This window comes from Saccostrea echinata, unplaced genomic scaffold, assembly GCF_033153115.1.
Source record: "Saccostrea echinata isolate AGI-Se365-2 ecotype Australia unplaced genomic scaffold, CSIRO_AGI_Sech_v1 ptg000045l, whole genome shotgun sequence".
In the NCBI taxonomy this organism is placed as follows: Eukaryota; Metazoa; Mollusca; class Bivalvia; order Ostreida; family Ostreidae; genus Saccostrea; species Saccostrea echinata.
Window position 1 is genome coordinate 1,647,557 of NW_026889794.1, and position 50,565 is coordinate 1,698,121.

The 50,565-nt window shown below is 31.6% G+C and overlaps 1 protein-coding gene, 1 long non-coding RNA gene and 1 pseudogene across 2 annotated transcripts; all 3 read right to left on the bottom strand.

Annotated features, from left to right (window-relative positions):
- Positions 1-5,948: 5,948 nt before the first annotated feature.
- Positions 5,949-6,471, bottom strand: LOC133201743 (uncharacterized). The gene is made up of 2 exons (XR_009723140.1): positions 6,283-6,471; positions 5,949-6,028 (listed from the first exon to the last, which is right to left on the bottom strand). It is a non-coding gene; the product is annotated as an uncharacterized LOC133201743 (long non-coding RNA).
- Positions 6,472-25,084: 18,613 nt separating this feature from the next.
- On the bottom strand, positions 25,085-36,600 carry LOC133201617 (toll-like receptor 13). The gene is made up of 3 exons (XM_061337410.1): positions 36,561-36,600; positions 26,230-27,528; positions 25,085-25,617 (listed from the first exon to the last, which is right to left on the bottom strand). Exons 1-3 carry the CDS (start codon positions 36,598-36,600, stop codon positions 25,085-25,087), a joined length of 1,872 nt encoding a protein of 623 aa, XP_061193394.1.
- Positions 36,601-39,884: 3,284 nt separating this feature from the next.
- Positions 39,885-43,411, bottom strand: LOC133201618 (toll-like receptor 4; annotated as a pseudogene).
- Between the last annotated feature and the right edge of the window lie 7,154 nt (positions 43,412-50,565).

Here is a 50,565-nt window from a genome sequence, read left to right on the forward strand (position 1 = left end):
CATTGAATTGAATTGAATGTTTTCTCAGACGTCCACATTTAATTTATCGCGGACGTTTGAGTAAACATTGGATTGAAATTCTTGTTTGCAGTTGAATATCAATCCACTTGGCTCATCTCTTACCCAAAGCGTTAATGATTCATAAAAAAGAAAACTAGTGTTATTTTAGTTTCTTTATAATTTAGAATTAGAATGCAAATAAGACTTTTCTTTTAATTTTTTTCACAAGTTATGAATGTCTTCCAGGGGAAGATGAATATTAAGGGCAAGAGAATCTTGCAGACTTTGGACATGGATTATCTGTCTTTAAAAATATATCTCCTTATCTTATTGAAGGAAGTTTTCGTTTTTTCATGGTTTTCTTTGAAAATTTAAACTACCTCTTCGGATTGCCGAAAACGCTGCTTTAACATTTACACTTTATTTGTTAAACAATCCAAACTAAGAAAAAATTTTATTTCTTATATATTTTATGTATGTCAGAAATGAGAAGTTAGAGTAATTGAATAAATGTGTTACTTATTGTATTATAAGTATTAGCATTTCAAGAAGCTTGGCAGAATAAAGCAATCAATATTTATAGTAAGTATTAAGTGGCAAATGTTTCTTTCGCATGCTGGGATTGTCTCCTATTAAATGAATAAAAGACAAAAATGTAGAAAACCATTCTTAAAGATTATCTAATGAAGTTGATAGAAATGTTTTTACAGATACAAGTTACTGAACATAAATGGTACCAGATTCATTACCTTCGTAGGGCAAGACATGTTTTGTTGCGAAACATTACAGTCTGTTCATGAATATGAAACTAATGGGAATAGTCCACTTTTTGGGTAAATGGGAAAATAAAATATATAGAAAAACTCGGCAAATTCACTGTTTTAGTGTTACTTGCCCCTATCTTTCATCCTATAATGATTATCCTATTACATGTATAATGAAAAAACTTTTAATCCGCCTGTCGCTCGTTACGTCAGGCAGTGAGTGCAAAGTAACCATCAATGATGGCTACGTTGTGTTGGTGTAATGGTTTCCATAGTATATTTTCACACATGCGATCTGGGTATAATTCCGAATGTGCCCGAATTACATTCTCATCTTTATAAATGATGTTTGGCGTTTTTTCCCTATGTGAAATCTCAGCTATTTTCATTTTTGTAAAAATAAAAAAAAAATCTTAAAATCATGACGTTTTTGAAAAACCCATTTTACATTTCGGTGTCTTTATTACAAGCACGTGTATATGTAATTTTACATGCAAATAATTACATCTTCCATGCAAAGAATATGAAATAATGGCATCCGACACACTGCATGCCATTGAAACTACCTGACCTTCTGTGACCTTGTATGGGTTTGTAAAATTTGTACTCACCTCAGGTTTATCTGCATAAAAGATATTTGCATTTCGATATATATTTTCTACAAAATTGGATTGAAAACAAAAGGAATAAAACGTTCATTTGCTAAATAAGCATTTTATTGTGACAGTTACAATATCCCCTTTATCATTTTGTTTGTGTGTCTTTGTTTGTGTGTTTTGAGTCAGGTATCAAAACCTCATTTATGCCTTCATATATTTCCACATCAGTTTAATGTTTTCTCCACTTAATATTGCAGACTATATCATAAATCAAAGTACGAAAGTACTGGGAAGCGCTAAGCATATTGCAATTTGAAATTCATCAGAATTATTTTGAATTTAAATTGCCTGTTGTCTTGACAGTGCGGCTGCGCTAGGGCGAGCACAGTTGTTTGATACATAATCAAACATGTCAGTCATGAAAATTTCCCCTTGGGATATGAAATTCAACATTGTCTTATGCCTTCTTATTTTATCTTAGATCAATCAATTTCACGTACATGAAATTTCAAGAAAATATTTCTACGTTTCTTTAAAAAAAAAATACATACAAATTAAATGGCAGATATTTACTCCAAACAGCAATGTATTTCTCAAACCTAATAAAAAAGAAAAAAAAACATGGAAACATATTTTCTTTCTCCATCTCTCTATAGGAGTCTATAAGAGGTAGTTCTGCGTATAAAACGCAATTTATTGGAGGGGGATGGTCGACAAGTTTTCCAAATTTAGACTATAAATGTACATACTGGAACATTACTGGTACTGTACATTTGCTGGAAAATGTGTATTTCTAAATAATTTTGAACAATTGAAAATGTCGCTGAAATTCCTCTCATTTATGTGCAACACCGACAGCTAAAATGTTCTGGTGAGAGTTTTAATAATGAATTCATTCCGTGTTTAAGGGTGTTTTAAATTGAAGATTGGCTGTTAGGGACAGTGCTTTAATTTTAGAAACTGCACTCGGAAAAATAAAGATGATATTTGTTTATTGCGTCGATAAATATTTCCTTATTGATAACATAATTATTTATTAATTAAATAATTTCTTGATAAAATAAGTTTTTAATTATATTTTCCTGTGAAATGCTATAGCAACATATAAGTCATGAAATTATACAGAAAATTTGAGAAAATATTAACTTCAAATCTGTGTCCAAGCACCTTTAAAGTTATGAATAAAACATCTCAAAAATATCGAATACTAGTATTCTCACTAAATTGTTTTTAGTATATCTCTTTTTTCATATTCATAAGCGATTTATAAATTTATAATTTTATAGAAAAGATTTTACAAGAAATACATTAATGGTATGTGTAAGATATTTACACAATCGCTACGAGCGTCCAGTATTTATTAATGATTAATAAAACTTAAACTATATATTACATTTTGTTTTGAATATGCTACGGCTGTGTATTATACATTTTAACACTTCACATTCATTGCGATGTGCAGCATATCGGCATCATGTTTGTAACAGCGTCATGTGATAAAACTCTATGTTAATGAAATGAGCACCCGTAGAGTTAACGTCCTTTTGTCAGAGATAATTGGTAAATATACATTTTGAGTATAAAGACATTAATTTGTCTTCTTCGTTTGACGATAAAACATTCGGTGCTATCATTTTATCTCTGATTTTCATATACATGATTTATTAGATATTTGCAACAAAAATTTGTCTTTTCTGTTGATCTCACAATATGTGTATCTGATTTGTAAACATTTACTTTTTTAAAATTAAATTTTATACTTTTCTTCTTCGGATTAAAAATACGTCATTAAACACCCAAATGTATTTTGGACTATTGTTGAAATACTTTAAAATGCTTTAGTATATTTTACGGACGTTTGATGCTTTACACCATTCTTTAGTTGTTTATTTATTATTTTAACTACCAAGCAAAACGTGTTTGGAGGAAAAATATCCACAGCACTGTTGTGTTAGTTGAAAAGGAAAACTGAAAATAATTGCCCGTAATTTTTCTGCTATTTCCATGATAAATAATTCAACAGCCCAAGAAAGAAAATACAGTATATTAATCTCAAGTATTAATAAATCTTCATGGAGGTATACAACATTGTTTTATTCTGTTTTTATGTAGTCCTCATTAAGTTGATTAGCAGTCAAATCGGCAACACGCGCACGTCTTTACATAAGCTATTTCTTCCTAGTTTCCTAATACAAGTATTACACTGTTTGCTGAACATTTCACCGGCGCTATTCCTGTCCATTGCTAAGAAGGTTAAATTGAGGTTTTTTGTATTTTTCGCCATATCTTGCGCACTGCACACACAATTTTAAAGCACAATATTCCGAGAAATTAGTTTTCCTATTTGAGTGCATTCGTTGAAAACACAGCCACCACGTGCCCTACATGTACGTACAGCCGCAAACTGCCTTTCCTTGCGAATTATTTGCATCATATTTTTTACCCATATTACAAATATAGAGTACAACACAAGTATAGACAGTCCATGAATGCATTCCAGTCTGTTACTAATTGATACTGAGATGCGAAATTCAACTTCATTGATAGTTCTTTGCATGGTGCAAGGGAGATAATAGGAAGACTTTTTTTAATGACATTGCCTGAAATAAGGGTCTAGAAGAAGAAATGATAGTTTATATGGATATAAGTTATATAGAACGCACATATGTAAGTACATTGTAAATCAATTTTATGCGATATTTTTTACTAAATAACTCAATTCCATTTTTAGTTTTAAATACATGTACTTATTAAAATCCAATCTGAGTTTTAAAAATATGTATTCATTCAATAACTACATTACATGTACATGACATATAATAATTAATTTTTAATTAGCCGACACGAACCGCCCTTATCTACTAACAATGGATTTTCATACAATGTTCATGCATATCTTTACCTTCCTAATTGGCTCCTATTATTAGAACTGCAAGTAACTCAGTATTACACTAAAATAGCCGAAAGAGAGTCGGGGGTTTCCAGTTGCATATTTTTAGAAAACCCAGTGAAGTTATCTAACTTGCTTAGTGGCACTGGATCGCGAACGGAAGTAGATTTACGATGACAGTAAGCTCTTTGCGCTTAAGTGTAGAGTAAAAAAAATTAACACAAAATTGAAAGCCCAAATGAAAGAAGAAAAAGAATTTTGTTAACATACGTGCATGTGTACTGTGAATACACAGGATAAAAGGTTGTGGATCAAATTTAAGCTATCATCTAACTGCATCAGCATCTCCTAGCATTTATAATTTCTTCACAAGTTGTATGTATAAGCATGGAAAAGGGATCTATGCCCTTATTTATGACTAATTTTAATGACTGCGAACTTATATTTTTCCTGCTGATCTTTAAAACAGGATTTCTGACTTCCTTAGTCTCCAAATATTTAGCTTCAATGGCAATTTGAGTTTTATCTGAAAAATATGAAAAAAATTTCAAAAATCATCGAGAATGAAAATTATCTTTAGGAAAATTTTGTAGCATATGTTAAAAAGCATTTTCTGTTTCACAAATGAATGCAATCATTGATCGCTTTGTCTAATATAATAAATTGATAAGTAAAAATTAAAATGTTGCAGTTTTGTTTAATATAATCATGTGAAGATAGCAAATATGAAATTTCTAATTATAAATTTCAACATTTCTATCTGGTGGGGATATCCTTGTAGACTTAATAATTATTTAATTAGACAAAAATAACATTCACTCTATGCATGCTGGTACTTAATAATTCTCTTCCATTTCCTAAGGAACCGTTAGTTAAAATACTTACAACGTACATCAACCTGTACTGTAGCTGGTAGAGATGTCCCTATAATGTTTGTGGCTGTACATTTATATGTGCCTGACTGTCCCCTCTGTAGTTTTGAAATTGTATAAGTAGATCTATTTTAAAGGATGTTATATGGGTTGTCGATTTTTACCCAGCTCCAAACGATATCTGGAGTAGCGGTAACAATGCTACATGACATTAGAGCTGTTTGACCCTCTTCAACCTGATACGGACTTGATCTCATCGTGTGCACTTCTGGCTTTTCTATGAAAAGGAATACTTTAGTAATTTATTGAGTATTTTTCATATATTGATATTTACAACAATTAGGAACATGTAGTTGTTTAAGTATTGTAAATTACATATGATAATTTAATTAGGCACCGTGTAGAAAAACATATAATCACTTCAAGTATACAAAAATCCAGCTTTAAATTAAATCTAAACTTCTTTAAGATGAAATAAATTTTCTTTCAATATTACAATCTAATAGACACAACATGTAATTTTTTATATCAAATTAGAGGGGGGAATTGTTGTTAAACTTACTTCCAATATTATTCGTTTTTGAATAGTGCTAAATGGCTGGCTTCCACTGAAGTAATGGAACATCTCCATAACCGTTAACGTGTTATTTTCATCTACTGTCATATTTTATGAAGGAATGATGAGATTATACTCTGTCTGTGATGTGCAGCTATAGTTGTATCTAGGATAAATACTGAATCCTCCACAATAGCTGACAATTCCAACAGAACCTACACTGGTTTAATTTCTGTAAAATCTAACAACTGCATGAGTCACTTGTGGAGGATTGTCCATTTGACACGTCCACGTAAATTGTTTTCAAAGTACTGCTAAATCTGATGTTCATGTGAGATTGTAGAGTGCTACATTGAAGAATATTTAAAATGTTAGACTTATAGATATGAAAATTGTTATTAATAAAAATAAGTTAGCTTTCACAAAACCTTAGTATCCGTTCACACTACAGCAGAGCATTTGATATTTTTCATAAACTATATAAAAAGTTTATTGAGATTATTGACATTTATTAAGCGAAAACACATGACAAAATGGTTTTATGGTGTATATGGGATGGCTATATTTAATTAATTGTCTACTTGGCACGCTTTGTTCATACGTATGAATGACAGTGTTCCTGTAGACGTGGTTGAGATACTAGGATTGTTATTGATGATTAAACGTAAATGTACAGTTTGGCCGTATACAGCAGGGACATTGTAATTCACAGATACACTTCCTGTGTAGAAACTACCACCACTGCTACAGGATCCACCAGTTGTGGCTGTAACTGGGTCCCCTGATAACTGGATAGATGAGATTCTTCCTTCTGTACTCTTAAAAAGATTCGTGTTAAGAGATAAAGCTAGTACGATTGATGCTTATCATTACAATTCATAGTGTAGATCAATGAATTATTTTTAACTAGTTATTCATTTAATTCGTTTGATGTTTACAAGTTGTATTTTGGAAGTTAAGCTTTATAAGTTCAAAATAATAAAGATCTTTATAGCTCACAATTATTAGAATTTACAATCAAAGTACTGACACAGTACTGAAAGACGGGGTCAAATAATAAACTTCATTATTTTACAAATTTCATTACTGCATGTTGAAATTTTTCTTAGGCCTTTGATACCAACTAATTTTTTTCTACATGATTTAATATTTGCATAAAATAATAAAATTAAATTTAAAAACACACTGTAAAAAATTTCGTTTCACTGTAATAGATTAATCAGTTATCGCTAGTCAAGAAACCTTTTTGAATTGTCCAAATTTCACCAGGTCCGAAATAATGACATTTCCGGAAGTAAATAATCGAAGACGCCTACGCAGTCTTGTAATACAGCCCAGTAGTCCGTATACTAGAGTCGTTCAGTATTATGATTTTCAATTTAAAATTTTTAAAACGTTTCTTTGAGTAAGAAAATCTTTATATCACTCTCTTTTGTTTGATCCAGGTGTTTGTATTTTAATCAAAAGGATTTCTGCACTCTCTCATTTTACGTAGATTTAATTTATGTGTTCTCCGCACGGCTTCCATGTTGAGGCCTCAGCTGACAGTAAACTAATAGACAGGGTCACGTGACCCCGTCTAAAAAGTATTGTTCGAATTCTGAATTAATAATAGTTACTTCTATTCATATGTCGACTCAGTATTTCCTAGTAAACTCGAAATAAAAGATATCACAAAGTCTGACACATCTGTTTCATATTTAGATATTTTACTGGAAAATGCCGTTAATGGTAACATAACAACAAAATTTGATATTAAACTTGATGACTTCGACTTTTTCACCTTCCCTAACTTATGTAACAATATACCCTTTTCTATCGTCAACTTCCCTTACTTACGTAGCAATATACCCTTATCACCTGCTTATTGGGTTATGTCTCCCAGTTGATTTGATACGCAAAAGCATGCTATACGTATAAACAATTTTTAAAACGAAGCAAGCTATTGATGAAGCTACAAGTTGATGAAACAAAGATATCAGCAGTCTCGTTTAAAGTCCTTATTTCGCAAGTTCTTTGGTCGATACAATGGCCTTGTTAGCAAATACAGTCTATCATTTAGTCAAATTCTGAATGAAGGTTTTCATATCAATTGTGAGGCCATTATTTATACATCTATATATATGTCAACGAATTTTTCCGTTTCCCCGATCATGACAAAAGTGTGACCAGTGTACAGGGATTGCATAATCCTCCATGGCACCTGATCCAGCCTGTGACGTATAGAAGTCCATCTTTGCACTGCTCCCGATTTGTACTTGTTTAATGGACTTTTGAGCTTGATTACTGTTCGTTATCTGCATATTTTATTCTCCTAATTGTTTAAAATTGGGAGTTCGATCCTCGTCTAGGTCGGATCCATGACTTTAAAATAGGACATACCTGTTCCATGACACAGTACCTGGTACATCTTACAACAAGGAATCATCCTTTTACTAGTGCAGGTCAGTTGCATTCTTTTAAAGTTTGCTGTTCACGCAAAGCAGTTGATTTTTTTATATGAAGAAATAAGGCATTGTATTCCAGCTACTTAAAATGTATTTTGCCTTTATTTTATTACGCACTTTTTATTAAAGAAACCCAGTGACGAAAAAGCGGGAAATTGACAAAGTAGAATTTTTTGTGTGCCCCATGCAAAGGATAACTGTATTTTATGGCATGCAGAATTTGAGACAATTCACCTTTCAAAAAGAGTATTTCTTCTATTTTCCAGAATGACGAATATCTAAACTGCTTCAATGCATCACTGTAATAAACAAGCAAATTCAAAGAATTGTGGTCCCTCTCTTTCGGTGTCTTTGTGGATGGGATACCATTATTTATGGTATATTGTGTCAAATATGAGCGCCCTATCATATGTCATTAAAAATTAATCACCAAAGTTAAAATTTTTGAAAATTAGGTCAAACATGAAGGACAATGGTCCAAAAATCATATCAGGCTCGAAAACATCTTGTCACAGGTAATGCACATGTCAAATATGAAAGCCCTACCTCATCTTAAACAAAAGTTATAAGGAAAGATACCATTTTTGAAAAGTAGGTCAAACTTCAAGGTCAAGATCACAGGGTCAAAAATCATAAAATCACAGGTAATAAACATGTATACTATGAAAGCCCTGTCTTTTCTCTTTCACAAATGTAATGTTAAAATTCTGAAAAGTAGCTCAAACTTTAAGGTCAAGGTCACGGGTAAAACTTATAGTATACTGTGGAATTTAAATTCGTGGGGGTCAATGTTTGTGGGCAAGCAAGATTTTATTGGTTCGTGGGGATGTAATTTCGTGGGCTGCTCGTTTATTTGGTAGATTCAATAAATCAATACGTTGACAAAATAATTGTTCGAGGGGATGTAAATTCGTGGGTAAGGGTGACCCACGAAATCCACGAACATTGATCTCCCACTAACAATGATGATTCCACAGTATTTGGAAAGGTCTTGTCACAGGTAATTTACATGTAAAATATGAAAGCCATATCTCTTCTCATTTCAAAGTTATTACTAAGGTTAAAGTTTTTTGTGACAGACGGACAGACTGACAGACGGATGAGATTTTTATTGTCCCCTCACTTTCGTGAAAGCGGGGGGCAATAAAAATTTGTATTTTCAAAGTGCAAATTTTCATGGGTAGATGTTTACACGATTTCTTGAATCTCTTTACGATGACAAAAACATACACTTTTTTACTGCCAAAATGCATGAACAGGGAAATGTTCTTTATTGGTAGTTGTCGACCGGTCACACCCGCCGTGTGTCATGATCGGGTAAATTGAAAAATCCGTAGAAATTTTTATGGCGGACCATAAAATGTTTGCGTATGAAATTCTTTCGGAAATAAATTTAAACTTTAAGGATGGCATGATGGGCTTCGTATGTCAGAACAATTTATGTCAGATATGTTTAAATCTTGAAAAGATGTCTTAATAACTTCAATATAAAATTCATGAACCACACTTATTTCCTTTTAATCATTACCATTAAGTCCCAGGGAAATGAGGGCAATGAATTGTAATACTGAGTTGTAGTTCCTCTTACAGACAGACCTCCTTCTTGCACTACAGTGTTTCCTGTTCCCGATGCTATTGTTGTTTTCCTGCAAAAAAAATAGGAATATTTACATCAAATTCTCTCAGATTTTTTAAATTTTGATGTTCGCATTACTTCGTGTAACTCTGTTACCTTGAACAAATGACATATTCCTTGTAAAGATGACAGTCACAAAACTCAACAATAATATAGCCGACACATTTTAATGACTTCCTTACTGTCTATATATTAATAGTATATAAGAAGCAGACGTTTGTAATATACGTAGGTTAAGTATAAATATAATTGTTAAAAGCTTATCGGGAAATAATTTGAATGATGTCTGAGAAAGTCTGTGTCGTCGTTCTCTATCTCACGAAAGGGTTTTACCAGCACTTCATTTCTATGTAGGAATAGCTTTGATCTGCATTTTCAGGGATATACCAACTGTTACTTTAGCGTTACTTATTCTAATTAAACGATCGTTGAAAAAATTGGTAACATTTTATTAATACCTTATTTACCAAATGATTGGTCTCTTATACAAAACAATTGCATGAAAAGAATACTTAAATTGATCAAAAACAGTATATACGAGTCAGTTTTAAGCTTATTTCAATCAAAGGGATACTTAGTCTTACTGTAATCCTTGCTATATAACCAGATAAAAATCATTGGTAAAAGACTTGTCTGACAATTTGTGCAGGGATTCCATGATTTATATTCTGTACTTTATATGATTGTAAAAACATCACATATGTTTAAAACTTCAGAAGACACAAAAGTGTCTTTTTATAAGATCAAAAAGCTTTATTTATGGTTTGCAGATCTACTAGAAGGGACTAACTCTCCCAAAACATACAAAATACTCTTAATCGGTTTTGCTGTCTATTCAAATTAGAAAAATTGGTTTATTCGAATGGCAGAGCAATCTTAAAAACGATCATGCTGTGTTAGGTGTTAAGCACTCTAAGTTTTAAATTGAAATATATAGGATAAATCTTCTTCGCAAGAACCACTGAGCCAAAAAAGCTTAAACTTGTGTGGAAGCATCCTGAGGTAGTGAAGATTCTTATGGTAACAGGTATTCTTTTAAGGCTGAAAAATAATAATATGCATTAGCTATATAAAGAAAATTAAACTGAAAATCTGTGAAGTGCAGTTAATGCTTATAATATTAAACATTGATCATATCATATCTTTATTGTATTTAAAGATTTTAAATAATGCAGACTTATATAAGTTGAAATTTTGCTAAAGCATATTAAACAATTCACTTTCTAAAGAATATTATTTTTCAAATGTGGAATTCTTTTCAATTTAAAATAGGAAATAGTGGCACACTTAAAGTTTCCAAATAATATGCATGCTAGAAACATTAGAAATATTTAGATAATTAGTGTTGTATAGCATTCTATCTCTATCTTGATCTTATTCATTGAGTACACATTAACATAATTTAATATGGAGCTATTATATTTTCATGATAAAGCCATCCAGAATGTAAAAGGTAAAGATAACGAACAGTGATCGATCTAAAAAATCTATAAACAATACAAATATATTGAGAGGGCATTAAACACGGACCACTAGAAATTCCAGAGGTGGGATCAGGTTCCTTAAACATTCAAATAATTTTAATATTTAATAGGTTGCTTAGGCTTATAAAAGCATTGTGTACAAATTGACTTCTTACATTTGTAACATGTTCACACAAACGTAAAACATTGTGTACGAGTTGACTTCAGTTTTATATACATGTTGACTCTTTGTGTACAACTCGGTTTGTGCACGACTCGGGTTGTGTACGAGTTGACTGTAAATTCTAAGATCATTTTTTGTGTGTTTAGGCGTAAACGCAGAGAATAAAGAGAACAAAAGTAGTATCAACTTTAATAATAATGTAGATTGGGGAAAGGTTTCTTAAGAAATTTTTGTAACTCCTTTATTTTCCGTTTTGTGATCTTTCATCTTTTAACTATTTCCATTGTTTTGAACTACGAAAGTACAATTACTAGAAAGCATTCATCTGGAGTTTTACATGCATGTAACTTTAATCTCTTTTTATGTTAACAGTGCTAAACGAATCACTTCATTACCTAATTCGTGTGTTACCACAAAATCAAATGTTTGTTTAACTTTTCCTTGTTAGAATATGGTTTCAGAAATAAATGTTAACTCATTATGGTTTTATTAAGTTTCCTTTAAATAGAAGAAGCAATATATGAGATCCTAAATATACAAAGATATAGGAAAAATATCCCCACATTTCATGTATGTGATACTTTAAAAAATTGACCATTCGCACGTCCTTTTTAAGAAATTAGACACATTTGAACCGGAAAACCCCAAGTAAACCTCAAGAATAGGTGTGTTACTTAAGGGAAATAATGTGAAGCATTACTTCATTCAGTTATCTAATTATAAATATTTGACCAAAAAATGAACCTTAAAGAGAAAAAAATGAAATAATTGGTTAATTTCTTTTTATCTTTTCATACATTATAGACATCAAATATAAATCAAATATATAAATATTTCGGAGTAAGGATCAACTCCTTACTCCGCGACTCTAGAGTGAACGCTCTAACCACTGCGCCACGCTGGCGACCACAGAAAATATGAGCAATTGCTTTGTTTGGTATTCTTTATCAAATTTTCTCCAGATTTGTTCATTTTAACATAAGTGGTTGATAGGCACTCGATTCCCTGCGCATAACGTTTTATTAATATCAGAAAATACATGTTTGTGACTTCTATCCATCGCAAAGACTGAATATCTGAACAGGTACAAGAGATCGGATTTCCTTCTAAGTAAATTGATATATTTCCAAGAGTTTCAATGATTCTTTGGTCATTTTTGAGAGCTTTGATATCAAATCGTATCGAAAATGCAGAGTTATTAAATTCTGCATATATTTGAAGGAATCAGGAATGTTAGAAAATTTGTTAATTTCTAGATTTATTTCTATCAAAGAATGATGTTGGTCTTTCAAAAGAGAGAAAGGTATATAATTCAATTTGTTTCTTGAAAAATCGATTGAAGAAAGATATTTTAGATTTCTAAAAAATATCTTTCGAATCTGATGTTTCTGTGAAATCTAGATTCATTCCAATCGCATATACGTCCTGAATACCTCGAGAATGCTGAAATAAATCTGAGTGTACTTTTTCAAAGTTATTACCAGATATGTTAAGAATTTTTAATAATGGTAAATCAAATTCGTCGACGTAAGCCAGTGGAAATTTTGTTTCTTGGATGTACAATTCTTGCAATCTTTCCCCAATAAGTTTGAAACCAGGTTTTTACATTATGTATGTAATTTTTCGAAACAACAAGTTCTTCCAGATTTTTTGACAGTGTTATATTTATAGAGAATATTGATCTATTATATTTATAGATATTCATCTGGTTTTCCGTTGCTTTTGGATTATTGCAGCACAAATTCATATTTTTCATGTTTGGCGCTGATAACAAAGTAAGAATGATTTATATGTCCACGACATGCAAATGATTTCCGCTAAAATCTATATTTTGTACACAATTTCATAAAGTTGTGTTGTCAATATAAATATTGATATAGTTAATTCCGTTTTGTCCCAGAGATAAGGCACGGACACATACATTGATAAGATATTCTGACAACCACTCATCTAAAACTATGATACCCGGAGGAATGACACATTTTCCACCAAAGCGAATTCTAACCTCTTCTGTTAGATATAGAAAGTAACAAAACAGATTTTCAGTGACTTCACAAAACACGTGATGTTTAAAATACATATTAAGGTGATGAATTTTGGAGCGCCGAAGTCCTAAAAAAGAAGTATTTGTTAAACTAAAATCATTTACAATTTGAAACTTTAATTCGGATAAGTTTGTTAAGTTTTAAAAAGGTGCTATAAATGAAAATCCGCTGAAAATATCGATATGAAGACTCGAGAATAACTGCATTGATCAATTCGAAGATACTTGAGGTTGTGTATATAGGAGAAAGCTTCAACTTCTATTCCGTTTTTATCAAGCTCACAACTTGAAAGATCTAGACTGCATAAACCGGAAAGTCTTCTGAAGGCTTTGTTTTCGATTCATCTGTGTAAGGCATTGTTGGACAAGGTACGCAATAACAGACAGGCTACTAACTGCAAATAAAGAATGGTTTATGTAGCATTTTGTTTTAAGTAGATAGCAGAAATTCAGATTGTGAAAAGAATACCTGTACAAAGTATTGATCAGTTCGAAGGTACTTGAGGTTGAGTATATCGGAGAAAGCTTTACATTCTATAAACTATGCATAAACTGCATAAAATCTCGCATTAAGCGGTTGAGGATAATATGAAAAACCATCTATCCTTCTGTACTCAGTAATTCAGAAGTGAAAAAAGAATATAATTAGATAGATTACACGATCAGTACGTACCGGTCCCTGCTGACAAAGCAGGTAACAACATTGTCTTTGTTTATAAGGCTCATTATATAAAATGTATTTTAGAGGAAGTTGGATTTAATTCTACAAGTGGTAATCCAGCTTCTGCTCATAGATCACTATGTAAGGAGGAAATTCTTCAAAATCATATGTCAGTTTTGAATATTTTTAATATTCCCAACAACCAAAATGAATTTGAAATACCATATCTACATGTATATTGGATTTCGAAACTTCATAAAAATCCTTACAAACAAAGATACATAGCGGGTTCCAGTAAATGTTCTACCAAGCCTCTTTCTTTACTCCTCACTAAGATATTAACAGTAGTGAAGGAAAACTTGAAGAGTACTGTGCAACAATATATTCGAGAAGTGATGTAAATCAGATGTGGATACTAAAAAATTCCAAGGTTCTTTTGGAACATTTGAAATCACAAAGATTTAGCAAAATCAACAACATAAAAACTTTCGACTTTTCAACTTTATATACAACTATTCCCCGCCATATATTAAAGTCCAGGCTTTTGACATCATTGACAGCTGCTTTTTCAATAAAAAATGGAACTCGTAAATTTACTTACCTTGGTCATTTGCAAAATTACTTTGTTAAAAACAACCTGATTGTACACACAAATACTCTGATGTTGATATTAAAAAGATGCTTGAGTTTCTGATTGACAATATCTACTAGTATGTGGTTTTTGGAGACCAGGTCTTCCAACAATTTATAGGAATTCCCATGGGTACCAATTGCGCCCCGTTATTAACAGACCTAGTTTTGTATTCATGTGAAGCAGAATTTGTTCAAAATCTTTTACGTGAAAAGAAAAAAAACACTTGCTGTGGCCTTCAACTCGACATTTTGATATATCGACGACGTAGTGACAATTAACAGTGGTTATTTCTATTCTTATGCCGATACGATTTATCCCGGTGAGCTTGAAATAAAAGATACCATAGAGTCTGACATATCTGTTTCATATTTGGATATTTTACTAGAAAAAGACGTTAATGGTTATCTAACAACAAACCTTTATGATAAACGTGATGACTTTAACTTTTCAATCATCAACTTCCCTTACTTATGCAGCAATGTACCCTTGTCACCTGCATACGGAGTTTCTATCTCTCAGTTAATTCGTTACTGAAGAGCATGTTCTACATATTAACAATTTCTAAAACGAGGTTAGTCATTGACAAACAAGTTGATGAAGCAAGAATATCAGCAGTCTCGTTTAAAGTCATCATTTCGTAAGTTCTATGGTCGATACAATGACCCTGTCAGCAAATACAACCTATCATTAAGTCAAATGCTGACTGACTTTTTTTCATACTGATTGTTAGGCCATTTTTTACACATTGAATTGTCGATGGATTTTTCCGTTTTTTACCGAACATGACAAGGAGCACATGGCGGGTTTGACCGGTCGGCAGGGGATGCTCACTCCTCCATGGCACCTTATCCCACCTCTGATGTTTTGAAGGTCCGTGTTTGCTCTGCTCCTATTTTGTAATGTTTAATGGATTTTTGAGCTCAAATACTGTTCGTTATCTCCACATATTTCATTGTTTGTTTCTTTAAATTCTGGAGCTCATGTTCTGTTTTCTAAATCTTGAAAGAAATTTTGAAGTAAAGACATCTTTATTTAACAAATAAGTTAAAAGTTTCACTGGGAATCATTTTCCTAACATTTTGCTTCATTCTAATACTTTTAAATTATTTTATTTTATTTTATTTATTTTTTTATTCCTTAATTTATTTATTAGATTACAGACAGACGGACTAATACGAGTGAAAATTAGTCATCACCGAACTGTTTACTTTTGTAATTTTTATCAGAAGATCAATTTTTGGATTAATCAAGTACACTTCAATAAAGACTATCGAATAAAAATGGTTAAATTGATTTTGAAGGCAGTAAGACAAACTACGGTCTAACTGAGCTTAAATATGATTTAAGTTTGGAAAAATTGTAAATTAAATATCTAGAACTGTGAATACGTGTTAGATAATCAGATGAAAATTAAAAAAAAAAAAACTCTTCTTAAATGCAATAATGAGCCTTACAAACAAAAACGATATTGTTACAAGCTTTGTTAGCTAGATCAAAAACATGTTTTCATTAAATAATTTTGTTTCTTTTTTTTAGTTTTACTTCCGGTCTACTGAAAACGGAAAGGATTTATAGTGAACTCTTTGCCGTTTGTTTTATATATATATATAAATTTTGAATATATAACAAAAACGTTTTACCAATTCTGACAGCGTGTCAAGATCATCCCAAGGTCTTGTGAAAGATCTGGGCTTCCTGAATTTAGGACCTTTTAAAACGATAGCTTTTGTGGCCTATTCACAGAATTATAATTGCGTAGTTGACACTGGTATGACTGATAAAAACCCCTTTATTGTTGTTAAACCTTTTATTGACATTATAGTCTTTAAGTAGGAGTTTGATGTAATTTCCTTCGTTTTTGGAGTGTGTAAATGAGTTTACACCATAATTAAAATTTCTTTGGCAAATTCAAAACGTTATATTTATTAAAATTAGTACCATAGTCCGGTCACATATCTCTGAACTCGCATCTATTAGAAACAAATAGAAATATCAATTTTGATGTCTCAAATGATAAAATTTTCTTAAGGATATCAGATCCTCAGTAAGGAAGGATAACTCTCTAATTTAGTATTTAATTCAAAAAGTCTCAAAATGAAGCTTGAAATTGAAATCTTTTCATGCATCTCAATGTGGTTCAGTGTTCTTTGAAGTATTAGAAACGGTCTTCTAAAAAGTTGATGTCTGTACCCCACAAAGGTGTACATATTTAAAGAAATCGATTTTTTTTTATCCAGCCGCATATACCAATGCTTATTTGCATGATGTGAATTTTAAAGTGATTTATGGTGTTTTGCAATGATAGGAAACATGTATACACTATGCTTTATTAAAAAATGAAGTAAATAAAAGAAACTAAATAAATGTACTATATAAGTATAAAAATCTTGCAATTTTCTTCAAATGCCTGGATATCTAAAGTCTTTTATCCTAAAATTTTTTTTACTGATGATGATCAATTTTCAAATACAAAATGCATAATATGTGTTTTTTATTCACATTCAAAAATTTGAGATCTGCTAATTTTCCCTATATAATATTATTAACTTCAATGATGAAGTTTGAAGAATTACTATGGATAAATCCACATCACTGAATAATTCAAAGATATCTTTGTGTATATTTTCAAATATCAACGACTGTTTTTTAGAACCTGAAGATCGGATTACCTTAAACTATAGCTTGAAAAGGTGTTTTGTTTTGTTTAAAAAAAAAAAAACTCCCTTCAAGTGGAAACATACGAGAAAACAATACAAATTCAAAGTTATGCTATGAATGTTGTTTTCTAGTAATAAACTAAAAACAGAGAAATATTTTCTTTCAGGTATATGTATGAACTTTCAGGATTTGATATTTTTTTACGTCTTTTTCCAAATCATCGAGGGAAAAGTTCTTATCACTTATATATTGAATCATACAAATGAGAATTTGGGGTAACTTTTAACTTCTCAAAGATCGCAGGTTTTTTCCAAGATTCTCAAACATCTAAAATCAAGTACATTGGTTATTTTTACATCTAAAACATATAAAACCAACTGCAATGGCTATTTTAGTATCTACAACGTCTCAAAGGATCTTACGGTCTTTAAGAACTGGTACTTTGTTTGCAAGTCAGTATGTAATACCTGGTAGTAGCTAGGCTAGGCAAATATGAACTTCCTCACTGGATTTCTTGTTGTGCTTCAATAAACTGGCACGACTCAAGGTGACCTCTTCATAGTTGACTAAATAGTTTCCGACTGATAGACTGTGAGAGTTTTACATATTTATAGTGGATAGACATTTAACTAGTGATTTTTCTCTGTTGTTTGATTTACAATTTTCAGATGACAGAAACAATCGGGTATTTTTCGGCGACATAAACATTAATTATTTTTTGATGTGTTCAAATAAACTCATTGAATAACCAGGTCATTTCCATTTCTTTCAATAAACAATTACATGTAAATAACAAGTAATGAAAAATGAATGAAAACGGCAACTAGTCTGGTCATCCTATCGGTGTGATTTCTGAACATAAAATGTAAGGAAAAAAAAGCAAGAACACAAGATTATATTTTGTAATATTTTTAATTGTGCAAAAAGTTTCAGAAGTAGAAAAAAGCATGTAGGAAAAGTTGAGAACAAAGAGGTCACGTCATAGCCTTTTTAGATGGATAATTATGTTTTTTTCTGTATAAAAAGATGTTTACACTTCAGAAATGGGATTCTGACAATTAAGCCCTGTTGATAATTTACATACAAGGAACCCAAAATTTCTACTCCCAGGATTATAAAAGAGAATAAATATTTGTGATTTAATTTTAATTGTTACAGTACCTTGATTTGACGACTTTTCAAATTGTGATATAATTTAGGGATCTTTCAAATATTCGGCTGTTGTGAAAAAAAAAATCAAATATGTCTTCTTTGTGAAAAGTCCTTTCTCTGAATACCAACATATTTGACTTTTGACTTTGGCTTTGGAATTTGACCTTCTTTTGAAAAAAAAAATCACCAACTTTCAACCTTAGCCATAAGGGTTAGAGCTAGGATTATGAACACCCTAGTTATGTTAAAGTTTTTGCGGACAAACAGATAAACAGACAAACAGACAGACCAAAAACTATATGACCCCGAATCGTGGATGACGGGGGGAAGAAAAAGCTTTCTTATGTGTTTGCTAGATAATATGACATTTGCATAATGAATTCAATTTAAATAGAGAAATCGACAATTCTACCACATTGGTACCTTCAATAACTGAGTTGATGTGAACATTTATTGAATTGATGAGATATAAAGAGCTACACCATGTGTGTAATAGGATCAAGAATGCTCTGAGTTTTTCCATTTGTACAAGTATGCAGAATAATTTGTGAGTAAGCGCTTTTGAAGGATAATTGTTTTTAGTCCCCTACCGGTGAAACTGGAGTGGACAATAGGTTTCCTCTGCGTCTGTCCTCTGTCCCTCTGTTGTTTGTCTGTTAGTCTATCCCAATTGGTTTCCACACTTTTTCTAAATGCTTCCAGATATTGAGCTAATTTTTGGTATGTTAGTGTATCCTGATGAGTTACAGCACAAATTTGCATTTCGTTCCACTTCAATGATTTTTGACGTAATAACCATTTTAAAAAAAAATTTAAGGGTTTTCAGCAATATTTTTCTAAGCGCTCGCAAATATTCAGCTGATTTTTGGTATGTGACTTTAACTTGATGAGTTACAGATCAAATTTGCATTTCGTTCCGCTTCAATGATTTGGAATTTTTTTTACATATACATAGATTATAAGAAAAAACTTGTTTTTTAATTTCTACATTTAAAGGTAATGCAAATTCATAAACACATGCATTAACATTTCATTTTTTTAAATGTCAACTGGAATTTATTTTTCATAGATACATGAGAGTCTTATAAGATTCTAATGTTAACATCTTTATCTCTTTATATACAATATACAGCATTTCACATAGCCAGATAATATTCTATTTATAAAGAACATAACTTAGGGTATGATGCATACACTTTATCATTACCAACAGTAGTGATAAAAAATTAGAACATTTAAAATCGAATATAATCCGATTATAAGTAACAAGGAAAAAAGATGACAAGATGTTTTAAATTGTACACGTATTTACACCTAGGCGCAGTTTTCCATTGCATTTTTGTACAATCTTTACAAATTTTGAAAGGAATTTGTAGTGATAATATTCACATCTTTAGCAATGCCCGTAATCTCAAATAGGTGTGGGATTTTAAAAAAAAATAGAAATCTACAAAATATCTACAAGAAAAACTCTTGTTTGTTAGTTCACTGTGTCCTAAAAAGTCGTAGACAATGTTTATAACTTTGTAAACATTCAACCAATACTAACCAATTTTTAGCTATAATTTATTCAGTGTTCCTTAAACAAGTGAATTTTTACCCAAAAAAATCTTGCATATTAATAATATCACATGTATGTCTATTTGTAGGGAAGGCCGATATGGTCTGTCGACGCACAAATAAAATGCAGAATAATTTGCGATAGTGACTATTCCAATTGCATTGTTTTTCTGATAATATGTAGAAACTCAAATTTATATCATTGAAATCAGAAACAAGATCTTATTAATGCATCAAATTTTCCACATAAATGGCATCAGCAGCAAAGGATTAGTGTCGTACTTTCTACAGTATTGTTGGAATTGAGTTTGTTACAAACGACGTTGTCAAACGCGTTCGCGGCGCTCGGGGATGTAATAAAATTGTTTTAAATATGGCTTGCCCACTTCAGAGACAGAAAGCGATGAGATGCAACATTACACACTACAATATTAGTAGAGAAATTGTTTATAAATAGCAGAAGAGATTCAAGGACTGTTTTCACAATAGTTAATTCTAAAAGAAAAAGAGTACTGTTTGTTAAATTCAGACGGTATGGAACGTTATTGGTCACTATCAACGTCAAACATTGTGTTTTCTCTGCTTCCTACAGTACAAGGTAAGGCAACCTTTCGAGGACTGAAATTTAATTCCGATCAAAAATTTTGTCTATGGTGAATTTTAATGAGCCCCTCATTCAAGAGTGATTTGCCAGTTTGAAAAGACCATGACATGCTTAAGACGCGTATTAAACACACGGGACAATACTAAATGATCACGACGTTATTTTAGACGTAAATTACGATCGCTTTCGTGCGCCGACGTACACTTATATGCTTTCTTCATTTACATTATTTTCTTATCATATATGTTTTAATCAAGAAAATTGAAATTTGTGATTATTAAATGTTGCTCTTTGCTATGACAAGAAAAGAAATTTAATTTAGCAAAAAGATACTGAATTGTAATCCTAGTCTACGACTTTTTGGGACAACCCTCGTATAAACATTAAAAAAAAACCCCGGAAGATCTGTACTTTCTAATAGTTGAGGGAGGTTTTGTTAGATGTAAAAATGAACGTGATTTGCTTGTTTATGTCATTCAAACCAATAAAAAAAATTTCAAGTCAATATGATTAATCTGTATATACTCGAATTAACCGGTATTTTCTAATAATAGATTTATTTTCACATTTTGACAATCTTCCTTTAAAAATAAATTGTAACATGCTCGGTCGATATGCTTTTCTGTAAGGTCGACCCCATGAACGGGATACATTTGTATAATGAGTTGCTAATTTTGATTTTTTTTTTTTTGGGGGGGGGGGAGGGGGTCATTACTAAAAAAGGTCATTGCAGATGCCACATAATAATGCTTTTTTCTTCTTCTTTTGATTTTTCTAATTGTGCAGTTGTTGACAAGGTTAAGATATCCCTGGATTTTTTTCAAACAAATTTAACAATTCATAAAATACCCATACTTTAACATCAATGCAAATAAGGTACAAGGCGTGCAAAATACCTATGACTTCAGATATATAAAATCCATATTCAATTTGTGAATTTAGTATTTAGAGTTTAGCTCTCATTATTAAAATTTATGAAAATATGATAAACAAAATTTTTCTTAGCATTTCTCTCGGCAAAATATTATTCTTTTATTGAAAAAATAATGTGGAATTCGTAGGATTTGAACCAAAGAAAAGAAAATCCTGAATATTATTTCCCTTTGAGATTAACACGCCAACCACTACGCTTAACAACTCCTGAAGATTACTGACATTAAAATCATTTTTGTGATATAATCTTTGACGACATGGACTTCAAGATTTTCTAGGAAAGATGCGAATGTTGTCTCATAAAAGTGTATTTTTAAGGTGTAGTGGGTCTTTGCTCCATGTTTTTGTTAGCTAAAAATGATCACGTGGTAGTCCGTGTTTATCAAATTGAACACACCCGTGAAACGTAAACTGTTTTTGTAAACAGAGCACGAGCTCTGTTATTGTTAATGTTAACGTTTCACCGGGTGTGTTCAATTTGTTAAACTCTGCACATATCACTGAGCACGGACTGACAATACTGGTGAGTTAGTTTTGCTTTCTCACATTTCTACTCTGAATTTTCAGGATTTTAGTTTAAATACATTTCATTAATACAGAGCAAAATTTCTACATTTCTTAAGTATTAAGGATAAAGTTTGCTTTGTGAAAGTGCAAGAATGTGTCAATAAAACGCGCCCCGATATTTGTAGTTTCAATAATTTTCAGATCAAATAAGTTTTTTTTTATTATATTTCCGTATGAAATGCTATAGCAACATTAAGTCATGATATTATATAGAAAACTTTAGAATTATTAACTTCAAATCTGTGTCTATGTCCCTTTAATGATATATTGCATTTGCTGAAAGTGTCATTGTTTCGACCATAGAACTTGTAAAATCTTGACTTTGAATGAGACAGTTGATATCCTTCTTTCATCAATTTCTTTTTCAAGAGCTTGTCTGGTTTTAGAAATTGTTCGTACGTGAAGCATGCTCTTGTGTATCGAATCAACATGGAGATGTAAACCCAGTATGCAGTTGATAAGGATGTATTGCTACATAAGTAAGGGAATTGACGATAGAAAAGTTGAAGTCATCAGGTTTATCATACAGTTTGTTGTTAGCTTCTTTTTCTAGTAATATATACAAATATGAAACAGATGTGTCAGACTCTGTGGTATCTTTATTTCAAGTTTACTGGGATATATCGAGTCTACATATCAAATGAATAAAGATTGTTAATTGATAATACGTCGTCAATATATCTAAATGTCGAGTTAAAGGCCACAGCAAGTGTATTCTTCTGGTGAAAAAGTTTTTGAATATATTCTGCTTTATATGAATGCAAAAATAGGTCTGCCTATACATGTAATGGGACGCAATTGGTACCCATAGAAATCCCGGCAGCTTGTTGAAAATTGCAAATGACCAATGACAAGAAAAGTAAATTTACTAGCTCCATTTTTGTTAAAAAGCAGCTGTCTACGATGTAAGAAAGTCTGAACTTAAATTTATCGTGGAGAATGGTTGTATATAGTGTTGAAAATTCGTACATTTTGATGTCATTATTAAAAAGAAAAAGCAACATATAAGATCCTAAACATAAATGCAGAAAAGTGTCTCTACATTTCAAGTATGAGATATTTAAACGGAAGTATTTGCTCTTATTTTTTTAAAGAAATAAATATATTCAATACAAAAAGATTGATTGTATACTTTAAGAATAAGATGCGAGACTAGAGAGAAATTAATGTGTAACATTATCTATTTCTTTCATTATGAATGGTTGACAAAACAGCAATGTTAAGGCTTCCCAGAGAATATCGCAGTGTAATCTGTGCCTTCACTTCGCTGAACTACAAAAGTATGACGTCATAATTGAAAATGACGTCAAGTCACTGTAAACTTGATATAAACTGATGGAGAAAGTGTCATAAACTTTACACCTTATTTTAATCTGCATATAAAGTGTCAGAAAGGTAGTGTAAAATAAACGTGTTTTAAATCTTATATACCCGAATATTTTAGATAATTTTGATTTATTACTCTTGATTAAAAGTCAGCGTGTTCAAAATATATACGAAAATATACGTTTGACATTTACCCTTTTTTATACCCTTGGATAGAAGTAGAATTTATGATATGTGTATAAAAGAGCCTGGCGCAGCTGATTAATGAGGATTTATTTGAGATCTTTTCTGGAAAGCTGTAAGAGGAGTTTCCCCTCTAACTGAATCTTGCATGGGAAAAACGTGTGTTGGCTTTGTTTTAATACAGATGACGAAATTGAGTGGAAAATACCCTCAAATTTGTCGGTAAGTTATTTATTGTGAATTATTTTGTACCAGAGTAATAGTATAACTTTTCCCAAACACATTTCGGGTTCACAAGGATATGAGGAGTTTATTTATGTGACAAAAAGTTAATAATAATTGTGTTAATCTGCTGCGCCGAAGCGATTTATGTGAAAAACTTCAAAAAAGCAGAAATGACCGTTACGTGATCAACGAGGTCATGTGATATCGTAACAAATACGTTTATATATAGCCTAGAGAACTCACAACATAAATTGGCCGTACTTAAGTATATAACTTACAAATAAAAATAAAAATCGACCTTGCAATGCAGTGTTATGTTTTGAACGCATTTAAAGCTTCGGGAAGCCTTAACATTGTTGCGAAGAAAATTAAAGAAAAAATGACAAAATTGGTTCATTGATTTGTATCTTTTAATACATATATCAAAAGTCATATATATAATGAAATATGGAAATAACAAACACTAATTAAAACAAAAAGTCTATTGAAACAATACAAATCAGGAGAAGAGAAAACAGGGGCCTCTGAAAAACATCCGAGGTGGGATACAAGTCAAATTGAATTTTACATATTTATTTATTTATTAATTATAAATAAATATCAAAGAGAAGATTACTTTTACACCCTCCCTAACAAATTAAGTATGGCTAACAATTCAAACGATTTAATAGCATGAGAATGAAAAAAGTGACTTGAAATATTCAACAACGATAAATAAAATGCGTATAAAAATTCAACATATTTAAAGAGATGAGATATTTTGAATTTACCAGTATACGAAAGAAGGAACCAAATAATTACATAAAATAATAACAATAGATTTTAACTACATAAACATAACTTTGATATAAATAATTGTTTTTATAACACATAAAAGATAATAAAATGTCAACTTTCTTTTGAAAAATATTAATATTTTGATTGAAAAGAAATTGTGTTTTCATCTGATCGACAGAACGTCGTTTGCAACTTTGAATTTTAAGCAATTTAACATAAAACGTTTGACAAACGCTGTTGTATAGATGCATTCACAATTTTCTTTTATCAGTATCCAATGCTTTTATTTTCAAGAGCAATTTTTATTATACTTGAACAAAGCATAATAATATAACAATTTTTATCATAATTATGTAGGCTTAAACAAATTGGACAATTGTAGATGTAATAAATCTTCGTTTTCTCCATTTCCTATCGGCCATCTTAAGTACTCAATGCACCACCATATATTTTTGATATCGTTTGGTAGTCTCTCTAATGGTATATTGTCTTTGATGATGACAACAATGGAACTCTGACGCTGGTTGTGGAAGGCGTGAGTAACCGCCATCTGGACGGCGTATGAGGCCCAACCACTCTCCAGAAAGCATTCAGTGATCACGAACAGCACTTTTCTACTTTCATTTATACATTTAACTATCTCCTCTGCCTCCCAATCTCCTGGAATCGAATCTCTGTCCTTAAGCCACACCTTAATATTTAATCTTTCCAATTTTGGGTACAGATCACGAATAATCCAGGTATGGTCTTTCTCACCATATGACACAAACACATCATAAATGTATTTGTTTTCTCCATTTTTTAGATGTACACCCTTCCACCTGTTTTTAAGTCGTAGTATAACATATTCCACGTGTATACGGTATCTTCGTAAAGCAGCTACTATCAGAAGTACAGACGAAGTAATCAAAATCAACACAACAGAGAAAATAAGCCATTGCTTAGTTTGGCATTCTTTATCAAATTTTCTCCAGATTTGTTCATTATAAAATAAGTGGTTGATAGGCACTCGATTCCCTGCGCATAACGTTTTATTAATATCAGAAAATACATGTTTGTGACTTCTCATCCATCGCAAAGACTGAATAGCTGAACAGGTACAAGAGATCGGATTTCCTTCTAAGTAAATTGATATATTTCCAAGAGTTTCAATGATTCTTTGGTCATTTCTTGAGAACCCAGATATCAAATTGTATCGAAAATGCAGAGTTATTAAATTCTGCATATATTCGAAGGAGGCAGGAATGTTAGAAAATTTGTTATTGTCTAGGTTTATTTTTATCAAAGAATGATGTTGGTCTTTCAAAAGAGAGAAAGGTATATAATTCAATTTGTTTCTTGAAAAATCGATTGAAGAAAGATTTTTTAGATTTCTAAAAAGATCTTTCGAATTTGATTTTTCATTGAAATCTAGATTCATGCCAATCGCATAAAAGTTCTGAATTCCTCGAGAATGATGAAATAAACCTGAGTGATTTTTTTCAAAGCTATTACCAGATATGTTAAGAGTCTTTAATGATGGCAAATCAAATTCGTCAACGTATGCCAGTGGAAAATTTGTTTCTTGGATGTACAATTCTTGCAATCTTTCCCCAGTAATTTTGAAACTAGGTGTCCATCTTTTTACATTATGTACATAATTTTTCGAAACATCAAGAACTTCCAGATTTTTCGACAGTGTTATATTTATAGAGATTATTGATCTATTGTATTGATAGAAATTCAACTGGTTTTTCATTTTTGGATTATTGCAGCAAAAATTCATATTCTTCATGTTCGGTGCAAATAACAAAGAAAGAATGCTTGATAAATCCACAACATACAAATGATTTCTGCTAAAATCTAGATACTGTAGACAGTTCCATAAAGTTGTATTGTAGATATTAATGTTTATAGAGTTAATGCCATTCTGTTGTAAAAATAAGGCACGGACACATACATTGATAAGATATTCTGACAACCACTCGTCTAAAACTATAAAATCTCTTTCAAGATCTTTACTATTTTGATCCATATAAATTCTACCAATATTGCGATGCTGGAAACATTTTAGAGAGCGCAAGGCCGGAGTAATGTCACATTTTCCACCAAAGCGAATTCTAACCTCTTCTGAAAGATATGGAAAGGAACAAAACAGATCTTCAGTAACGTCACAATACACGTGATTTTTAAAATACATATTAAGGTAATGAATTTTGGAGCGCCGAAGTCCTAAAAAGGAAGTATTTGTTAAACTAAAATCATTTACAATATGAAACTTTAATTCAGATAAGTTTGTTAAGTTTTCAAATGGTGCTGTAAATAAAAATCCGCTGAAAATGTCGATATGAAGACTCGACAATGGCTGAATTGCAGAAAGGGCAACATCCGGGTAACCATCTGGTTGAAAATTATTTTGATCAATTCGAAGGTACTTGAGGTTGTGTATATAGGAAAAAGCTTCAACTTCTATTCCGTTTTTATCAAGCTCACAACTTGAAAGATCTAGACTGCATAAACTAATAAGTCTACTGAAGGCTTTGTTTTCTATTTTTGTAATTTTGTTATGACTCAGGATAATGGATGTCACAACTGATACAGCAGCCAGATTTTCAAAGATTTGTTCCGTTAAAGTAGAAAATCTAATAAATGACAAATCCAACGTCACATTGCGGTTTCGTAACTTTTGTGGTATTTTTTCAGGTAGACTGTCTGTATTGAGACCACTACAGTTCCATAGAATTCCAAAGTTTCCACATTCATCTGTGTAAGGCGCTGTTGGACAGGGGTATGAAATAACAGTCAGGCTACTAACTGCAAATAAAGATTGATTCATACAGCATTTTGTTTAACTTTTAAGTAGAAAACAGAAATTCAGATTGAGTGAAAAGAAAACATGTACAAAGTCTTATTTGTTTCTTTAAATCCTGGCTTCGGGGGCCACCAACTAACAAAAATCTCAGCTCAAATCTTAGCTTCAAATCTTTGAAGTCTGCCTCACCTGAGATTTTCCTAAAACGCCGTACCACCAACATTTCTGAGATTCGTCTCACGTAAGATGATATTTGAGAAAAATCTTAGACTTATTCTTGTTGTTATATGCGACCCTTTTTCTATTAATGCACGCATTTGTTGAATGAATGGTTGAATTTACCTTTTTTTTTTTTCTTTTTTTTTTGTGCAATATTTTGGCATACAATCGCGAAAAAACACATACTCTACTTCCTTCGTCTTTTATTTGCTGTTACGAGTCATTCAACGGAAAGAATTCCATTACGATCTTTGCGACAATAAATATTAACGGAGTCCCCGTAAAATATTCCCTACAGAAGAATAACACAAAAAACATATCCAAATTTTATAGTCTTGGCTCGTCTGTCGACATAAACACACAAAAATATACACCGATACGTGTATTCCACCATTGTGATGTTACATGCCGAAAGATTACAAAAGGATAGGCGGATTAAGACTATATTTGCAGGCCGATTACACATTTTTCTTTCTTAAATTTTGTTTCGTAAAATGTCAGATATATCTATAACATTTTATTCTCCACAGAAAAAAAATTAGGTATAGTGACTTTTGTCCCTATTTAGAATAATTTTTTTCAAAAAAAATCGTTTTAAGCGATCAAAGTTTTACCGCCGAAATAATGATTTAATTACTGCCAACTCGGCGTTAAGAAATAAACACTGAATGATTTTTTAACTAATTAAAGGATCGAAATATAGCTAATTTTCACACATCATAATTTTCTCGAGTGTTTCGTAAAAATTGTGCATGCATAATGCAACAGAAAACATGTCCAGGGGCGGGTAATGTATGGTTGGTTTTACATGATCCCAATTTATCAAGAAAATTCCTTCCCCCGAAGAAAGAAAAACCTGAAATTGAACTACGGGCATGTTTAGGGCCGAGGCTAAATAACACATCGCATTTTCCACGATCCCCTGTTAGAAAATGTCAGAGAAACAGAGAAGAGGCTACATCCCCTGTGAGAAAAAGTCTAGAAAAATAAATATAATTATTCTTTTCAGATATAATAACAGCGAATATAGTGAACAATTTCCTGTTTTTGTTGTTGTTTTTTAATGTAACTGGTCGTATTAAAAATAAAATAAGTTCTCGTAGTGATTTATACATGTACTTTAGAATGGTTAAAAGTCAGGCTTATTCTTATAAATAATATGAACGGTCAAGGATTTTTATGTGCGATGCATCGTGAGTGTAGAGTAGATCCCAATTCTCAATGAAGAATTTTATAGATTTAGTTAGGAACCAAATTAGACAGACTGCTATCATCAGTGATTAATAAATTGTGATTTGTAAATTATTTCGAAAGTATAGCAATATTGGTACACAGAATTTTAAACAGCATCCTTTTAATATTTGCGTATAATTTTCACCGGCGATTAGGTGTATATTGTACACGTAAAAAATAACTATCGGAGAAAGAACAAAGAAGAGGACGTGGAGGTTTGAATATTTTAACTAAGTCATATTTCCTTTTCTGATAAACATGTACAATGTGAATTAATAAAGGGGGAGTTTCGATAAGGCCGTTTTTCGGCCCCTCACGAAATGTTATGAAATTTTGATATTTTGTAGAAAAACTCCTTATCTTCCTAAAAATATGAAAATAATTTATGTTACGCATTTTCCGGTCACGTGATAATTGAAAATTTAAGTATACCCCCTTTCGTATATTTTTGGAGTAGACATTTTTATAGGGGGAAGTGCATTTTTTCAACCGTCAAAATCGTAAATGAAACAGGATAAATATGAATAAAGACATAAATTAACCAATTTCAACAATTTTTTTTACGGAAAATGGTATTTTTCTTATGCGAATGTTTTTAAGGTGCTATATTTTTTCTGGTGCGTTAAATGTTACTTTTCTTTAGAAGAGAATGGATTTAACTTATAAAACGTAAACATATATAGAGAGTTTTAACATCATAATTAATCGACAGTTTATACATAAACTTTATAATCAATATTCACCATTTTCCCATACGAAAAATGCAAATAAAAAAATATGTAGACATGAGATTGGTAAGCGTAAAAACGTCATATACAGGTATATGCAACACATTTTCATCAATGAGGTTATACAACTACATGTTTTATAAAAATATACCTTAATATCATAAAATTGAAATTAAATAAAATGTTTGAAATAAAAAAGATTAGAAAATAAATGCAACTTTGTATACATACATAAATAAAAAGTTTATTTCAAAGCATCATATTGCTACGTAATCCGGTACATTGTAGTTACAAGGTATGAAAAATATTTTATCTGGCGGCCGCCACATAAATAACTGGCGGCGACCAGAAACTTATCTGGCGTCCGCCACATAACTAGAACTAGAAGCCGGCAAATAAGTTTCTTGCGGTGTAGACATATTATGTAATAAAACATAAATTTAAAGTTATGAGGTGAAGACCTTATGGAGTGAATTTTTGTATAAAATGTAGATTTGATCTTTGCTAATGCATGAAACTCCCAGATTTGACTACAAACAGAAGTTGTAGATGTCGTTAAAGGCAGAGATTTTAAGCACCGCCTTCATAAATACCTGGTCTGTGCACCTCTGTCAATCAAGTACATTAAGGTACATCATTGGGTGCTACAACTTGATTGACAAAAACACTACAATTTTATCTGGCGGCCGCCAGATATTTCAATGGCAGGCAGTAGAAACTTATCTGGCGGCCGCCAGATATTATATATTTTTTTCACCTAGCACCTAGCTACGAGCTTCAGTATATTGCAATGTATTTGATATTATTAATAATATTAATTACAGTCAAAAATATTTTATCATGATACGTAATATGTGAATAGCCAAATGATGGAAAAATCTATAATACATTGTTTCCTTTTCATTATGAAACGTAGAAGTATTTGCCCACATAGACCTGCATTATGTTTGCAGCATAACTGAGAGAATACCAGCCAGGACTATTTTCCTCTCGCTTCCCAACTCTCCATAGATACTTAAGTTACTTCACCAACTCTAGTCACTTCTCATTTAGAGAGTTTTAGATTCATTATAAATGATTTGCTAGACCAGAGTGCAGTTCGAAATACACATGTAAACGCCAAAGATATGTGTTTAACCCTTAATCAGACAGGCATATGCGCCTAGACATCCAGACTTAAAACAATATATCAACCACACGGGCGCTTCTCTAGCATGCTAGAGCGTGGATTTCTATTTACAAGAAAGTCAAAAATATAACTATGCATGATAAATAACGTTAAGGAATAGGCTGGCTCTAAGACTTTTTTTTCAGTCAGTCGGAAAATGTAAGAAAGATCTAACATCTGAACCATGTCTGGTAGTGTGCAATCCTAGATGCATCACCAGTGCAAGTTTGGTCACGAAAGGGCTTATAGTTACATAAGAATGAGACCCGCCTCAAAATCTTTAAACTGCTAACTCATTAAGGAAATGTAGGTCATATCCAGAATCTGAAGCAAGTTTTGAGATGCATCATGAAGCAAGTCTGGTCAGCAAGTGCTTACAGCTGCTCTGCTCCAAAAACTTTAACCTGCTTTTAAAACATTTATCTGGACATTCTGTTGCTAAAAATCCAGCATCTGAAACCTCACTTGTGACAAGGAAACACGTTAGATCAGGTGACTCTGATTAATATAGGGCATAGATATACTTGAAAAAAAAATCTGCTTCAAAAACTTGTACCTTAAACGCAGATGCCGACGGTATTACAAAAGCTCCCCGAACTTCGAGGAGGTGAGCTAAAAATATGACGTTAACGTTATACGTTGGCGATAAAAAAAGTATCAAAATGAAGATAGGATACGATAATGTTTTCTACTGTTAATTTAATCGAGAATCTTATTTGATTAAAAAAAAAATGCAAATTTTGGCTTAGTATTTTAACACAGAGTCAGATCAAGAAACCAGGAGCTTCTAATTTTAGATATGCAAATTTTATGCAATTTTCAATTTTTGGATATGAAGTGCACACGCGACACTCATCATATTTCAAGAAATTAGTATGCAGAGTATATCTAATTACTGAACAAATTTAGGTGAGTGTCCCTCATGCACTTCATATTCTAAACATCGATTTATAAATGCCACCCTCTTATATTTTCCCATAAGCCTAATGTTAACGGATCTGAGGGTACATCTAAGTATGTATCAGCTACGGTGTGAATTCATCTCATATTAACTTTTAAAATATAAATAGCAAAAGTTAACATATTTATCTTGAATTCTAAACTAGTTTTGAAAAAATTAATTGAAATTTATTTTTAAAGAAAGAAAGTGGGCCGCTGAGTGGCCTTATCGAAACTCCCCCTTTGCCTATAACCATAAATAGCACACTAAAATATGAATTTAATTTTTTAAAACTAATTCCTGTATGAAATAAGATACACATATTATGTATAACGTGCCACAAAATGTTGCTTTTATTCTTTATTTTTTCCTTATTTTCTTCTTTTTTTTTCTTTTGGTAAAGTTTCAAATGTATTGTTTCAACGTGTGGACAATATTATAACCGTGGAGGTTTGATATTTTATCTAAGTCATATTTCCTTTTCTGATAAACATGTACATTGTGAATTAATTTATTTGCCTGTAACCATAAATAGCACACTAAAATAAAAAAATTGATTTTTTAAACAAATTCCTGTATGAAATAAGATACACATATTATGTATAACGTGCAACAAAAATGTTGCTTTTTTCCCCCTTATTTTCTTCCTTTTTTTCTTTTGGTAAAGTTTCAAATGCATTGTTTCAATGGGTGGACAATATTATAAGTTTTTTTGCATGTGCGCAAGACACCCCCCCCCCTTTTCATTAAATACGGTATCTTGTTCTGGGAGAAATTAACATGCTTTCTGTGCTTGCATGTTAATTTCGTGTATTCATGGATAAAAGCATGCATTGTCATAACATTTGCAACCATTTTACCATATTCTAATTCTGTGAAATTTTATTTGAGCCTACTATGTACCATATCAAGATTTCCTGAGAAATCTCAGATTTTTTTCTCAGCTGAGTCGGAAAAAACGTTGGTGGCACGCATATTTGAGAAAAATCTCAGATTTGAGAAAAAAAAACTCAAAAGATAAGTCCGAGTTTGAGAAAAAAATTATTTGGTGGCACAGTTTGGTGAGAAAAACTCAAAATTTTTGAGAATTCTTAGATTTAAGAAAATATCAGCGTTGATGGCCCCGAAGCCTGGAGTTCATGTTCTGTGTTCTAAATCTTGAATTCTGCTTACCAGAATATTTTTCACACTTAAAAGCGAATTTAAAGTAGAAAACGTTTTCATTTAATAAATAAATAATAAAGTTAAAAGTTTCACTGGGAAATTGATTTGGTTGGTAATATGATTGAATCCTTAATTAAATATTTAACCAATACCTTTTTTATAAGAGGTATGTAAAAAATATATTTAAGGCTTTAATGTAAATATTGATTTGGATTTACGTCAGATTTCACATGCAAATGTATATCATTTTCTTAACATGATGTTTTATTCTATTATTTTTTGTTATTTAATTTATTTTATTTATTTTTTATCCCTTTGTTTTTTAGATTACAGACAGACGGATTAATACGAGTGAAAACTATTCATCATTGAACTGTTTACTTTTGTAATTTTTATCAGAAGATCAATTTTTAATCAAGCACACTTCAATAAAGACTATCGGATAAAAATGATTAAAATGATTTTAAAGGCAATAACACGGACTATGATCTAATTTAGCTTAAATATAATGTACTAATTTATTGTCTAGAACTGTGAATACGTGTTAGATAATCAGACGTGAATTAAAAACAAACTCTTCTAAAATGCAATCGTACATATAATAATGAGCCTAACAGCCTTGTAAGACCATATTGTTACAAGCTTTGTTAGCTAGATCAAAAACATATTTTCATGAAAACCGAATGGGTATATATTTAACTCTTTGCCATTTGTTTTTTTTTATATAAATTTTGAATATATAACTAAAACGTTAAATAAACTCTGACAGCGTGTCAAGGTCATCCATTTCATATTTAGATCATCGTGAAGCATATTCCTTAACGGAATTCATAATAGAAACGAAGATCTTGGCTTACTGAATTTAGGACCTTTTAAAATGATAGCCTCTATGCCCTGTTTACAGATTTCTATAGTTTTAAGACCGATCAGCCTTCACCTTTTTATCATATGATGACTCTACCGACAAAGAAAGTTTTGCCAAAAGTTATAATTTCGTAGCTGACACTGGTATGACTGATAAAATCCCTTTTATTGTTGTTAATCTTTTTTACATTTTAGTCTATACGGCTGTAGGTAGGAGTTTGTGGTAATTTCCTTCGTTTTTGGAAGTGTGAATATGAGCGTTTACACCATAATTAAAATTTCTTTAGCGAATTCAAAAAGAAATATTTATTAAATTTAGTGCTATAAAGTCCAGTCACATATCTCTGAACTCGCATAGATCTATGAGAAACAGATAGAAATAGGAATTTTGACGTCTCCAATGGTATTATTTTCTTAATGATATTCGAACCTCAGCCAGGAAAGATAATTCTCTAAATTATTTAATTCAAAAAGTCTCCAAATGAAGCTTGAAATTGAAATCTTTTCTAGCAACAATTTTTATTTTAGGCATCTCAATGTGGCTACGTGTTCTTTGAAGTATTTGAAACGGTCGTATAAAGAGTTGATGTTTGTACCCAACAAAGGTGTACATATTTAAAGAAATCGAATTTCCTTTCATTTAGCCTTAGATACCTTTTTGTATGATGTGAAATAAAAAGTGATTTATAGTGTTTTTCAATGATAGGAATCACTTTATATACTATGTATTATCAAATAAATGAAGTAAAGAAAAGGAACTATTGTACCATATAAGTATAAAATATTGCAATTTTCTTCAAATGCCTTGATACCTATAGTTTTTTTATCCTAATTTTTTTATTGCTCAATTTTCAAATTGAAAATGCATGATAGGCAATTCTATTTTATGATAAAAATTTATTTGAGATATACTAATTTTCCCCATATACATGTAATATGATTAACTTCAATGATGAAGAATTACCATATGCAAACTCACATTATTTTGATAATTCATAGATATTTTAGTGAGTATTTTCAAATATTCAACGGATGATTTTCAGAACCTGAGCATCGGACGACTACCTTAAACTATAGCTTAAGAAGGTGTTTTTAAATAACTCCCTTTAAGAGGAAGCATACGAGAAAACTATACAAAAATCAATGTTTTGGTATGAATCTTGTTTTCCATCAATAAATTAAAAACAGAGGAATATTTTTCTATCAGGTATATGTTCGAACTTTCAGGATTTGATATTTTTTGTACCTTTTCCAAATCATAGAGGAAAAAGTTCTTATCACTTATGTATTGAATCATACAAATGAGAAATTGGGGATAAATATAGACCTAAACAATTAGGACCTACAATTTTTTTTTTCATTTTGATTGCAATGCTTTCATGACAAGTTCAATTTCATTTGAAAATGATTATATTTTCTTGCATAAGTTATATTTCTTCAGCTGTTTGCTGTTGAATCAAGCTCAAAGAAGATAAGGAATTCTGGTGGATGCAAATACCAGAACAATCAGTTGACAGATTATGAATTCATTCAAACAACTCTTCTTGGAAAGAACATCACGTGCGTGAAAAGAATTTTTTGGTCCTTTTTGGCCCCTGTTTATTTCCTTAGAACTAGAATCAATATATGTAATGCATTGCGAACGTCGTAGCATCAATATGATCAGGATGATATTTGTTTGCAGACAGCAATGGGATGTATTAAAATACTAATAAAATACGTCTGTTGGCATTAGCCCTAGCACGTTAGTCCTAGAACAGTTCATGCTTTAATATCGCAACCAAGTGGAGTAGGATATGTCGTCACATCTTAGCGGCATTTGCCAGGGAAAAATAAGTGAGAAGTGAGGCTAAATTAATGGTTGTATTTCAATTTATTTCACAGACTTTGAAGGAGAAAAAAGAATATGTTTAAGTTTCCGTGTAAAAACAATTTTTGAGACAAAATGAAACACATTTTAAGCTTTTTTCAACGTGATTATTTTTAAATCAAAATGTCTGTCCACATAGCTATTGGTCTTAAAAGCTTCTTTCTTCTTAATATAACTAATAATTTGGAGCCTTATTTTAAAACAATGGGTTTAAGCCTTTACTTTCCTCAATTAAAATAAAAGATGAAAGACCTTTAACATAATGACTTGAAATGTGAAAGCATATTTGTAATATTTCTACAATAGACAAGAAATCATATCTTTACATATACTATATTAAAAGCAATACATTCATTTCTTATACTCAAAAGCTTGGCGTTCAGTAAATCTTTATATCTAATTGGTGTTTGTTTTTTTAATAGTGGTTAAGTACTGGCCTGGTCTTGGGTTCAAAATTCATTCTCAAACCCCTTATTGAAATAACTATTTAAACAGTTGACTTGATTTCAATAGTTGGTGCAACATGTAAAAGAAGTTAATAAACAACTTTGCTATCAGAGATTCTGCAAAGTTTTCTCATATACGTCAAATTACATTTAAAAAGCATTATTTTTGTGAATGTACTTTAACACATTCAATATATTTTTATAAGTTTTTCATAATTTTTGTAAAGATGCATCCACTTTGAAGAAATGAGGGTTATATTTCCTTCTAAACTAAAGTTTGTTCAGAATTAAATGTGTAGTATTCTTTAACAATGCACTATGGAGTTTTTGTGATAATATATCTATGTCATCAATTGCAAGGACATGGAAATAAAATCTTACATAGCAATTGAGCATACTCACAAAGAAGAAAATTGAATATCCTTAGCCCTGTTTCTTTCATGATTTGATTCCTTCAACCGAGGTGAATAAAATTCATATAACCTGGCATAAAAATAAATGTATCATTGATTTTAAGGAAAAGATATTTAAAACCACAAAGGACCAATGGAAATGCTATATTATTTCCGTTATATTGCAATTAATTTTCCATTTAAACTTACAGGCTCTTTTTTTAACAAAAGCTGTAAAAAAGGTATAAACTGAGACAACAAATTACGCATTTTTTGATAAACACTGAACTATGACAACAGTATTCCTGAATTAGATTTTTATCTTGCTGCAAAGGTTTAATTTTTTTCTCCAAGAGGTATATTTTGCACTTGCTTTAATTTTTTAGTGATATAAGAATCAAAGTTATTACTCTATTGTAGATCTACTTTAAATTATCTTTAAATAGGTACTTTAATTCAAAGAATTGGACAAGTTATTTTGATACGCCCATCCGATAGACCAATTTTGAATCCGCTACTGAGTTTTAAACTTTTAACATCTCAAAGATCACACGGTTTTTCTCAAGACTTTCAAACATCTAAGAACCGTTCACGGTAGCTCAGTCGGTAGAGCGCTCGCTTCGTGATCGGAAGGTCGTGAGTTCGAATCTCGGCCGCGACTGACCTAAGTCGATAAAAAATGGGTAGCAACTGTTCCTTCGCCATGCGCTCGGCACTTTGAAGTGAAAGTTGCGGGTCCTTCGGATGAGACCTTAAAAACCGAGGCCCCGTGTCACGGCAGGCGTTGGCACGATAAAGATCCCTCACAGCTCAATGGCCCTGAGTGCAGAGTAAAGGTCAAAATTTGAAGCCCTTCACCGGTATATGGTGACGTCTCTATATGAGTGAAAAATTCTCGAATGGGACGTAAAACAACATACAATCAGTCAATCAATCAAATATCTAAGACCAAGTACAATGGTTATTTTTGCATATAAAACATATAAAATGGTTATTTTATTTTATTTTAGTACTTACAAAAGAAGTATCAAAGCATCGTACGGTCTTTAAAGGATTAGTAGTTTGTTTATAAGTCAGTAGCTTACAAATATCTGGTAGTAGGCAAATATGCATTTCCTCTTTAGATTTATGATCATGCTCCAATTAATTAATACGACACACGAAGACCTCCTGACCGTTGCTTAAACAGTTTCCGCTTGATTGACTGTCAAAGTAAAATAGACTGTGGGAGTTGTACTTATTTATAGAGGATGGACATTTAACTAGTGTATTTTATTTTCTCTCGTTTGATTCACAATCTTCAGATGACCGGGACAGTCGGGTATTTTTCTATATAAACATTCATAATATTTTCAGTGTCCATTTAATAACCAAGCCATTTCCATTTCTTTCAAGTACGCAATTACATGTACACTACAAGTAAGGAAAACCCAATACCCATACAAACAAACGGCAATCCGTCTGTTCATCCTACGGGTGTAATTTATGAACAAATTTTTTTTTACAAAAAATTATTCTTTTTTATAATGTTTTTTTATTATGCTGACAGTATCGTAGGTAGCAAAAAGACATTGTAAGTAAAGTCGAGAATAAGGAGGTCTTGTCAAAGCCTTTTTATGTTTTAGATAGATAATTACGGTTCTATCTGCATAAAAGGACGTTTACACTTCAGTAATGCGGATTATAACAGGTCCTGTAAGTTATATACCCAAAATCTCTACTCTTAGGATTGTAAAACAGAATAAATATTTGTGATTTAATTGTTACACAACCTCGATTTGAAGGCTGTTTGTGATATACTTTCGGGACTTCTCAAATATCTGGCTGTTGTAAAAAAAAAAAATCCAAATACGTCTTCTTTGTAAAAAGACCTTTCTTTGAATACCAACTTATTGGACATTTGACGTTGGAATTTGACCTACTTTTAAAAAGAATCACTGACTTTTAATCTAAGTCATAACATTTGAATGGTTAGAACTACGACTATGGAAGCCTTTGTTATATGCAATGTAAAGATTTTGCTTACAAACAGATTAACAGAGAGACCAAAGCTATATGACCCCGAATCTTCTATTATCCAAGCTTTTGATTGGCTCACACATCATCACATGTTCAAGTAAATGATTTTGAAAGTTTGGAAAGTTTGTGTTTATTTTTAATTTTTTGCTTGTTTCGGTAAAATAAACAATTTATTGCATGAATGTTCGGGAAACCTGAAGATTTATTCATCCATGAAATATCACATTCCCAGAGGGCTTCTTTGTTCTTTGTTGAGTTTTCTTGGCTGAATAAATCTTCATATTTCCATCACGATTATGCAATAAATGTATAATATTACAAATGTATCCCTTTCATTCGGTCAATCCATAGATTTATCGACTTTACAGAAATTCATATCGACCTTAGCTTGCACTTTCTGCTCGATCGATATGCTTTTCTGAAAGGGATATGTGTGTATAATATTATTTTTATACATTGTTATGAGTTTGGTTTGTATAGTAATATATAAATAAAGGTTTATTTCAAATATTATTTATTCACATGATATGCTAGCCGATATAAACATGGAATATACTGTATATCACTTCATATTTTATGATTCATATTTTAAATTATCCCACCAAAACACAGTCAGTAAATGCGTGTAAAAGTATTGAAAAATTCCGTAAATACGTGTATTTCCTAACTGAAAACAGAAAATACATGTATGCATAAATAGGAATTTCATATTTCCTAAAATTCAATCAATACATTAAATTCCTGATTACACGTAGTTACTGTAACATTTATGAAATATACAACATTCAACACCTAGATAATATTTTTTATTAACAACTTAACTTTACTAACAGCACTGAAGAAAAATAGGAACATCTGATTTCGAATGCCTCAGATTATAAGTATTTGTAAACTTCATGTTTTATCTTGGTAATATTTGCAAAATACTTTTAAAAAACAGGATATTCAACACATTAATGATTTGTTGAGGCATTCAAAATAGAAAGCCTAAAAGTGTTGGCATCATACCATTACCGTTTTATCATAAACAAAAATTTAAAATTAAGAAAAAAATCCGTCTTCTCCTCGTAAGATATACAAAATAAATACACAAAAAATTCACCTTAGGAATAAAAATACATGTAACAGAAACTTAACGATAGATCTTCTCAGATATAATTGCAGTGAGCATGTATTTTGAATGGCACAGTACATGTCCATCAATTTCAGTACAAAAACAAATTTAAGAAAATATGTTCATGGATAAAAAATATTTGTTATAGATGTATATGCAGATCGCTCAATGTACGTATTACTATGCATGTTCCATAGTTATTTACGCATTGATAGGTTTTAGCAAACTAGATAACTTAACCATTATCAAATCATTATTTTTACGTTCTGTAGACCACCTTAAATACTCAATACACTACCATACATGTATAATTTTTTATATCGTTTGGGAGCCTCTCTAATGGTATATTGTCTTTGATTATGACAACAATGGAACTCTGACGCTGGTTGTGGAAGGCGTGAGTAATTGCCATCTGGACGGCGTATGAGGCCCAACCACTCTCCAAAAAACATTTTGTGATCACGAACAGCACTTTTCTACTTTCATTTATACATTTAACTTTCTCTTTTGCTTCCCAGTCTCCTGGAGTTGAATCTTTATCTTTAAGCTACACTTTCATGTTCAAACTTTCTAGTTTTGGATACAAAGTATGAAAAATCCACAGTGAGTCTTGTTGAACATAAGACACAAACACATCATAAGTATTGTTATTTTCTTTGTGTTTTTTTTAATGTACACCCTTCCATCTGATTTAAGTCTCAGTTTGACATATTCTACGTGTACATGGTATTTTCGTAAAGCAGCCATAATTAGAATTAGAGACAAAGTAAACAAAATTAACACCACATAGAAAATAAGCCATTACTTTGTTTGGCTTTCTTCATTAAATTTTTTCTAGATCTTCTCGTCATTAAATAAGTGGTTGATAGGCGTTCGATTCTTTGCACATAACGTTTTATTGAGATCAGAAAACAGATGGTTGTGACTTCTCATCCACTGCAAAGACTGAATATGTGAACAGGTACAGGAAATCGGATTTCCTTCTAAATAAATTGATATATTACTTAGAGTTTTAATCTTTCTTTGGTCATTTATGGAGAACGCATATATCGAATTGTATCGAAAATAAAGATTTATCGAATTCTGCATATAATTGAAGGCACCAGGAATGTTAGAAAAATTATTATTGTCAAGGTTTATTTCCATCAAAGATTGCTGTTGGTCTATGAAAAGTGACGAAGGTAAATCATTCAATCTGTTTCTTGAAAAATCGATTGTGGAAAGATTTTTGAGATTTTTAAATACTAGTATATCTTTAGTATTTGATATTTCTATGAAATCTAGGCTCATGCCAATCGCATATATGACCTGAATACCTCGAGAATGCTGAAGTAAATCAGGGTGTATTTTTTCAAATATATTACCAGACACGTCAAGCGTTGTTAAAAACGGAAAATCCAATTGATCGACGTAAGCCAGTGAAAAATTTGTTTTTTGGATGTACAATTCTTGCAATCTTTCCCCAATAATTTTTAACGAGGTTTCCATCTTTTCACAGTATGAAGATGGTTTTCAGAAATATCGACTACCTCCAGATTTTCAGATAGAGTGATATTAACATATGTGAAGACGTTTTATATTGATAGACATTCAATTGTTCCTCTTTATATTGTGGATTATTGCAGCAAAAATTCATTTTTTTTCAAATTGTTCAATGATAACAAAGTCATAATTACAGATACGTCTACGACATGGAAATCATTTCCACTCATATCACTCATAAATATTGCAAACAATTCTATAATGTTGTATTGTCGATATTTATTTGTACAGAAACAATACCATTCTTTCACAAAGACAAGGCACGAGCACATATATTTACAAGATATTCCGACACCCATTCGTCAAAAAACATAACTCCTGTTTCAGGATCTTTTTTGTTTTCACAAATGAAAATCTCTTCAATATTGCGATGTTGTAGACATTTTAGAGAGCGGAATGCAGGAGTCATATCACATTTCCCACCAAAGTTATTAATTACCTCTGGTGAAAGATATGGAAAGGAACAAAACAGATCTTCAGTGACGTCACAAAACACGCGATGTTTAAAATTCATATTAAGGTGATGAATTTTGGAGCGCCGAAGTCCTAAAAAGGAAGTATTTGTTAAACTTAAATCATTTACAATATGAAACTTTAATTCAGAAAAATTTATTCAGTTTTCAAATGGTGCTGTAAATGAAAATCCGCTGAAAATGTCGATATGAAGGCTCGACAATGACTAGCAGAAAGTGCTATGTCCGGATAGCCTTCTAACTGGAAATTATCTTGATCAATTTGAAGGTACTTTAAGTTGTGTACATAGGAGAAATTTTCACTTCTGTTTTGTTTTTATCAAGCTCACAACTTGAAAAATCTAGACTGCATATTCCAGAAAGTCTATGGAAGGCCTTATTTTCTATTCTTGTAATTTTATTATGATTCAGGATTCTGGATGACACCCCTGATAAAGCAGCAAGATTTTTAAAAGTCTTTTCTGTTAAAATAGAAAATCTATTAAATGATAAATCTAAAGTCACATTGCAGTTTCGTAACTTTTGTGATATTTTTTCAAGTAGTCTGTTTGTATTGAGGCCACTACAGTTCCATAGAATTCCAAGATTTCCACATTCGTCTGTGTAAGGCGCTGTTGGACAGGGGTATGAAATAAAAGCCAGACTACAAACTGCAAAAAAGAATTGTTCAAAATACAAATGTATCATAAAGCATTCTTTTTTTACTCTTAAGTAGATAGTGAAAATTTGCAATGAAAATAAAAAATACAAACGAATTCTTCATTTCTTTTTAATCTCTGTATTTTTATTAACAAAGCAAGAAGAACACAACATACATGTAGTGTTCATAGTCTGTGTTCTAAAATTCCGCATACTCGAATACTTGATTACACGCAACAGCGAATATGAAGTGAAGAACGTTTTTATTTGAGAAATAAATAATAAGTTTAAAATATTCTGGGAACTGGACTTCGTTGGTCACAAGATCAAATCCTGTGAAACCAGAAGGGCTTATTAGTAGATTTACGCAATTGATTATATGGATTTATCGCAAAATCGTTGTCATTATTTCGCATATATTTATTTATTTATTTTATTTATTTATTTATTTATTTATTTATTTATTTATTTATTTATCTATTTATTTATTTATTTATTTATTTATTTATTTATTTTATTTATTATTTATTTATTTAATAGTATTTATTTGGTGTACAGTCAGACAGGATAAAACGAGTGAAAATTTACCACCATTGAACTGGGGTTTATTGTAATTTTTATCAAGAATGCCCCCAAACGATCAGCTTTTGGATTAATCACTTTTACCTCTTATAAACTAGCGAATCCAAAAATGATTATAAAAGATTCAGAAAAAATAGAATTAATAAACAAGAAATGTTCTTCATTCCAAACTAAAATGATTCCATTCAAACACACTAAGATTAAATATTACGATATATATTGAGTTTTAATATGATGTAAGTTTGAGAAAATGCGAATTGTCTAGCAAATGAAGAGTATTATAACTAGATATTTTAAAACAGCACGGAAATTTACGCAGTGTACGTACAATAAAAACAAAATTAAAACTCAATAAAGATATGCAGTGTATTTTTACCAATATGGTTAATATCAAGTTACAAGTAATATTTCAGTTTTTACAACGTTGAACAACCGTTGCAAGAGCAATTCAGCAGAAGTTTTTTTACCCTCAAAAGAGGTGTTTTCTGCCATCTACCTGCAGTTTGTGCCAACTTAACCTCCAGAATAGTATACCTTTTTTATCAACAGCTGATACAAACTACAAGTAGGTGGCAGTAAATGTCTGTTTTGATGGTAATAACCTTCGGTTGAATTACTTTTGCGGCAGTCCAAAGTAGGTAGGGTATTAGCATGTTTTATATTGGAATTTTCGCCAATACAAACTACAGGTAAGTGGCAAAAATATTTGGTATAAGGGTTATTTCCTTCCATTGAAATACTCTTGTGACCGTCTAAAGTTTTGCATGTTTTATGCTGGAATTTCAGTTTGTACAAACTACAGGTAGGTCGGATAAAAAAATCTGAGATCAGGGTAATAAATCTGATGTTGTTCAAAGTTTGTTGATAAATAACTTCCATAAATCAATATATTTCTCGACACCGATTTTCGCGGGATAGTTATTTGGTATTTATCAGCGAGACAAAATTTTCTCGAGCTGTAGCTATTGTGATTTATAATCCTTTACATTAAAACTATCCGCGAGAATAAAATCTTAGCAAGCAGACAAAATGCATACAGACGTTATTCCACAAAAATAAAATTCTCGCAAATAAAAAGTGATTTACAGTAAAAAACTTGGATTTTAGTTGGATCAAACTTTAGATAGGTCGGATAAACATCTGAATTCAGGATAAAATTTTCATGTTAAATAAATCTGGTTTGTTGATGAATAATTTCTACTTTGCCGGAAGTTAAGCTAGTACAAAATACAAATAGATGGCAGAAAAGTTGGTATCAGGGTCATATCCCTCTGTTGAATTACTCTTGCGACTGTCTAAAGTAAGTAAGGTATTGGCATATTTTATCCTGGAATTATAGCTGGAACAAACTACAGGTAGGTGGGATAAAACATCTGTTTGTTTGTATGTTGTTTAAAGTCCCTCTCGAGAAGTTTTCACTCATATGGACACGCCACCACTTGCCGGTGGAGAACTGCCAATTTTATCCTATACTCGGCACTTACGGCCATTGAGCACTGAGGGATCTTTATCGTGCCAGCACCTACTGCGACACGGGACCTCGGTTTATATGGTCTCATCCGAAGGACCGGTCTCCACGTCCCACAGTGGGATTCGAACCCTCGACGTAAGGATCAACTCCTTTCACCGCGACTCTAGAGCAGACGCTCTAACCACTGCCCCACGCGGGCGACGATAAAATATATGAGGTTGGAGTAATATTTTCATGTAAAATAAAATCTGGTTACTGTGCGAAGTGTGTTGACAATTACTGGGCTGGAAGATAACCTGGTACAAGACAAGGGTAGGCGGGAAAACAATATCAGCTATCCTTATGTTAAATTATCTTATGTTAAATTATCTTTTGACTCAGCAGAGTAGAAAGAGTTTTACAATATTTTTGCATGAGTATTAGCTAGTAGGTAGGAAAGAAAAGGCACTTGGGATCAAAGAAGTATTCCCATATAATTAAATTAATCTTGTTTCCATCCAAAGTACCTAAGAAAATGGTGAAAAATGCACAGTATTCTAAGCTGGTACAACCTACAGGTAGGTGGAAGAAATAATTTAGCATCAGAGTTTTATTTTCATGCAAATTAATCTGGTAACTGTCCAAAGTTTGTAGATGAATAGCATATGTTATGATGCAGTTAAGCTAGTACAAACTTCAGGTAAGTGGGGAAAATATATTGAAAAAACGTAAATATCTTCAAGTTAAGGTCAGACGACACGTTCCTCAAATATATGGTTTTCTCTTGGTATTATATCAAAAACTATTTATAAATTTTCATGTTCTTTTGATTTTTAAATTGTTTTCAATTTTATTTCTTAATAACTACACCCAAAATTGTGACATTGGACAATTCAAAAGATTACCCATAAGGATTTTGAAAGTAATAGCATCCTCTTGTATCTTGCACAAATGCCTGGTAAGGTACCTCGATATTTTGTGAGGAAACTTGTTTAAGTAGCAATAATTCAGTGATGAATTCTTGGGGGAAATTATATATTTTTGAGGAACGTGTCATCTGACCTTAAATTAAATGTGATTGTCAAAAGTCAGTAAGAGTATTTACTTTTTTGTGCAGGATTGATTGATTGATTGTATATTGTTTTACGTCCCATTCGAGAATCTTTCACTCATATAGAGACGTCACCATATACCGGTGAAGGGCTTCAAATTTTGACCTTTACTCGGCACTCAGGGCCATTGAGCAGTGAGAGATCTTTATCGTGCCAACGCCTGCCGTGACACGGGGCCTCGGTTTTTAAGGTCTCATCCGAAGGACCCGCAACTTTCACTTCAAAGTGCCGAGCGCATGGCGAAGGAACAGTTGCTACCTATTTTTTATCGACTTAGGTCTGTCGCGGCCGAGATTCGAACTCACGACCTCCCGATCACGGAGCGAGCGCTCTACCGACTGAGCTACCGTGAACGGTTTTTTGTGCAGGAACACAAGCTGTTAGAAGCTAAGGTAGATGGGGAAATCATCTGTAACCTAGGTTATATTTCCATATCTAATTAATCTGAAACCGTCAAAAGTGCATAGGAGTACAGATAGGTGGAAAAATTGTCCGATGTATGTTGAGCATTAGCTTGTTTTATGAAGCAGTCTTAAATGATACATACTGTACTTCAGGTAGGTTGGGAGAATCACATCTATAGGATCAATTTTTTTAATGTGAAATTATCAGCCATGTGGAGCAGTGGTAAGAGTTTTTGCTACAAAGTTACGGAGTAAGGAGTTGATCCATTCCTCACAGGTTCGAAACCCACTGTGAGACGAAAATATAGGTCCTTCATATGAGACCGCATAAACCGAGGTCCCATATAGCAGTATGGGTCATTTTTCAAGTGGTATGTCTGTAATCTTGCAATGGCTTTTGTGATTAACTATTGAAACGTTTAAAAAGAAAAGCTGTAACACAGGTATCAGTTGAGACAACAAATCACACACTATTTCATTAAACACTGAATAATGACGAAAGTCATCCAAAATTAGATTTCTGTGTTGGGATTCAGAGTTTTTTTTTTTCAAGATATATATATATATATATATATATATATATATATATATATATATATATATATATATATATATATATATATATATATATATATATATATATAGCACCAGCTTTAATTTCTACAATGACTGATATAAGAATCAAGCAAAAGTTTATTCCTCTTTTCCAGATCTAATTTATATTTTCTGTAAATGAGTTCTTCAAATTAAAGAATTAGGAAATTATTTCTTGTACGCCCATAGGATTCAACCAATTTGAATCCTCCATTGAGTTAAAAAAAAATTAAATGTAATGATTATTTTTAGTGCTTAATTTTTAGTTTGTACTTCCTTTAAGTGCTTTCAACACACATCTCAAAACATCTGTTTGCAAGTCAGCAGCTTATAAATAACCAGTTATATAGATATGGACTTTTTCTTTGTATTTATGGTTATGCTCAATTAATTTGTTACTACACACGCTGATTTCTTGACTGTTGACTAGTTTCCTTATTAACAGTTAAAGTAAAACATGACTTTAAAAGAAAACTCATTTTGTAAATCTTTTTGTTCTGTGAAGGATTTTAATTATAGAAAATGAACATTTAACTTCTTTTGTGTTTGTTTCACTATCTTGAGAAGGCAGGGACTTATGTGTTTTTGTGTTTAGATAAACCTACGTAAGGTAGTACACAATAGATAGGCTTAATATTTTCCTCAAAATATACATAGCCCAGGTTTTGAAAATTCCCATGTAAATATGCTATACTTTAAGTCCTCTTTAGAGAAGATGTAAAAGTCATTTTTGACAAAATATCAACAGAATAGTGGAAATAGAACCCAAATTAAAATATTTCAAAATGAGGAAAATTGAACCAACCATTCCAGATATTTTTGCTATTTAAAATAAATCCAGTGCAAAAAAATTAAAAGAATCAGTAAATGACGTCATTATATTTGACCTTTAATTATAACCTCCTAATATAACCTTGACCTTTATTGTACAAAAAGGATTGAGAAACCTCATTAATATGTACAAATTATCAGGTCTCTACTATAAATGGATCAGAAGTTACTTTTCATTTAATAACAGACGGTTATATGGCATGTCGATGCCATGAAAACAATTCAAAATGTAGGCTCTCGAATAACCAATATATAGGATGTCTCAAATTAAAAAAAGTAACAAGGAGAAAACTTATTATTTTTCTTACAAAGATCCTTAATTATTGACATTATAGTGACATTATTCTTTTTTCTGGTATATTTTATATGAAAAGAGTTAAAACAGATTTCATGGATGTTTGTAGTACCTTAAAAACCAGGTCATTTCCATTTCATTAAGCAAATACATGAACATAAGTATGGAAAAACCAATACCTGTACAACAAAGCTTAAGGGCAGTAGATGTAACTCCATGTTCATTCATTAATGAATAAAAGTTTTAAATGGTGAAGGCACAGACGACGAATTTTGATAAAGATTTCCCCCCAAACTTCGTGCAAAGAGTATCAGAGGTAGAAAATTTCATGTGAGAAAGGCTACAGTCTAGGAGTTTTTGACGAAACCCTTTTTAAATGGGTAATTATGGTTCTATCTAGAAAAGGACGCTTACACTTCACGAAATACAGCTCATGAAGGTCCTGGTGAAGTTGCTGTGGAATATATACAAGCTACCCAAACTTCTACTCTTAGATTGTAAAAACAGAATAGATATTTGTGATTTAATTTAGTTATTACATACCTTGATTGGAGACGGTTGAAGTAGTATTTACTTTTTTGGAATTTCCCAAATATCCCGTTGTTGTAAAAAAAAACAATTTTCCTTCCAAATGTGTTGGATACACTCGACTGAGTAAACTTTACGTTAACCTGTTTTTTTTTTTTTTTTTTTTTTTTTTTTTGGTCGATGGTCTTCTTGTTTTTATTGGCAAAATAAAGTGTAATGGAAAGAATCTGTCGCAGAAATTTTTGTAAGTCCATTAAAATTGACTAGTATGAGAAAACATTTTTTTCTTATTCTCTATCTCATTTTTTTGTGGGGGGATACATTTCTGAAAGTCTTAATTGCTTCACTTTCTTATTGAATTTTACCTGTCATTATAAACTTAAATTAATGCCACACATATGTAACAAGGAAAAGGAATGTACACGTATTTACACCTAGGCGCAGTTTGACATTGCATTTTTGTACAACCTTTACAAATTATGCAATGCGTTTGTAGTGATATAAATTCACATCTTTTGCAATGCCCGAAATCTCAAATAAGTGTGGGGGTTTTTTCCATTCAACCCACAATAACCAAATTTTGTTCAGCTATAATTTGTTCAGTGTTCCTTTAAAAAGTGAATTTTTACCAAAAAATCTTTCATATTAATAATATCATATGTATGTCTATTTGTAGGGAAGGTCGATATGGTCTGTCGATGCACGAATAAAATCCGGAATAATTTGCGATAGTAACTTTTTCAATTGCATTTGTTTTTCTGATAATATGTAGAAACTCAAAGAACAAGTCTCAATAAGGCTTATTTGTGGTCCCCGGTAACTCGTCAAATTTCGAACATTTATTATTTTTTTTTAAAAAAATAAATTTTATTATTAACTAATGTCTTTATTATTTGAATCATCATCTAAAAATGTCAAACAATAGATACAGGCAGCATACGAAGCTGCGCGTTTAAGGTAGGGTCCGTAGATTTTCATGAATATCAAAAGAAATCAGTGGCAGGTACACACTTCAAAGCTTTCGTAAACACCGAGCACAGGTTTGTTCAGAGTCGAGTTTGAAATATAATGTGTCTATTATATGTGTAAAGGTTGAGTGAAAATATCTTTGTTGAACAACCTTGTGCTCTATGTTTTCTAATTAAAAGTATTGTGATTTTGAATCTCTTTGCTGACTTCATTTACATGCGATTAACCTCTTTATGACCTATTTAGAATCATAACAAGCCACGTGGATTTGTGTCGTTACGGGTAAATGCCCCCAGTAAACGTGCTAGTTCTCAGTTGAAACGTACTCAGTTTTATGTCGATCAGCATGAACTTGTTTGGTTCATCTTGTTATATATTTTATTGCCAAAGTTTTGTAAATGGAAAATTGCATTTGTAGTTGATTGTGAATCTTCAACATATAATTCGTCTTTGAAAGAAAAATATCATACCAAGATCTTCTTTTTGTAGTATCTAATCTAAATGTCTCCGCCCATTTCCATGTAATAGAGAAACCATAGTCTGATCGGGTGAAAATGTTCCGGCATTTTTTAGTGCGATAGGTGTTAAGAATAGGCATATATTTTTTGATATGTTTAATTATTCATTATAAATACACAATGTTTTAAGTAGAAATACTTCGTTGTACACAATGAAAACAAACAAAATACCGTATGCTAATATTTAACCGGTAAACCAAGGGTGTAAAAAGGGACCACGCTACTATACTTAAGAAGAATACTCCTTTATATCCTTTAAACCAGAAAAAAAATTTAGGAATACATCAATTTTCACATACTAGTAAATGGCATCAGCGACAAAGGATTGGTGTAGTACTTTTTAAAGTATGTAATATATAGAGTATCTTTTAACGAGTGTATCTTCAGATATCAGCTGAGGGGGCTTGTCCCTTGAGTCTGATATCTGAAGATGCACGAGTTAAAAGATACTCAATATGTTTTGTATCATTGTTCTCAGGTATTGAGTTACCCATGATCTATCAATTTCACGTTAATAGCGTGTAATTCAAATATATTCTCATGCACTCAGTTAGCCATGATCTATCAAAATTTCACCATACCATTTTATATGACCAATGAAAAAAGAACACGTGATTCGGAAAGTATAACGCGCTGTATTTCTTGAACTTTCTACTTCGTCCATTCAATTCTGAACGCAATGGATGACGGTTGTGATTTTATGCTTTCGCAATTCTTAGACACGGAAACCGGAAATGAAGGAAATTCCTTAGATCAGTTACGAAACCAGATACAGGTTGAAGATTCTTTGGGAAGTATGATGTTTGATCTACCGGAACTAAGAACTGAACATATTATGGGTTTCAATATAGGAGGTACTTTAGACATGATGGAGACTGAGTTGAGTGTGTGAATTTCACCAGTCCCGAGGTCGAGACGAAGATATGTACAAGTGTCCGACCATGA

Bases quoted from the DNA above. Each gene is read 5' to 3' on its own strand.
- LOC133201617 (XM_061337410.1), bottom strand. From the start codon at position 36,600: ATGAAAGAAACAGGGCTAAGGATATTCAATTTTCTTCTTT. The intron at 27,529-36,560 runs GTGAGTATGCTC...CTTTATTTGCAG, and splicing joins GATATTCAATTTTCTTCTTT to TTAGTAGCCTGACTGTTATT. The intron at 25,618-26,229 runs GTAATAGCTTTG...TACTTCTGATAG, and splicing joins AAAGACTCTTAACATATCTG to TAGCTGCTTTACGAAGATAC.